The sequence below is a fragment of the Thamnophis sirtalis genome, unplaced genomic scaffold (genome assembly GCF_051295495.1).
Source record: "Thamnophis sirtalis isolate CommonGarterSnake01/CBP01778 unplaced genomic scaffold, rThaSir2_p1.2 scaffold_9, whole genome shotgun sequence".
Taxonomy (NCBI): domain Eukaryota; kingdom Metazoa; phylum Chordata; class Lepidosauria; order Squamata; family Natricidae; genus Thamnophis; species Thamnophis sirtalis.
In genome coordinates, this window is record NW_028261389.1 from 63,626,999 (window position 1) to 63,699,087 (window position 72,089).

Here is a 72,089-nt window from a genome sequence, read left to right on the forward strand (position 1 = left end):
ATTTAAAGGGGGGAGCTCTCTGAAGTCTTGTTGTTAATGCAGAGAATTGGAGGGACATGGACCGTAGGTGTGCAAAATGCATTTGACACACTTCCTTGCAAGCTCTCTGTGTAAGGAAAGCAGTGCAGGAGTGGAGGAGGGAGGGAGGATTGTAATATTAGTGAATGGTTTTATTATGGGTCTGGATTCACAGTGATTTGGAGAGAGATGCTGAAATAATATGTTTTAGGCATTCTGTTCTGGTTTTTAAAGCTCTCACTTGTGCTCTGCCTCAGGAAGGAGAAAAATAGTAGTTTTTTTTTCTTTTCCTTTTTACAAACTGAAACCTGAGAAGAAAAACTTCTGCTTTTGTTTGCAACAAGTCAGGTATTTAAATCTTTCCATTTCTGCCACTGCTTGTTCCATATCCATCATCCATTCCTGCCACTTGTGTTTTCAGAGGCTTGGTGTCAACTGATTAAGCTGGTTTTCATTCATCTTAATTTCCTGTCTGCTGCTTAGAGTGGAGAAGTGAATTGAACCCTGCTCTCCTTACAAACTATCACTTCTGTGAAACTCACTGTACATATCCTTCTGGAAATCTACAGGACAATTGTCTTGGACCACTTCATAATTTCATATAATTTATGTAACACTTTCTGGGTGTGCAGACACATGTCCAGGCATGCATTTTTCGATACCCTACCCAAACAGCTGCTTAATCTATTCAGTAAACATTGTAAACATTTTTTTAAATGTTAAATGTTTTTAAAGAGCCGAGGTGGCGCAGTGGGTAGAGTGCAGTACTGCAGGCCACTTCAGCTGACTGCTATCTGCAGTTCAGCGGTTCAAATCTCACCGGCTCAGGGTTGACTCAGCCTTCCATCCTTCCGAGGTGGGTAAAATGAGGACCCAGATTGTGGGGGCGATATGCTGACTCTGTAAACCGCTTAGAGAGGGTTGAAAGCCCTATGAAGCGGTATATAAGTCTAATTGCTATTGCTATTGCTATTAAATAATCCGACAAACATTTGTTGGAAAAAATGTCCATCTGGGTTTAGTTCCAAGTGGGGAGAAAGACACTGGAAACAGGGGATTTTGCAGTATCCTTCCCCTGCCACACCCACAAATCCATGCCCACCAAGCCATGCCCACAGAGCTGGTAGTAAAAAAAAATGAATCCCAACACACACACACACACACACACACACACACACACACACACACACACCAGAAGAAGGCAATGATGAGTCCTTTCTGACATATTTTTACACACACATATATGTATATACATATATACATATATATATGTTCGGGTGTGTGTGTGTGTGTTTTCAGATTCATGTGCTTATACATCTCTCAGAAGAAAGCAATGTTGAGTCCTTTTGGATTTCAGTTACAAGGAATTAATCTGACTCACTAGAAGGCCCACCATCCTTTACAGTAGGCCCATAAAAGTAAAGACTGATTGTTCCCATTATTTTCAATATGTCTTCTCTAATTATAACTAAGGTTGGATCAAATGGGATCCAACAATATATCATCTTTATCTTCTATCAGTAAACCCCTAGGTATTTTAAATGTTGAGTATAATTATTCCTTTTACACTGTCCTTGGATCCTCTTAATTTTAAGTACCAATATAAAGCTGTGTCTTTGGGAAACTTTACAACTTTGCTAGGCTACATTCACATGTTAGCTTCCTTTCTGCCTGCCTGCCTGGCTTCTTGCCTGAATCCATCTATAATTCTACTAGGAAAGTACTACAGATGCCCTGTGCCTTAGGCACAGCTCAGTAAAATGTACTAAGAGAAGGTCTGTAGCACAGATAGTTCTAATGGTTTGATAGTGATACCTGTTCCCCACGCAGTTCTTTAGTTCATACCAATAATTCTGATTTAATAACCTGAAACCTTCCTTGAGCTGTTCAGAGTACCTTCAAGGACATCCTGTACATTGCAAGTAAGCCTATGTGAGGCAGAAAAGGAAGGTTTTCTGATTGCCCTGACATGCAGGCTACACTTTTGGATTTTTTATATTTTTTATCCTTCCTTTATTATTTGTATGAATAACTCAATGTCGAGACTATACATAATTCTTCTTCCTCCTCTTATTTTCGTAGGGGTGCAGTGGCTCAGATGCTGAGCATGTCGATCAGAATGGTCAGCAGTTCAGTGGTTCAAATCCCTAGCGCCATGTAACGGAGTGAGCTCCAGTTACTTGGCTCAGCTTCTGCCAACCTAGCAGTTCGAAAGCATGTAAAAATACAAGTAGAAAAATAGGGACCACTTTGGTGGGAAGGTAACAGCGTTCCGTGTGTCTTCTGTGTTCAGTCATGCCAGCCACATGACCACGGAGAACGTCTTCGCACAGTGCTGGCTTTTCGCTTTGAAATGGAGATGAGCACTGCTCCCTAGAGTTGGAAACAACTAGCACATATATGTGAGGGAAACCTTTACCTTTTACCACCTATTTTCTCTAGAACAACAACCCTGTGAAGTGAGTTGGACTAAGAAAAAGTGACTGGCCCAAAGTCATCCAACCAGCTTTCATCAATGAGACTCACCGTTTCTTGGTTTCTCGTTGTCTTAATCACTGTACTAGACTGGCTCAAAATAGGAACAATGTTCATATATTTGCTCTGTCTGGGATCAGAATGGCTGCTGGAATTATATAAGGTCGCAAAAGAGAATACAAATTGTGAAGCAGCAGAGAATACAGCTGCCAATTTTACCAAAATTTGCAATCAATTAATCATGCTGCCCACAAGTATTAATTGCTAACAGCTCAGGCAGTTTGCCAGGTAGAAAGGGGAGGGCTTGATTAATTGACTACAATTTTTTTTTCTTCAATCCCACCTCATTCCTTCTTCACTTCTATTCCCCAAACATCCCATTCATCAGTTTCACTCACCCATGGCCTGATATTCTCATCTCATGTTTCATCACTCATCTTCTGAATGATTGACTGCTACCTGTGGGAGGAATAAAATAATATAATCTGACAAAATAACATCCTGGGCAGTGAAACTACATATTCCATATAAGCAACAGAGCTTGTGACATTTGAATACCTAGAATAACCCTGTATCTATTACAACACTATGGTTCATAATATGATTTAGTTGCTAAAATCTAATGTGATAGAAAAGAGTAGCAAAGACCTCCAGCAGGTATCCAAGAGGTCTCTGAATTGGCAGCAATAATTGTATAGTTCTAGAAATCATAGATAAGATGTCCCAAAGGTGCTTTTCAAAAGGCAACTGGACTTTCTTGGTGTTTTTTTCTTTGAAAATGTTTTAGTTCTCATCCAAGAAGCTTCTTCAGAATCGATGAAACATTTTTAAAGAAAAAAACCAGGAAAGTCCAGTTGCCTTTTGAAAAGCACCTTTGGGATAACCATGAGCTGGATGATTGAGAATCTACAGAGATACATAGACAAGATGTTTTGACCAATAAATGGTGGTAGAAAGCACTTTTGAAGACGGCAAGCAATCTATCTTCTTTGTTTGCTGCACCGTGAATGTTTTAAATTCGTCCATTACATTTATGTAACATGCGATAAATTAGAGAAAAGGAAGTGTTTTTGTTTCTTTTCAGGATCCTTGTGAGTCAGCCATGTCATTTCACAAGGTGTGTCATAGCATTCCCTTTCTGATTTCCAATCTCTCCTCCACCTCACCTCAGTCACCTCAGTATTGGACTGTTCAGGTTGTCATCCTTACCAGTGGTGGTATCCTTCCAGTTTTGCAACCGGTTCAGTGAGTGTGTGCTTTGGGCGCACATGGTGTTCTGACCCCCCTCCGTCCAGTGAGTCACGCTGACACAAGCCTACTGTTAGCCATGCTTTATTCACAGTAATTACTCACAGACAAGACATTGGCAGCAACCCAGACTCCCACAGATAAGAGATACACACAAGAGCTTCTCCAGCTTAGTATAATGGTTGTGTCCTGCAAAAGGTCTCCTCCCAAAGTCTCTTCTTATATACTCTCTTGGGAGGAACCAAATCACAACCACCTGGGCCTAATTATCTCCTATGAGTCTGTCTCCGTAATTGCTGCCTTCGCTTCTCTGCCCTTCTCTGCCGGGCGTCAGGGACCAACTCCCTTTGCTCTTCCCCACTGCTCCAGTGCCTGACGTCAGGGACAAACTCCCTTTGACTTTCACTGCTGCTCCATGCCTCAGGCGCCTCCTGGTGGCCAACCAGCCTCTCTGGTCCCTGCTTGGAGTCTGAACCCTGCCCAGGGTCCCCCACATCTTCCAGAGCTGACTCATAGGGTCCTCACTATCGGAGTCTGTGGGCAGCTCCAATGGCACCTGCTGGGCCACAACACATGGCGTGCCTAAAGCGCTTGCACACAGTGCTAAAATGGAACATTTAGAAGCTCAGTTGCTTACCTTCCAAGTCAGCAACAGTAAGTAGAACAGTGAGGGGGGAGGGGCGGGGGAAACCAGGTGTGTCATTTGATTGAGATGAGCTAGAAAGCAGGAAATAAAGGGCATAGGCAGGTGAGCAGGGCCAACTGATCATCAGAGTTACTGGTTCTTCTGAATGGGTCCAAACCAGCTGAACATCACCTCTGATCCTAGCCCTTTTTCAGACTTTTCTTCTGAAGTAAAGTTTTGAGAACTTTTCTTTTCTTTCTTTTTTTTGTTGTTGCATTCCCTGAGTTCAGTGACGTGCGGTGAGCTTCATGGCTGGTGAGGCAAGCGTGAAAGCCCCACCGAAGCCCCGGCACCGTGTCCGCCATAGAGTGGGACCGGGGCCCACTCTATGGCGGATGCAGCACTGTGATTTTAAAGTCCTGCCGCCGGGGCCCTACCGCAACTTTAAAGCCCTGCTGCCGCATCCCGGGCGGCAGGGCTTTAAAGTGGCAGCAGGCCCCGGCGGCAGACCTTTAAAGTCCTGCCACTGGGGCCCTGCCTCCACTTTAAAGCCCTGCTGTCGGGGCCTGAACGGCCATGTTTTCCCCCTCCCAAGCCATCCAGCACACCCAGCCCATTCCTCCCCCTGCCACCACTGTGTCCAACAGGCCAGGCGTCTCGCATTTATGGCAGACATAAACGTGAGATGCCTGGCCTATTGGACACAGCGGCGAGAACATCCCTGCCACTGCCGCGCTCCACCGCCTCGACCCCCCTGAAAGAAACACATGCACACACACACACACACACACACAGAGAGAGAGAGAGAGACACACACACAAATTCCTCACAAAAAATTACAAATTAAGTTATCATTTTGAATCCCGCCCTTCCTCCCTCCAATCCACATACCTTTTCCAGCTGTGGATTTCAACTCTCCTCTTATCTGCCCACCATGATGAAAATGTAAAAAATTAAATAAAAAAGCAACTTACTTAGGCAAGGCATGATTTGCTGCTCCCAGATCAGGAGGCGGGAGAATCACGTGCCTCCTTTGCATAAGGAATTTTTCGCTTTTTAACCCTTGCTTAACTCTGAGCAAGGATTAAAAGGCGAAAAATTCCTTATGCAAAGGAGGCCCATAGTTCTCTTGCCTCCCCCTACAGTTAGCACTAAGCAGACTCAGAGTCACTGTGACTCTGGAGTCCGGCAGCAACTACCTTAGCCTTTTTAATTATTTTAAAAATTCTTTCCTTTTCCTCATGACACTGGTGAGGCCCTGCCTCCCCTGACTGAACGTCCCTGCCTGAGTTGCATTATGAAAACCTTTAGTTCCGGTTTGTGGATGGATAGGATTATTTTGCTTACATCAATATTGGCATCCAGAGGATTTACTGTTTACTGTTGTTACAATGCAAGTAAGCATTGCAGCAGTCCTTGGAGCTTTAATGAGCCAGTCCTGATACATAATTCCTTCTTTCACTTTCAGCCAACATTCCATGCTCAGTGAGCATACTTTGTCCCCATAAAGGCATTTTGGAGCTTCTCCCTCATGAATCTCTCTCCAAAAATTCATCTACTTCTTCAAACATGGTAGTTCCTTCAATATCTTGGCAGCTCACAGTAGCTTCACAACCACCTTCTTTTAGCATTAGCTCAGCAGGTGAACTTGCTGTACATGAATGCATTTTTCTGTCATAATAGCTAATGATGCACAAATACATCATGTTCATTTTGAGTGCATTACTGCTGCCTTCTCCTCATCCTCTTCCTCTGGATGGAAAACAAAATGGCTCTTGTCTGATGTCCAGTAGAAAAGTAAACTATTAGGACCGCTTTATGAAGCCTTAATAAGGCCACACCTGGAATACTGCATTCAGTTTTGGTCACCACATTTCAAAAAAGATGTTGAGACTTTTGGAAAAGTGCAAAGAAGAGCAACTAAGATGATTAAAGGTCTGGAGGCTAAAACATATGAAGAACAGTTGCAGGATTTGTGTTTGGCTAGTCTAGGGAAAAGAAGAACTTGGGGGGGGGGAGACATGAAAGCAGTATTCCAGTATTTGAGAGGTTGCCACAAAGAGGAATGGGCATCTTATTTTCCAAAGTACTTATAGGCAGGACAAGAAACAAGAAAATGGATGGATACTAATCAAGAAGAGAAGCAACCTTGAATGAAGGAGAAAAATCCTAAGAATGAGCACAATTAACCAGTGGAACAGCTTGCCTTCAGAAGTTTTAAGTGCTTCATTACTGGAGGTTTTTAAGAAGAGACTAGACAGCCACTTGTCTGATGGTGAACTTATGGCACACATGCCAGAGGTGGCACACATTTCTCCATGATATTTTTTGCCATCATTTGCAGGGAAACAGAGGTTTCCCTGAAAAATGATGAAACAGAAGCTCACGGAAGAAAAAGGTTGCCCCTCTTGCAGAGCTGCCGGTGTTGGGAAACCCTGCCTCTCACTGACCAGCTGGTGCTCAGGTTTCTGGCATGCACATGTGGTGCATGTGCCAGCTGGTATTCCAGCACCCATACCTTCCGGTTTGGGCACTCAGTGCCTAAAAGGTTCACCATCACTGGTATAGTGTCTCCTGCTTGAGCAAAGGGTGGGACTAGAAGACCTCCAAGGTTCCTTCCAGCTCATTCCGATTTATAGTAGTCTAACTAGAAGTGGTTCCCAAACTTGGCAACTTTAAGACTTGTGGACTTCAACTCCCAGAATTCTTTAAGTCCACAAGAGGAAGAGGAATTCGAAGCAAAGGAAGCAATAGGAAGACAACTGAGGAAGGAAAACCTCATCACATGTTTCTTACATGCTGCAATGCTGGACCCAGATATTACAAAAATAAAGAATTTAGTTAGCTAACATGACAGTCAGCTAACATTCATCCATTTAGAAGGTAAATAAATGGTAAATTCATGTTATCTGTAATACTCACTTATTTACCACAATTAGAACTGACAAATTGGTTATTAAGCAAAGTAGTTGCTAAATGAAGGCATGGCTGTGCTTATGACCTTATTTCAACTTTTGTTTGCTTCAAAGGTTCTCAATTCATGGATTGGTCATAAATTTACTTTTTCATCACTGCTGTAACTGTGGTCACTAAATGTGGCTGTCACCAAATGAGGACTACCTGTACATTTTCATGGGGGATTGAGGATATAGTCACAGGTAACTGTTGACTGTAAACATCTTCCTTACATGATGATACATTAATATTTATTCATTTATTTATTTTGATTTATAAGGCTTGTTATATTGCATTACATCTGCAGGGCAGTATTTCAGCACCTTCCTCTGTCCAGCATCTGCAAGGGACAACCACATTATCCTGAGGAAAAGATATACCCCTTATAAGGCTCTGTGCTACTTTCTTCTGAAGAGAATATTATGAGGCACTTTATGTGTGGATGCTTTTTAAAGAAGCACCAAAACTTCAGTAGGTCCAAAATGAAGTAACCTAATGCTTCTTTGGAAGAATGTTATATTTGCCCTGGATTAGTTGAACTGGCTTTTCTCTGAACAAAACTCCAAACAGCTTGCTTAAACTGATGAACCTTTTTATAGCTTGGATTATTAGTATAATTATTATTAATTAAACTTGTAATCTGTCTGACTCTCAATGACTTTGTTTCTTGCCTGCCTAAATTATGGACCTATTTTTGTGTTTTTCTTCCATAAATCTATTGTGAAATTTGCCTAGAAGGGAAGTCTTGGGAGCAACTTGGCCCAATATTTTCTTGATCATGGGACCAATATTGTGCAATAATGCTTGGTTTGGAATTCATGTGTACATGTATTAATATTGTTTTGTTTAATTTAATGCTATTTTTACTTATGAAAACTTGTAATTAGTTTGTAATTAATGCTGTTGGTGTCATTTTGTAATCTCCCATGGGCTGACTTGATTGAAAGATGAGGATATAAATTAGACTGACATATTTGATAGTTTGAGAAACCTAAAAGGAACAGAAACTATTTCATCATGGATTCTTCATCTTTCGGACAATTGCAAATCTTTCTCATATTATTGTTGTTTGGTTCAGGTGACAGACTTTTTGGTATGAATGCTAGGATACGCAAGACTATAACACATACCTTCCATGGTGCCACAGTGAGCAAAGATATGCCTGGCCATGCAGCACAATGACCAATGACCTCATCATTTATAAACACTAACAAAAGTTGGAACCCAAAACATTTTTTTTGGAATTCATCATCCAAAGTTGGCAGATTTTGTGAGTTTCTGAAGAGACAAGAGAAATTATTCAACCCTAAAGGGGGACAGTGGCATCTTTCCTGCAAGAAGGCCATAGCAGGAATTCCTGCATGACATTTTCCTTGGGAATGTATTTGAAGTGTGCAGATTGTTGGAGACATAATAGCACAATGAATGACAAAACTTTTAGTACTTCATCTGTCGCCACTTTAGAACTTAAAAACACAGGAAGACTACCATACCCTATGAAGAATTCTGTGCCTAGCACTAAATGAATTGGCAAGTATTTCATTTTTGTTTTTATTGACAAGCCAATAACTGCAGTGATTGCTTCTCCTAATGTTTCTGGCTCCTTGTTGCTTTCCATCCCCAAAGGAGAGTGCCATAGGGCAGTGTTTCTCAACCACAGCAACTTTAAGATGTGTGGACTTCAAATCCCAGAATTCTCCAGCCAGCGTAGTTTGCTGAGGAATTCTGTGAATTGAAGTCCACACATTTTAAAATTGGAAACATTGAGAAACACTGGTCTGGGACAAAACCATGTCTATGTGCTCCAAACATCATTGTTGCAACATTTTATTCGGCTGCTGGGAATCAAATATGTTTTCTCAAAACTACTTAAGTGTAAAGAAATTAGTGACAAATAGGCTTTTTATAGGCATTGGATGAGATGGAAGCTGTAGGGCCAAATATTTTACCGAACATTGAGGACTATAACAAAGCAGGGATTAATTTACTAATTTATTTTGTGCCAGCTGAGAATATCAAAAATCTTGTTTCAGCTCCTTCAAATGACAGGGTTGATGACATCTGTAAACCTATTGCTTACACCTGTTAATAGGTCTAAGCACCTGTTTGAAAAAATGCACTATTTAGAGCGCCGTTGTTGAAACATGTTGAGTATTCAACCCTCTTTGGATAAGATTGTTATCTTTTCATGGTGTTGCTACATTTGTATTACAAAGGCAATTAAATAATGTTAACTTGACAAGCAGGGGGAGTAAAGAGGGGATGGAGCAATGTGTAGGAGGTTCTTTTTAGATGGGAACATACTTGGTTTCGCCCACTATGTTTAATTTTTTTATCATGCTCCATGTAAATGAAGATCATACAGATGTGAATGCAATGCTCTCAACTGGCAAATTGTGGATTATAGCCAAAGTTATTAAAGAATAAATAAACCTTTTATTTCAGAAATACAACTAATCCACGGTAAAATAATTTTGGAGCAGGTTCTTTTTTTTTAATTAGTTCCAGAGATCACTCTAACTTCTGTGATCAAGCTGTCAGCAAAGATCAATTTATGTATCCCATGTTATATGCATAGGACCTTGATATGAGATGATTGCAGCATCTGAATATATGTGTATATGTGTGTTGTACAATATAAAGCTTTCACATATAGATCTTGGTTATATTTCAATTTTTGTCTTTACCATACAGTATTCATGTTATCCCCCACAACAGTGTCCTTTGTTTGATGACCCTGGGTGTAGCACAAAGTCAACACAGCCAGAGAATCAGTATGAGTCCCTTTATTAACACCAAATGTGCCCCCAACATCCCTTTCAACTCTCCAGCCTGGAAAAAAAGCTCTTCCACAAACTGTAACAGCCATTGGCTGAAAATACTCCAGTCCAAACGTTTTAAGGAAAAAACTTCCAACTATAAATCCAACAAGGCAAGATAAAGTAATTAATCTGGCAGGACAAGCAAGATAGAGATTCCAGAAGTGAAGTAGCATGGAGTAAATCAAACCAGTTGGGAGGATGCCAGGAACTCAGACAAGCAGTTAACACCAGATGAACTCAGTGTTTGTTCCCAACAACCACCCCTCCCATTTGCCTCTCCTTTAAACTCCATCCCCAGGTGTGCCTTGTGAAGGGAATTGGGGCCCTTTCATCCACTGCAAGCCACACAACTCACATTGATCTCTTCTCCATTCTTCACTGTGTGCCCTAGGATGAGGAGGGGTGGGCCTTGGTCTTCATGTGAACCCCCTTTCCCTTGTTCAACCTCTCCCCTGCTCTGCCCAGCCTGGCTTTGCCTTTCCCCAGTTTCCTCCACAGCAAATGGAGCCACTCTCCCACTCTCTGTCAGCTGTTTGTCTTCTCCCTCGGAGTCAGACTCTGACAGGGGCATGATACTATGTGAAGAGATGAAGCAGAAATCTTCACATGGGTAGTTGGGAAGATTGGAGCCTGAGGGAATGAGAAGAGGAAACAATTAAATGGAGAACTTGAAAAGAGAAACATAATGCAACCTTTCTCATAGCATCAGTCTCTGGGAATATCTAGTAAAACTAATTGACAGAACAATCCTTGGAAATTCTCAGCCACAACATGAGATGACTCCCATTACTTTAAATGACTTTAAAAGAAGTAGGCAAATTATTCAGAATGGGCTATCAATGACTACTACTCATACTGCCTGTACCAGAATCAGGAAGTAGATAAAAACTATTGTCATTATATTTTCCTACCTCTGGGGTTTCCCTCCTGAAGAAATGGTTGATTCATTGTGTCCCTTCTTTAATTAATTGAAAGTGATGATGGCAAGGAGGATGTCCCATTAAAGCATTTGGCCAAGGACACAGTCTCTTGTCAAAAAAAAAAAATTAAAATATTTCACTGAAAGGGTCAGTTTTGTTTTCTCATTTTCTGTACAAACTTAGATGTTCCATTTCAACTCAATTGACCCCCATTATCTTCCCCCCAAAATCAGCACAAAAGCTGATACAAAGTTTTCCTAATACACATATTTTTGTGCGAGTGGTGGTTTCCTTACTTATTTTTGAAATTAGTCATTCTTTAATATCATGTTCTTTTATAAGATTTTCCTTTTACCAATCATAAAGAAAAAAAAAAAATTTTATTCAGCCCAAATGCCAGACAGTATAGTGTATACCAGAAAAGTAAATATTGAATGGTAACCTTGTGCCAGTGTAGAAATTGGACTGGGAAGCATACTTTCTGAAATATAAACTGAATTAAAGTTTTCATAGTCTGTAACTATCACTGATTTCTTCATACAACAAAGACATTTGAAGCAATGGACTTTTGCTACCAAAAGGCAATCATATGAAGGTATCTTCATGACTGCATGGTTAAAACTCACAATAAAAATGACTTTAGCCATTGTTATTATTATTCCATCTTTCTTATTATTACTCATCATGGAGACACATAGATAAACTGTATTTTTTCATCCATTATGATCCTTATAATAGCAGTGATCTGAGCTAGGTTTAACCAAGACATGATGATCAATAAAAACTTTGCTGGTTAATGGCTGTGAGCCAACTTTAGTTTGTATATGGACTACTTGCCCAATTAATAGCAGTTTATGTAAACACAGTTTCCCATTGTCATCCAGGCTTAAATATGTTACTGATTGCAATCAATCAATCAATCAATCAATCAATCAATCAATCAATCAATCAAGTTCTGTATTTAAATGCCTTCTTCAAATGACATCACCCACAGGTCAAGAAACCAGTGTAAGGTACCCTCAAATACTTCCTCTGTAGACTAAATACATTTATTGAAACTGACAAATTGAAAATGGCAAAAATGAAGAAGATTTAGTTATAATGATGGCACATACCTCTCTGTCTGAGATGAGAAAAATTAAACTGAATTTCATTTAGGATAGAAAGGAGGCAGTGTATAGAAAAAACATAAATTTTCAAAGCCTGAAAGGACTTGTTCCATCAGTTCATAAAGGATTTCTTAATATTATGTTGACTTTATTTTGCAAATGTTTATGCATCAATAAGAGTAGGCTACCTGTCATCTAATAGACTATCTTCTTAGTGATGCATTATAAACACAACAACTAGTTTACCTTTATCAACTAAACTCTATGTCTGGAACACAGCAATAAATAAGAATTATGTATCCTATATACCCACATTGAGTCCAGTGAGACTAACCTTTAAGAGAGTGAGACAATCAGTTGGGTTGTTTTTCACAACTGCTCCTTGTATTCCCAATGCTGGCACATAATCGGCTAGTCACATTGTCAATCCATATCCTGATTCTCTCTTCCCAAATACTGCAGTTGCCTGACTTCCCTGTAGCTCAGAGAGTAATAAAGACTAACAGATTTCATATGCCTTGAGGCTGTTATTGAACAATGCTGGAAAAAATGGTAAATACTACTTTAAGGACAATAGAGGATGACTAGACAAGTGTAAAGCAACTAGGTGCAAGGCAGAAAAAAGTGGCTGCCACTGCATAATTTATAGCATGGTGAGATATTTGTTGGGGTAAAGGGCCCATGTCTCCTGTATATATTTAATTATTAACCCATTAAATCCCATTTCGAATGATATTATAGTCTTGCTAGTTTCAATCTCCAGTATTTCCAACTAAATATCTCTCCTTACAAGTATCTCTTGTATGCATCTTATACATGCAAAATGTACAAAACAGGCATATGAGAAATCAGATTTTTCCTGGATCCTCAGCTTATGATGGTAATGGACCCAGCCCATTAGGACCATAAGTTATAAAGGCCATAAAGTGGATCGCCCATGTGACTAATCCAATCTGATGACTTTTTGTGGCAGTTATACAACACAATAGAAGAGTTGGAAGGGACCTTGGAGGTCTTCTAGTCCAACCCCCTGCTTTGGCAGGAAACCCTATAGCATTTCAGACAAATGACTATCCAACATCCTCTTAAAGGCTTCCAGTGTTGGGGCATTTACAACTTCTGGAGGCAAGCTGTTCCACAGATTAATTGTTCAGGAATTTTTTCCTCGGTTCTAAGTTGCTTCTCTCCTTGATTAGTTTCCACTCATTGCTTCTTATTCTGCCCTCAGTTGTTTTGGAGAATAGTTTGACTCCCTCTTCTTTGTGGCAACCCTTGAGATATTGGAACACTGCTATCATGTCTCCCCTAGTCCTTCTTTTCATTAAACTAGACATGCCCAGTTCCTGCAACCATTCTTCACATGTTTTAGTTTTCAGTCCCCTAATCATCTTTGTTGCTCTTCTTTGCACTCTTTCTAGAGGCTCCACATCTTTTCTACATCATGGCGACCAAAACGGAAAGCAGTATCCCAAGTGTGGCCTTTCCAAGGCATTATAAAGTGGCATTAACACTTCATGTGATCTTGATTCTATCCCTCTGTTTATGTAGCCTAGAAGCCCACTGTGTGGGCTTCTTTAGCAGTTGCTGCACACTGCTGGCTCATATTTAAATGGTTGTCCACTAGGAGTCCAAGATCCCTCTCATAGTTGCTACTATTGAGCAAGGTACCACCTATACTGTACCTGTGCATTTTGTTTTTTCTTGCCTAAATGTAGAACCTTACTTTTTTCACCGTTGAATTTTATTTTATTAAATAGTGCCCAGTTTAATAAGCAAATGCTATGATCATTAAGCAAACCAAAAATTCCCTATGGGCCAGTTTTGCCAAAACCCGAAGTAAATACTGGGTTTTGACAAAAACATTGTAAAGTGTGATTATATGACTACAAACATTTCAAGCAATTATAAATGTGGGCCACTTGGTGAGCACTCAAAATGTGGTCATGTGACTGTAGGGTGGTAGACAACATAGGAACTCATAAGTAGCCCTGGGGAGGTCCATTATAACTTTGAACAATTACTAAGCAACCAGTCGTAATTACCTTATAAGGAAAAATTTATGCAATGTATCTAATTATTTGGTTTTAAAAAAATACATGAGGCTTTTCCTGAATATAGGTATTTTTGCATAAGTTTCTCAAAAGTATACATTTTCCATCAATATACCTCACTATGATATTAAGTATAAGTATAATCTTTATTGTCATTGTACTTAAATACAACAAAATTGGTTTTAACCTCACTGGTGTATTTAAAAGTCTCACAGCCCAAGGATAGAAACTATCTTTAAACCTGTTTGTTCAGCTGGCTATATTTGATGTCTTCTGCCTGATGGTAGAAGTGCAAAGAGACACTGACCAGGGTGTGAATCATCTCTGAGTATCTTCCTTACTCTGCTAAAACAGAGAGATCTGGCGATGTCATCCAGTGGTGTCAGAGGGCAACCAATGGTTTATTGTGCCAAATTGATCACTCTCTGTAGTGCCTTCCTGTCCACAGCTGTTAAACCAGAATACCATGCTGTAATACAATATGTGAGGACACTTTCTATGGTAGACCAATAGAAAGAGGTCACCAGCCATTGTTCCACCTGATATTCCCTTGGTATAACCATTTTGGTTTTGGTATTTCATGTTTTGAGTTGGAAAATCTTTTCAAGAGTAGCAGTCGTAGGCTCCATAAATTGTGCACATCTGGGCATTTATGTATTTTGTTTTGCCAGATCATGCTACTTTAAAAAAATATATGTGATAGGTTTTGTCTAACATCCTTAGTTCTTAGGAGTCATAAATAAAAGTGTGTAACAAATACAGCTTTACTACACGTGCATCAATTCAACCATAAATCAATTGTATGGTTAGGGAGGAAGAAAAGACACACCAAGTTGGGGGGGGGGGGAATGCAGCACACGTCATTGTGCAAAATAGAAGATTGTAAAACTTTTTGTGTTTTGACACCTACAACTCCTCTCAGGTTTAAAATTTCCATCTTATAAATCTCCTTGTTTTGGTAAACAGCCAAATATGAAACTATTTCTCCTTGTTCTTAATGCAATTTCATCACAAGTGTTTGTGGTGAACAGAGTTCATGTTGCAGCACCAAAGTTAATTCCATCAGAGGGAAAAACAAAACAAAGCATTAAATAGTTGCTCAAGAACAAAGGATCAGGTGTAACTTGCATAATTCAATTTCAGTTTTTTAAAATGATTCATAGTTTCCTTGTAAATCATTATTTGCATAATCAAAAGGGGCAGACCAAAAATAAAGACGCAAATGGACAGTCTTTACGTATTACGATGGGATCTGCAGGCCTATTAACTAAGATACTATTTTCCATCTGTCCCATTTTACAACCAACCATGTTCCTTTCAGTTAATTCCACAATATCCTATTCCTGCTCTCAAGAGTCTCGCTGGCAGTTCAAGGCTACCGAACATATTGATTGAGCTATGTGGGGAATTATGTTCTCTGCCACGTTTCCTCAAATGCTGTTTTCATTTCTGTAAATTGCCATGCTTCTCCAGGTCTGCAGCTACATTCATGTTCTAATGGCTGTTGCTAATACAGCTGCAAAAGAAAAAGAAAAATCCACAGTGTGAGAAGGAATGTAGTGTAGGAAGGTTTACAAATAATTGTGTTTTGTGATTTTCTTTCATAAAACTTATATTCTCATGAAAGAGTTTGAGAGATAGTGACTGCGATTGTTAACTGATGATAGATATACAATATGTTCAGAATGTTAAAATAGCAGTGGGGAGATCCCAGTTTAAAACTCAATTCAGTTTTGAATCTCCTGTCTGTCTGTCTGTCTGTCTGTCTGTCTGTCTGTCTATCTATCTATCATCTATCTATATCTATCTATCAAGGGGTGGGTTGCTATCAGCATTACTGCTGGTTCGACATGCAAAAAATTTGCGTGTGTGTGCACTTTTGCAACTAAAAAGGTGTGCGCATGCACACAATGTTAGAAAAGGAAAAAATACATTTTTGCAATGAAGATGGTTCTGTGCCAAACGAAATGGTGCTGGCGCCGATAGAATTAGTTCAAGGGCATGGCAGGCCAAGTTACTACCCATGCAGGTAGAACCTCACCTCTGTATCTATCTATCTATCTATCTATCTATCTATCTATCTATCTATCTATCTATCTATCTATCTATCTATCTATCATCTATCTATCTATTAGGAGCCAAGGTGGCGCAGTGGTTAAATGCAGCACTGCAGGCTACTGCTAGATCAGCAGTTCAGCGGTTCAAATCTCACCGGCTCAGGGTTGACTCAGCCTTCCATCCTTCCGAGGTGGGTAAAATGAGGACCCAGATTGTTGGGGGCAATATGCTGACTCTCTGTAAACCGCTTAGAGAGGCCTGAAAGGCCTATGAAGCGGTATATAAGTCTACTGCTATTGCTATTGCTATTGCTATTGCTATCTATCTATCTATCTATCTATCTATCTATCTATCTATCTATCTATCTATCTATCTATCTATCATCTATCTATCTACCCACCTACCTACCTATCATTTATCTATCTATCATCTATCATTTATCTATCACCTATCTCTCTCTCTCTCTCTCTCTCTCTCTCTCTCTCTCTCTCTCTCTCTCTCTCTCTCTCTACCTACCTACCTACCTACCTATCTACCTACCTACCTACCTACCTACCTACCTATCATTTATCTATCTATCATCTATCATTTATCTATCTATCTATCTATCTACCTACCTACCTACCTACCTACCTGCCTGCCTGCCTGCCTACCTACCTACCTACCTACCTATCATTTATCCATCTATCTATCATCTATCTATCTATCTATCTATCTATCTATCTATCATCTATCTATCTATCTATCTATCTATCTATCTATCTATCTATCTATCTATCTATCTCTAAAACTCTTGTATCTATTTGTAACCTTCAATTAGGTGAAATTGGAGGTATAGACTACCTATTATTGAATCAAAATAACCCAAACAGACTAATTTACAGAATGCCAGGACCCATGACTCCCATGGGAATGAAACAAAGGAAGATGATGCCACTTTAGCAACACCATGCCTTCTGACTTATACTTCTCAGAACCCCATAGGCTGTGTGGCCCAAGAAAAGTTGAGAGAACCTCACATCCCCACCCTCTTTCCCACCTCCCTTTGCCCCCTGCATTCAATCATCTGGTGGCAAGGCCCAACAAGCAAGGGATGTTTTGCTGCTTTGGAACTGAAATTTGAAATATTGTAACAATGGTAGGCCATGAGGGAAAGGAAGAGAGCAACCCAGCAAGGTAATCTGCTGGCAAGGTACAGGTGGCTGCTGCTAGCATTTGACAAAAAAGTCCTCCTTCTCCTCCCTGAGGTTGAGGAGTAGGGTACTGAAGTTAAGGTGTCAGCTCTGGTCAGACCAGAGGCCTGGAGCTGCCATTCAGGGGATAAAACTGGGCCAGCTGCCAAGACTCACCAGGCGTCACTCCTCCACAAACAGCTGAGTAATCTACAAAGCTATTGATAACTGACTGACAACAATTCATGATTAATTGCCGGGTGGTTTTCGTTCTGGCTTACGAGAGTGGTTTTCGTTCTGGCTTACGAGGGGATGGGTGTGCACACATGTGGGGGTGCAGGTTATCCTAATTACTAAGTAACTATAAAATGTGGTGGGGAGCACCGGGTGGCAGCTCTGACAATTTATTCACTGCCTTAGTGCTCTGTTGATCAATTCGTGCCTGAGGAAGAATACAAACCGGTTCTGTATTTGGCTGTTTTCATTAACCCTTCAGAACCTGACATAAGGACTTCAAGAAGCTTGAAATGGCGAAATATATATTACTGATATATATTCGATACCATCGACCATGGTATTCTCCTGGGGTGGTTTTGTGGGATGGGAGTGGGAGGCCTTGTGCTATCCTGGCTACTTCCTTCCTCTGCAACCACTCTCAGTCACTGCTGATAGGAGAGGAGAGATCCAGTCCTCACCGACCGCTTTGAGGGGTTCTGCAGGGCTCAGGGCTCTCTCCACTCCTGTTCAGCATTTAAATGAAGCCCCTGGATGAAATCATCCACCATCATGGACTGAGGTATCACCAATATGCAGATTATACTCAGCTGTATGTCTCAGCCCGTGATGAGTTAAGTGATGCCTTGTCCTCTCTCTTGCAGTGCCTAGAGGCTGTTAGGGGCTGGATGGGGAAGAACTGGTTGAAACTAAACCCTTGCAAGACCAAGTGGCTCTAGGTTTGGGGTTCATTGGCTCGGGGAGAATTGCGAAATTTGATCTTGGATGGGATGGCACTACCCCAAACAGACCCAGTGCATAATCTGGAGAGTTCTCCTGGACTCACGACTCCTGCTCAAAGAGAGGTGGTGGTCATGGCCAGTAGGGCCTTTGTGCAACTGTGGGTTGTGCACCAGTTATGCCCTTTCCTGGACCAACAGTCCCTACTTACAGTCACTCATGCCCTAGTCACTTCCCTTCTTGATTATTGCAACCCATTCTACATGGGGCTGCCCTTGAAGAACATCCAGAAGCTCCAGTTGGTACAAAATGCAGTTGTTATATTGTTAACAAATTTATTTGTTATATATATTATATATTAATTTATTTGATTCTTTTTGTTAGTTTTTATTCTTTTAAATGTGGTGTTATGTTCTGTAAGCCACCTTGAGTCGCCATGGGCAAATAGGCAGCAATATAAATTCAATAAATAAATAAATGTTATATTTAGGAAGGCTTTATCCTGTTAGCAGATCTATATCACAAAGAGTTCAGAGAAAATAAAGCATCACAAAGAGTTTAGGAAAAATAAAAAGGAACAAGGAAACATCATATTTAGGAAAGTCCTAGTTTGCTTAAATTTCTCTAGCTATCAAATGTCCTTGATAGTGACAACGGTACATACTTAAGATATAGTCTAAATATTGATTTTAGAGAGAAATACCTCAATGTAAAATTGGACTGGAAGAAAAATAATAGTAAAGCTAACAATTAAATATGGATGCGTAGATAGTAAGGAATAAATCACCAGGGAAGTAAAAATTCTAACAGAAGACAAGGTGCTTGATGCCATCATAGTTGGCCTAAGAATAAAATCAAAGTAAGCACACACTTCTGCTGAAATCATGTCCATCAGTTCATGAAGCGTCAGACACGAACAATGTCAACAACAATATCCACATGCATTGCTAATAACCTTCTGCTCAAGGATTTATAAGTGCTGGCTAGAAAATAACCACATTTTGAAATTCTTCAAATGTCAAGAGCCGTGGGTTTCAGAGAAATTCAGATATGAAGAAGTGCAATTGCTACCTTTTTCAACATTAGGAAATTCCAATGTTGCGGCGATACATTATTTAATGGAATTTAAATTTAAATGTTTTGTAGGTTAGAAGATAATTCCAGCATCATCATTCTATGGAGTCAAAACTTTTAAATCATTTAGTTTTTGTGAGCAGACAACGGTTGACTGGTTAATCACACATGACATGTATTGGTTGAGTTTATGCTAATCAAAGGGCAACTCTTTTGTAACCCATAAGAGGAAAATCCTCTTTTTGTAGCTGCTGTAAACCTTAGAGAAATCCAGGACCATTTGTTGGGGAACTGTCTTTGTTTAATTGAATCAATCAATTGAACCACATAAAGTGAAAGATGCACAGCTTAGATCAGGAGTGGGCAACTATGGCCCCTTTATGGCCTGTGGACTTCAACTCCCAGAATTCCTGAGCTAGCCATGTTGACTCAGAAATTCTGGGAGTTGAAGTCCACAGCTAATAAACAGCCTGTAGTTGCTCACTCCTGGTTTAGATAATGCAGAAGTTGTTTTGCTCGGCTTGACTCATTGTCTAGGCTCATCCTTAAACATATAGTGAGAAGCCATGCATCATCATTTCACCGAATGTACTTTCCCAAGCCTGTTAGATTTTCTTACAACTGATCCATGTACATTGACTTTAGATTATTCAGCATCCACATCTCAATCTTTTCTTCCTTGTCAAGATATCCATATAGATTAAAAACAAACTTAATTTAGAATGTGCTATAAAATAATAAGAGCTCTGGAAAAAAAGGGTCATTTGAGAATGCCAAAAAGGGAGGGGAATATCTTTTTAAAATGGGATATTATTCTCCCTTTGTGAATTTGTCTAGGCTCTAGTTTTGATAGGTTCCCTATTTAAAAAACTTTTTTTTTCAGTTAAAACTGCCTTGTATTCTCTCTCTATTCTTAAATATCCACTCTTTTAAAATGGTACATTTTTCCTTTAAAAAGAGGCGGGGGGGGGGGGGGGTAGACTGTGGAAGGTGAAAAGAAGGAAGTTAAAGACTGCAATTGGTGAGCCTCTTTCATTCAGAACACAAGATAATAAGCCATTATTTGGCTCTTTAGTTAAGAATGCCAAAACAGTTCACTGCATGTATGCAAGAAGTAAATTTTACTCTATTTAATGAGGCTCATTCACATCTACTGTAAGGATACAAAAGATTGCAGTGTAACCAGTTCCCAAATGCACACATTTACACATGTTAGTGTGGAATACTTCACCTTCTGCTAGTCATATGAAGATCCATACACAATTAAATTACATGAATGTTCCAGTAGTCAGGCATTCAATATTTTAAGAAATGTTGTATTCTATTCTTGGCCTGATGGTTGCATATTACTCAGTTTATAATAGTGATGTTAAATATTACAAAAAACATAAAGGAAGGTTATATGATGGCTGGGTGGTGGGAGCAGGGAGATAATTGTCTCCTTTCCCCCATGAGCTTCTATTTCCTTCCTTCCTTCCTCACTCCCTTGCTCCCTCCCTCCCTCCTTTCCTGCCTGCCTGCCTTTCTGCCTTCCTCCCTCTCTTCCAAGAATTATTCATTCCTGATCTTTATAGAAGAAAAGATCTAAATATAAATGTATTGATCATTTTTATAAGAGGGGATCATTACACCCTCTATTTCACTTTTTAAAGCATTTTTTACCATCTGTTTGCCCGAACCAGTAATTAAAAAAATGCTTTAAAAAGTGGGGGGGAAATGGTTCAGACAATCACACAGATCAGCTGTGAGCTGCGTGATTGTTGGAACCATTTTTTTTCACTTTTTAAAGCATTATTTTTCCATTTTTTGGGTGAACAGGCAGGAAAAAAAATGCTTTAAAAAGTGATAAAAAGTTGACCACGCCCACCCAGCCACATGACTCACCCGCCAAGCCATGCCCACAGAACTGGTGGAATATATTTTCAGGGAAACAAGATACACACACACACACACACACACACACATACATACATACATACATACGTATGTATGTATGGGGAAAGGAAGGAGAGAAGGAGAAAAGAAAGGAGGGAAGGAAGGAAGGAGGGAAGGAGAGAAGGAGGGAAGGAGAGAAGGAGGGAAGGGGAAGGAGGGAGGGAAGGAAGGGGAGTAGGAGAGAAGAAACGAGGGAAGGAAAGAGGGAGGGAGGGAAGAAGAAGTAGGACCGTTGTAAGATAAGATGGATCTATGGGATGATAAAAAAGCAATCTTCAAGTATACTGTCAACAGTAGGGAAAAATTGTTATAAATACATATTATTAATAACAGTTATGAGATCATATAATTGTGAATGTATATATGAAATTGATAAAATAAAATAAAAAAAATACATACATACATACATACATATATCCTGTTTCCCTGAAAATAAGTCCTTCCCGGATAAGAAGCCCAATCCGGCTTTACACACACACACACACACACACACACACACACACACACACGTTTCCCTGAAAATAAGACAGGGCCATATTTTCTTTTGATTCCCCAAAATAAGGGCTTGGCCTTATTTTCGGGGAGGTCTTATTATTTTTGAGGTGCAGGAGGTGGCGAGCATGTCACCTCATGGCTGCTGCTGCATTGCAATATTTTTGAGAAGGGCTTATTTTTAGGGGATATATATATATATATATATATATATATATATATATATATATATATATATATATATATATATATATGTATATGTATATACACATACATACATACATACATACATACATACATACATACATACATACATACATACATACATATATATATATATATATATATATATATATATATATATATATATATATATATTCCTTTCATTATTTTAACTAAATGCATAGACAGTTCTAAAAATGATAAAAAAATACATTTTTGCCCTACTCCTTTAAAACATTTAGAAGGTGGTAGATGAGTAGAAGTAAAGATATTGTGGTAAAAATTCTTGCCTAAACACCATCATTGACCATGATTGTAGACCAAGCCCTCCAAGAAAAACATGTGTAAATGAAAGTTTCTAAAAGCAAATTTCTCCCTCAAAGAATTCAATGCCGACACTGATCAGCCAAGAATATAACTAAATTGACTGCATGGAACTCTCTTGATTCTGCATGGGCCATAGATAGGAGCACTGGTTTCATCTTCCAGCTTTGCTGATGTTCCTCCTAAAGTGATGGGAACTAACATCCACCAATGAAGACATTGCAGTAGAAATGGGATGAGGCTCTTTGCCCAGGTCCAGCTCTTTCCATTTCTAGGCTATTTCTTGTGCTTGCCTCCTTTACCCTGTTTGTTCATGGCTAGGTTTTGTTTTTGCTTTTATGTTAATAACAAGTGAGTCACAAAAAGAGAATAGTCACATGCAACTTTCCCTCATGTTCTTTTGTTCCCTTTATTTCTTGTTTCTTCCACATTGTCTTGCAGGAGAAGGTTTCGACTGGTAATTTCAATGCTATGCTATTTCAGCCAGTTTCACTGTTTCACTCTTAGGCCATTTCAGGTCCTGCCAAGTTGTTTAAAGTTTCAGGGGATGCTGCTTGCAGAAGAGCAGCAGCAGAACATCATCATGCAAAAATTGACTGGGGCCCCCTCCACAATTCAAGATAGGGTGGTTTTAAAAAATAGACCCTGCAAGTATGAATTAAATATGAGCCAGCAGTGTGCTGCAGCTGCCCAAAAAGCCAACACAGTTCTAGGCTGCATAAACAGAGGGATAGAATCAAGATCAGGTGAAGTGTTAATACCACTTTATAATGCCTTGGGAAGGCCACACTTGGAATCCTGCATTCAGTTTTGGTCACCACGATGTAGAAAAGATGTGGAGACTCTAGAAAGAGTGCAGAGAAGAGCAACAAAGATGATTAGGAGACTGGAGGCTAAAATGTATGAAGAACGGTTGCAGGAACTGGGTATGTCTAGTTTAATAGAAAGAAGGACTAAGGGAGACATGATAGCAGTGTTCCAATATCTCAGTGGCTGCCATAAAGAAGAAGGAGTCAAACTATTCTCCAAGGCACCAGAGTGTAGAACAAGAAGCAATGGGTGGAAACTAATCAAGGAAAGAAGCAACTTAGAACTGAGGAGAAATTTCCTGACAGTTAGAACAATTAATCAGTGGAACAGCTTGTCTCCAGAAGTTGTGAATGCCCCAACACTGGAAGTCTTTAAGAAGAAGAGATTGTAAAAGTGCTAAAGGAATTCAAGGATTGAATAGGGTACAATAACAATCTGGAAAGTCTGAAAACATTACCCTCTGCCCCTTCTTACACAATGCAGAATTAGTTGGGGTGGGTGTGTTATTTTGATTTTCTTTTTCAAGCTCCCAGGACAATGTTGTCTCCCAGGTGCAAGAAACTAAAATAGTGAATCCTCTAGCTCCCTCTTTGTAAAGTTACAGTAAATGAATTGTCTAGAGCCATGGTGGTGAACATATGGCATGTGTGCCCGAAATAGCATGCGGAGCTATGTCACTTGGCGCACACAATGCCACTCATTCCTCTTCCAAATTTCTGGTGCATATGTGCATGGGATGATCAGCTGGCCTTTGTGCGTATAACAGTGCCGGAAACTGGAAGAGCTGGTCTTTTTTCTGGTGTGAGCATGCACACCGGCCCACTGATTGGCCTGTGTGCATGCATGGCAGTGACCGGAAGTCTTGCTGGCTGGCACACAAATGCACATTGGAAACCGGAAGTACATTTTCTAGCACATGCATGCCCCCTGGGCAGCTTCTCTTCCTGGTCATGGCCCAGATAAGCATGTGTGCCCACACAAAGTGGGCATACCCGCATGAAGTGCTCCCTTTTGAAACTTGGTGCCCCACATGTGTGCACTCACCAGTGGTGGGTTTCAAAAATTTTTAGAACCTCTTCTGTATGTGTGGCCTGCTTTGTGGGAGTGGCTTGCTGGCCATGTGACCGGGTGGGAGTGGCTTGCCAGCCATGTGACTTGGTGGGCATCGCCAACTTGTAAAATGTGGTGAAACTCACTTAACAACGTTGTTGCTTAGCAACCAAAATGTTGGCTCAGAAACTCTGGCATTTGAAGCACGCAACTCTTGAAGCTGTCAAGTTACAAGACCCTTGCACCCCTAACTCTTTAGAAAAAAAAACCAGGGGTGTTCAAATTTGACAGCTTTAAGACTTGTGGACTTCAACTCCCAGAATTTCTCCTCTCGCTCTTCATCTTGATGATGTGCGGACGGGCGGGGGAAAGGAGCTGGAACCAGTTCTAAATGGCACTGTAGATTTGTGGAATCTCTTATATAGAACTGGCAGGAACCTACCCCTGGCACTTACTCCCTTTTCGGTACTCGGTGCCGAAAAGGTTCACTGTCATCATGAAAAAGAAAAACAAATTTAAAAGGAAAAAGGCTGAGGTAGTTTCTGCCAGAGTCACAGTGGATGACTCTGCTTAGTGCTTAACTGCAGGAGGAGGCGAGAGAACCACGTGCCTCCTTTAGTCTATCTTTATGATCACTTGAGCAGAGTTAAGCAAGGGTTAAAAGGCGAAAAATTCCTTATGCAAAGGAGGCACGTGGTTCTCTTGCCTCCTCCTGCAGAGGGCACTTTTTTAGAGGCTTTTTTTAAACAGTTAAGCAGAGTCATCCATTGGGGACTCTGGCAGCAGCTAACCCAGCCTGACCTTGCCTTTTTCTTTCTACATTCTTTTACATTTTCATCATGGCAAACAAGAGGAGAGTTTAAATCCTCTGTGACACAGCTGGAAAAGGTATGTGGGTCCTGGGTCGGGGAGGAATTCAGAATTATTGTAATTTGTAAATAATTGTAATTTGTATTATTATAAATAATTTGTGTGTGCGTGTGTGTGTGTGTTTTACCCACCTTTGCTGGTGCTCGGTCTGGCACTTTATTTTTTATTTTTTAAAGCCATGCCACCGCGCCTCGCCATAGTGTGGGACATGTCCCGCTCTATGGCTGGCGCGGCGGCATGCACTTTAAAGTGCCAGTGCGCCTTCCGGCCATAGAGCGGGACATGTCCCACTGTATGGCCGGCGCAGCAGCATGCACTTTAAAGTGCCGGCGCGCCTGTCCACCATAGAGCGGGACAAGTTTAAAGTGCATGCCGCCTTCTGGCCATACAGCAGGACATGTCCTGCAGCCACTCCATCCCGTTAAACTGCCTCACGGTTAAAAATAAAAGGAAACTCGGCCTGACTTGGGTTTAATGAAGGCAGCACTCTGCACACACCCAGAGGACCTCCCATTTTTGCAACCAAGAAGGCATGCTGGAGCAGGAGCGGCAAGCTGGCTCATCGTCACATGACAGCTTTCTCTTTTGCAGCCCCTGATCCATTTAAACCATCTTTTTGCCATGCGAGTTGGGAGGAGACGGACGGAGGGAGGTTGGAAGGCAGCGGGGCGCCCCTTGTGCCACTGCTTCTCGGAGCACTGTGTGCAGCTTGCTTGCCTGAGTGTCTCCGGCCGTCCTTCTGCCCTGACTCAGAGGCCGCTGAGGGAGAAGGACCGAGCCGGGAGCCCTCCACCCCACTGTCCATGCCTCTCCAAGCCAAGTAAGAAGCACTGTGCCCCGCTCCTCTCCAGCACCTCGCTTTCTCTTTAACCCCCTCAAACCACCTTTGGGTCTGGCTCTGCTTTCCCCACTTTTGCTTCAACTTCACCTTTTTTGCAAAGGGGGAAGTGTGTGGCTGGGGGTGCGCTTGTATGAGCGGACTGCCTAGCCGCAGGTTTCCCCTTTTTCTCCCCCCCCCAACCGAAGTTGCCCCCGAAGCCCCGATGATGTGTCGGGGCTTTGGGGGTGGCTGGCGCTGGCAGACATAGCACAGCTTTTGCCCGCTTGCCTCATCGCACGTCACTGTCTAGGGGGTAGTTCTTCCTTCTGTTTCCCAAGGTTATTCTCATGTCCACTCATGCTACTATTTACCTTCTCCTTCATTATCTTTTAATGATTTTGCAAACCATTTATGCATTCCTTTATCTCTGCATTATTCTACAGGCACAGAAAAAAATGGTCAATTAGCACCCACCGATAATCCCATGACTTGAACTAGCATAATAAATAATAAATCATAGCAGGTTTTACACCCCTTGCAATTATCATTAGGGAAACACTATTTCAACACCCCTAAAGATGGGTGGGGCTAGACGAATCAAAAGTTGGAATTAGGGTTGCTGGGAGAAATATCAACAACCTCAGATATGCAGCTGATACCACTCTAATGGCAGAAAGTGAAGAGGAATTAAAGTGCCTCTTGATGCGGGCGAAGGAAGAAAGTGCAAAAGGTGGCTTGAAATTTAACATTAAGAAAACTAAGATCATAGCATCTGGCAATCTCAATTCCTAGCAAATAGATGGGGAAGAAATGGAGATAGTAACAGATTTTATTTTCCTGGGCTCCAAGATTATTGCAGATAGGGACTGAAGCCAATAAATTAAATGACGCTTGCTCATGGGGAGGAAAGGTATCGTACAGTAAATATAGACAGCATACTAAAAAGCAGAGACATCACCCTGCCAACAAAAGTGCACATAGTCAAGGCTTTTTTTCCCCAGTTGCAATGTATGGCTGTGAAAGTTGGACCATAAGAAAGGCTGAACGTCAAAGAATTGAGGCCTTTGAATGATGGTCCTGGAGAAGACTCCTGCAAGTCCCTTGGAGTGCAAGGCGATCAAACCGATCAGTCCTAGAGGAGATCAGCCCTCTTTAGAAAGCCAGATCCTGAAGATGAAGCTCAAATACTTTGACCACCTAATGAGAAGGAAGGACTCACTGGAGAAGAGCCTAATGCTGAGAAAGATTGAGGGCAAAAGAAGAAGTGGACCACAGAGAATGAGGTGGCTGGATGGAGTCACTGAAGCAGTAGGCGTGAGCTTAAATGGACTCCAGTGGATGGTAGAGGACAGGAAGGCCTGGAGGAATGTTGTCCATGGGATTGCGATGGGTCGAACATGACTTCATAACTAACAACCCACAATATTTTAGCAGGCCTACAGATGACATGAGAGCCAGTTTGGTGTAGTGATTTAAGGCACTAGGTTAGACCTTATTCATGGGAATCCATGAATTTTAATCCAGCTATAGGCATGAAGCTACCTGGGTGATTTTGGGCCTTCCTCTCAGACCTAGGAAGGAAGCAAGGGCAGAGAATTTTTTGGGGAAAAAAGGCTGCCTATTCCTGCATCAGAGGTATCAACAGACTGTGACTGTTGGAATAAAACACTGCCTTTTTTAATGTGCAACATGCGTGTGAAGCATGTAGCCCTAGATTTACTGGAATAACTTTCCCGCCTTCCTACTTTATTGGCAAAAAATCAGGTCTCTGGGAGGTGATTCCAGTCAGCACCAATGCTAATAACATAATTATATAAACAGACTGGCTCCAGGTTTTGGCAGAGAGTAAGAAACTCACAGTATTTATATATGCTAATATAGATTTAATTGTCTTGTTTTCATCTTTTTGGTGTTTTCTAATGTTCTCAGTTGCCTGAAGCATTCTATAAATGAAAAATGTGGACTATATCTATAATTCAGAAAGAAAGAAAAATGCTAATAAAAAGGTTTGATGAGAGGTTGCAAGGAATACTCCTCCCTCCATTTTATCTACAATAACAACCAATAGTAGTTCTCATACAAATGAGATTCTCTGAATTCAATGCAACATACATAACTTCTCAACTCAGCGCAACAAGTAGGAACAAAGCACACACCATTTAGGTGTGCACCTCCCATAGATTTACCGTATTTTTATTTCAAAGAATACTATGACTCTCTTCTGGGAAATGCATCGTGCCATGTTGCTCACTTTGCAGAAAATATGTGAGCTGACATGTTTTCCATTTGACATCCTTGGAAGAATTTCTTCAATGATGCTTTCTAAGGAAATCCACGAGAGCTCTCTAAATAGTGTTTTCAAGTACCGTGCTATTGTGGAAATATCTGTAATCTCTTGATATTCTCAGTCAGTTCTTCCTTCACAGTGAAAGGAAAATTATGAGCAGAAATCAAAGGCGATTTTAGTATTCCTCGGGAAAGGCCTGACCTCTGCTTAACCCTGAAGATAATTGTGGTAAAACAATAGCAGTGAAACTTCCACTAACTAGAACTAGCAGGGAAGGCCACGTGCTACTGGCATCCATCACAAGGGCTATTTGGATAATGAGGAGAGATGGCTAGTGACATATTTCAGCAGAGGTAGCCTTCTTGCTGGGAGCATTTTTCAAAATGCCAAATGCTATCAGAGTTAAAAGGCAAACATCGTGCTCTCTATAGCTTTGTCCAGAGGTCTCAGGGAAAGTTTGACAACATGAAATACTGCCACATCAGTTGTTTTCATGCACTAGGGGGAAAAAAAGCTTCTGTCCTTTTTGTCATAAACTGTCCAAGACTGTCAGAAAGTTTAGTCCTACTAATGAACTACATTACTGTGGTCAGTCAGAAAGCCCCGTTCCTTTACAACCTTGAGGAAGTAGATAATCTGATCATTGATGCACATCTCTTATAGTTAGCTCAGGAATATGTACCCTTTGGAACATAACTATTTGGATGCTTTCCCAACTAGTAAATAAATGAGAAGTACTCAGTGTGGCATAGTCGATAAGGTCAAGAGTAACTTCAGTTCAAGTTTCCATTCAGCCACAAAGCTCGCCGAATGACATTGAATCAGTCCCTTTTCCATTGCACAGCCTACTCCACAAGGAATGGTTAAAGGCTGTTATAATCAGCTTTATATAAGTTAAAGAAACAGAGAGGAGAAGAGAGAGGAGTGAAGGGGAGAGGAGGAGGAGGGAGAGGAAGAGGAGGATGAAGAGGGAGAGGAAAGGAGACATCACCTTAGCCACTTCTTTTCTTCATTTAGAGTAATGTTTCCCAACCTTGGCAAGTGAAAGATGTGTGGGCTTCAACTCCCAGAATTTCCCAGCCAGACCCACATCTTTCAATTGTCAAAGTTAAAACACTCTGCTCTAGAGGAATGCAGATATAATTCTCAAGAGTGTATTTAGGAACAAGTAAGGGACAATTAAAATACAATTCACCTCCTGGGGAATGAGAAAGAGACTCAAAATATTATGTTTGGCATAAGGTGATGGTGGCGGTGGGAACCTTGGTAGTCTTTCAAGATTGTTGTGAGGTAGAGTAATAATAAAGTAGCATCCATGGAATCCTTATGGTGTCTGTTTCCTGAGTTGGTCTATAATAAAGGGCTGACACCCTCACCCTCACATTCAAGGAAATTATCTTACTCTTTGGAAACTAGGCAATAATAACATACACCCCCTACCCAAAACTGCCCCTAATTGAACTTGGAAAACATTATCCCACACATTTTAGGAAGATACTGTTATTCCATCAAGTTCTGAAGTCCTTAGAAACCTATCAGGTGCCCTTGTTTCTATTATGTTTGTATTGCTTTAAATGGAGTGTTATGATTTCTTAAAGTTATTCATTGATTTACTTTACTCTACCCTATCCAGGGTAGAGAAGGATGTAAATCGGAGGTGGTATTCAGCAGGTTCTGGCCAGTTCTGGAGAACCGGTAATGGAAATTTTGAGTATTTTGGAGAACCTGTAAATACCACCTTTGACTGGCCCTGCCTCCATCTATTCTCTGCCTCCTGAGTCCCAGCTGATTGGGAAGAAATGGGGATTTTGCAGTATCCTCCCCCTGAAGTGGGGAGGGAATGGAGATTTTACAGTATCTTCTCCTGCCACGCCCACCAAGCCATGCCACACCCACCGAGCCACACCCACAGAATTGGTAGCAAAAAATCTTTAATCCCACTGATGTAAATCAATCAGTAAAAAGAAGAATATTCATTTGAATCCTTATACATGGAACACATGGGTATTATCTATCTGCATTAGGCATACTTTACTGAGTGCCTTGAAGCATTCCAGTTTATTTTGCTTCCATTCCCCAGCCCGCACTGATGCTATGTGCTGCATTGGCATGACTGCCCTTTTAAAGCTGACCATTAAGGGTAACCGTGAGTCTGTCCAAATGAGATTCATCCTGCAGCTTGAACTGGAAAGCACAAGAGACCATAGGCACCAAGCTCCCAGCAATAAAAAAAATTGTATCATTAAAGAAAAGCAGTAGAGAAAAGGTTACCCTTTCGAAACAGATTGATGCTGCGGAAGATGGATGCAGTATTGCCTGGACTATAGAAAACCAAAACAGAACACAGAAAATAAACGAATGGGGCAGGAGCTAAACATACATAAAGAGGAAGGAGGCAGATGTGGGAGTCTTTATAATTCATTAAGACTTTTAGAAAGTAGCGATACACTATCAGCAGTTGTTATTACCACTGTTAACTAACCTTTTCCTAGCCTATCATTTTAATCATAGCAAGGTTTATTTGCTCATGGTTCATAACTTGGGAAAACTCCTTGAGCATACAAGGGAAAGCAATATTTGTAAGAAATCAAGCGTATATCCCTAAAGGTCATTAAAGAATAAACTAACGATAATACTTTGCATTGACACGCAATGAATTAAATATATTACACCCTCAGTAAAACACTGCACTTTCTGCTTTACAATAAAAACTAAGACCAAGGTGCACACATACATACACACCCAATCAAAATATACAAGTCCAGAATAAACCACAACAAATACACACACACACACCTATGTTGGAAAGAAATCAGAGTAGATTAATTCCAGCCCCCAAAGCCAAACCAAGAGCAAGTTCAGCACAATTACATATAAAGGAAAAAGAACATGTTTGTCATAAAGGCCAGACATGCAACATAGCAAAATCAACATACCTCTGCCCACAAACAGAATGTCAGTGGCTCCTGGTAGGGCAGAAATGAAAGAATGATGGTCAAGTTTGTGCTTTTGCTGAGATGATGCTCCATGAGATTGCTTTCAGTCTAACTAACCACTCAAGGGTCTTGTAAAGGGAATGGTGGATCTCTTAGAACTGTTATGGCAAACCTATAGGTGGCATGTGGAGCCATTTTTTAGGGCACGCAAGGCGTTGCCCAGTCAGCTCCAAGGAGCATGTGTACACTAGCCAGCTGACTTTGGCCTTCTTTTAAGGCCGTTTTTCGCCCTCCTGAAGCCTCCTGAGCATGAAAAACCAGCCCTACGTGCAAACCGGAAATTCAAGAACAGACTTCCAGTTTGCTTGTAGGGCCAGTTTTCGCCCTCTGGAGCCTTCAGGGAGCTTCCCTGAAGGCTCTGGATGGCAAAAAACAGCCATACGAGCAAACCAGAAGTCTGTTCCCGAACTTCCGGGTTGCCCATAGGACCGGTTTTTCACCCTGTGGAGAGCCCTGGGGGGGGGCAGGGGAGGCTGTTTTCGCCCTCCCCAGGCTCCTAGAAAGTCCCTGGAGCCTGGAGAGAGCAAAAAAAGTGCACCAAAAGTGGGTGGAGCGCTGATCATGCATACATGCAAATGTGGTGTGTGTGTGTGACACGCACATGCATGCTGGAGCCACGCACATAGCATTATGGGTGTGGGCACACCCAGGCACAACCCCCCTGCACTCCCCCCGCTTTTGGCATGCGATCCCTAAAAGGTTAGCCATCACTGTCTTAGACGAAAAGAGGAAATGGACATGCTATAAAAAAAACTAATAAAAGAAGTGTGAAGGGACCTTGGAGGTCTTCTAGTCCAACCCCCTGCTCAAGCAGGAGACTATAATATTTCAGACAAATGACTGTCTGATCTCTTCTTAAAAACCTCCAGTGTTGGAGCATTCCCAACTTCTGGAATCAAGTTGTTCCACTGATTAATTGTTCTGTTAAGAAAAGTTCTCTTTAGTTGTGGGTGTAATGATCTGTATGTTTTATGTTATATCTCAAGTTCAATTGTTATGCACAGTTCTTTATGCATGTTAGGAAACAGTTAACATTTCTAGTCATGTGATCTGGGGGCAGGAAGTTGTTGTAAGATGGCTGCTGCTGAGTAAAGACCAGCCTCTGGTTCAAGCTCCTTGCTGTCTGCCTTTATATTGTGTTAAATCATCACACTCGGTTGCTTCTCTCCTTGATTAGTTTCATCCATTGCTTCTTGTCCTGCCTTCAGGTGCTTTGGAGAATAGGCTGACCTCCTCATCTTTATGAAAGCCCCTTAGTATTGGAAGACTGCTATCGTGTCCTGCATGTCATTAAAGTAGACATACCCAATTCCTGCAACTTTTCTTCATATGTTTTAGCCTCCAGATGTAGTGGGGCCCAGTGTTGGCTGGGAATAAAAGATTGAGATATCTAGGGGGGAGAATCATTTTTGAAAATTATAGCCCATGTACTACAGCATGTAGATACTGCTTTGTGGTCTCCCAAAATGTTAAAGTCAAAATACTTCACACTGAAAAGCTGGCGTGCAGGAGCACCCACTATTTCTTTTAAAACCCTTTGTTGCAAAGACTGTAAAAAGTGTTTTTGTGTGTACTTTTAAGCATTTTGAAAACGTATTTCCAGATCAATGAGAGAAAATTCTAAGAGATATTTTTGAAAGCAGGCACAAAAGTCACAAAGAAGGATATGCTTGAAAGCAGTCACCAAAAGTGACTTTCTATTATGTTCCAGTCCTTCCAGGACTTGTTATTAAAGCATTTTAGAACTTTTCATGAGAGCACAAATGTTGCAGAATGAATTATTTATCAAAATATATTCCTTAGGATACGTATTCACATGTAACTACAGTATACAACTGAAAAGATTGGCATTTGCTTCTGTAGTACTTCTAAACAGATTGTATTTGATATTGGGAAATTGTTTTTCTTAATGAAGATACATGTATTTTAAATTAGTTTTTTTTAATATTGAAGGCAAATGAGAGATCAGAAAATATGGCAGGTGTGTGTGTGTGCACACACACAAATAAAAACACACACAGAGAACTGACAGACCAGAAATAAGAGAACAATTCTACATAAGTCTCATTCGTGCTTATCCCTAAAAATATGGGACCAAATCTGTACTTTCGGCCTTATTAATAATTGCAGCAGGAAAAGAATATCTATCAATCTCAGATATCATAATATGATTGCCTTCTAACCCTCAGTTAGAAAAACTGCAAAAGTTCTACATCTTTATCTTAAAGACTTAAACAAAACTCTTAACTAGTATAAATACAGCATTTGCTAAGCTTCTTCTCAATAACAAGATGTCAGAAGACTGTAGACTGGTTAACATAGTTGAAGTGACCAGGAAATATTCTGTAATAGAATACTAAATCTCAGATAGAACTCAACAACTGATTCAATGGTAGGCTAAGAAAGCAACTTTATCCTACCTATATGTATAAAAGCCAAATACCACTCACTCATCATGAAATCTCCAGAACTGCAAAGCCTACAAACTTGAAATTTGGCATGTATGTTCCTCTTGGCTTCTAGGTGCTTGCTAAGAAAGGATTTTTCAAAATGACCATCAGATCATTAGTATTTCTTATACAGTAATTAACACGCTCTGATGCTAAGGAGTTCTACTCCTCCTCCCCACCTGAAAAGAACTCTGTTCCAACTGCCAGTTGCCTCAAGCGAGGTCTGGGGCTCCTTGTAGTGCTAAACATTGGTAGCTCACCAAAATGTCTAAACCTTCCACCTATGGAACTGCTTCCAGACTCAAGGTGGCGGGAGCAATATTCCCTTATGTGTTTCAACCACTGACTACCACTGAGCCAATGGATTGGACCAGAGTGAACCAGATTTATCCTTCATTGCCTGATCACATAGTTTTGTTGCGAAGCACAAGTATCCAGCTAGTACTCTATAAGAGATCAGGGTCTAATTTTCGAAGAGTGGAGGAATAATGGTTTTGGAGTTTAGGCCTGCCCCACCATGAGCATTCTAAAGCAGGATCCAGCAACTCACGTGCTGACGTTCAAGTAGTATGGGTAAAGATCATGTGAAAAAGCTAGCTTGCCTGCCACATGCAGAATGCAGTATGTGGCTTTATACGCCTTATAATGCCTTAATATATTGATCTCTTGATTGGTTATTTTATCCTGAGCTGCACATACCTTTAATTTATGATGTTTGCTTATCAGTGGTAAAATCTGTGGTTTTTTTTTATTTAATAGGTGAAATTATGTTTTTAAAAATAGCACGAGGGATGTCATTCTCCCATAGGGCAACTGAAGCATCTTTGAAATGAAATAAATAGAATGAATGTATAAGAGCTTCTCGTTGAGCTAAAGGGGTATTGTTGACTACAAACAAGGATCTCCAGCTTCATTTGAAACTGAATAGTTGTCAGACTTCGTATAGTATCTCCTTGGATCTATCATCAGTTCCACTGAATTCTCGAGGTGTGTGAACATGCAACACAATGGCCTTTAGATACAAAGACGTGACTCTGAGAACTGGTGCCACAGATAGCTAAGGAAAGCAGATTGCACCAATCTCTTGTCATTTTTGGCAAATCCTAAATTGACCCCCTCCTTTGGAAAGCTTACGTGAGGCCAACAGTCAAGTGTTAGAGCAAGCTGCAATGGTGTTGGCAGAAAATACTCTGTTTATTCAATCTGTAGTCAATTAAGAAAATCCTTTGAAGTTCTTGGCATGTATTCATAGGGGTAAATAGTAAAAGGTTCTTATCACTCCCTTTAGAAGAATGCAGACTCCCAAGAGAACTCCGAGGCTGACTTCAACAGTTGCTCACTATCTGTTGGGGACTCATGGCTTATTTCGTGTCAGTTTTTCAAAGCAAGATCATATTTCTCTGGCTCCAGCCATTATTCAGAGAAATCAGACTTGGAGAGGACTGACCAGATTTCACATGGTGGAAAGTCTGCAAAATATATATATATCTTGCTTTGCTGTTATTTAATAGGAATGATGATGAGTATTGTTTATGGTCATGTTTACCTTTTTTGTAATCAGGTTGTAATCAGAGAAACATCAGTGGGAGAAGATATTTACTTAAATGGTGGTGGTTTCTATATTAATTATTAAGAAGGTAAAATATAATCTATTCATTCATGTGCAGTTCTACAGTTTGTCCCAATCTAGCATAGTGGTTAAATATATCCATTAACATTGTTGTTGCTGCTGGTTGCAAAATTGTGTCTGACCCACCACAACCCAATGGACAATGTTCCTCCAGGCCTTCCTGTCCTCCACCATCCCCCGGAGCCCATTTAAGCTCATGCCTACTGCTTGGTGACTCCATCCGGCCACCTCATTCTCTGTCGTCTCCTTCTTCTTTTGCCCTCTGTCTTTCCCAGCATTAGGCTCTTCTCCAGTGTGCCCTTCCTTCTCATTAGGTGGTCAAAGTATTTGAGTTTCATCTTCAGGATCTGGCCTTCTAAAGAGCAGTCAGTATTGATCTCCTCTAGGACCGACTGGTTTGATTGCCTGGCAGTCCAAGGAACTCGCAAGAGTCTTCTCCAGCACCATAGTTCAAAGGCTTCAATTTTTTGGCGCTCAGCCTTTCTTATGGTCCAACATTGAAACTGGGAAAACCATAGCCTTGACTATACTTGGCAGTATAGTTTGTTGGCAGGGAGATGTCTCTGCTTTTTAATATGCTGTCTAGATTTGCCATAGTTTTCCTCCCCAGGAGCAAGCGTCTTTTAATTTCTTGGCTGCAGTTCCCCATCTATGTTGATCATGGAGCCTAGGAAAATAAAATATGTCACTACCTCCATTTCTTCCCCATCTATTTGCCAGGAGTTGAGGAGGCTGGATGACATAATCTTAGTTTTCTTAATGTTGAGTTTCAAGCCAACTTTTGCACTCTCCTCCTTCACCCACATCAAGAGGCTCTTTAGTTCCTCTTCACTTTCTGCCATTAGAGTCATATCATCTGCATCATCCCCATTAACATTACTCCAACCTAATAAGGCCAAGGAACAGATACTAGATCACCATAATGCTAGTAATGGAATCTGATTTTTAAAAGGAAAATAAACTATTTGAGAAGAAGAATCAAATGGTGAGACAGTATTACAAAGAAGTATGCGGTCATTATTACTTCTGTGAAACCATCAAAATGCTGAAGTCTGTCTGACTTTTGCAAATCATATTTATTTATAAATAGGTTATAGAAGAGTGGTCTTCTTTCTTCTTATCCCACCTAGATTGTTGCTGTTTGCCTGCTTTCATCTTGAGCTTTGCTGGGAGAATTGAAAATCATCCCTGCTCCTTAGCTATCATTAAGCTCCTGTCATCCTGCCTTTGGTTAATTTGGATCACAGCAGTATGCTGACTTCCAAACAAGGTGGCCGGGAAGAGATCAGCATCTCAACACCACTTGAAATTAACACCTTAATGTTTCCTTGCAAAATGGCTTCATTTCCAGAATGTCACTTCCAATATGTCATGTCTCAGCATCTGATATTTGTCTCCTTTCTCGTCTTTGGAAATGTCCAAATGCTCTGAGCCTAGCAGAGGGTCAGCAACCTAAATACTTTCTAAATGGAGTTAACCCATGTTATTCCATATTATTGAAAATACAGAGCTAGAGGCAGCAAAACTCATTCTCTCCGATTTCTACTAGATCACTTAAAGAACTTGAATACTTTGTTTACTGCATGTCCTTCATCACAAATGTACCATATTTTTTAAGACGCACAAATATTTTGAAGAGGTAATTTTTTTAAGAAAGTTTTTGCACTCTGCAGGCCTCCCAAACCTCTGCAGGCCTCCCAAACCTCTGCACGCCTCATTTTTTGGGGAAAAACAGGGCATTCAGAGAGTTTGAGAAGCCTGCAAATTGCTCCTGGGAGCTGGAAAGGCAAAAATGAGCAAAACCGGCACATTTTTCACAAAAAAATGGGCCCATCTTTTGCAAAAAACAGGGCATGCATAGACTTTGGGAGGCTTGTTAAGTGCTCCTGGGGGCTGGGGAGGGGGACAAAACGAGCAAAACACAGCTCATTTTTCATTCATTTTTGCCCTCCCCCAGCCCCCAGGAGCACTTTGCAGGCCTCCCAAAGCCTCTGCATGTCCATTTTTTTGCTAAGGGTTTTGGGATTTGGGATTTGGTTTTGGGTTTTGGGAAGCCAAAAATACTGTATTCAGTGTATAAGTTGCACCCAGATTTTCACCCTCTTTTTTTGGGGGGGGGGGAAAGGTGTGTTTTATACTCCAAAAACTACGGTATCTCCTAAACGTAGACCTCTCACGTATTGTCCCCCCTTTTCATGTTCTATTGCTTCCTATTTAAGAAATAGGAAGAAGGCCCTTTGGGTACATTTGTAGACCATCTTCACCATCTTCTGAATTTTCAAGTGATACAAATTCTCTAAGACGCACATTTTCAAATGACATGTTCTACAGCAACTGGCAAACAAAAGAGCTATTCATTAGATTGATTAAAGATTATGTTTGCCGAGCAGGTCAATGCACTATAGTAGTATTTTCTTAAAGTTAATGTGGGTACATGAATGAAGAAAGTTCCTGTAAGAGATTAGTGCGTAGGAAAGTTATTGAGGTATGCAAATGTTTGTTATTGTCATATTATGCTTTTGTTTCATTTGGCTTGCCTCCATTTGGTCAGGATTTTCAACATAGGTTTAGATTCATTTATTTATTTGCTAACTTGCTATGTGTCCTTATTTTCTCCCTTTCTCTCTTTCCAAAAAATCAGTGGGAATAAGGATATTAGGACTATATGACGCTCTTCTCCCCAATCCAATATATTATTTGTTTGTTCAACACTCTTTTGGCCACCTCTATGATTTCAGAGGGGTCAGGGGCTAAGACGCTGAGCTTGTCGATCATAAAGGTCGGCAGCTCAATGGTTCAAATCCCTAGCATTGCATAATGGAGTGAGCTCCCATTACTTGTCCCAGCTTCTGCCAACCTAGCAGTTCAAAAGCATATAAAAATGCAAGTAGAAAAATAGGAACCACCCTTGGTGGGAACCACTTTTGGTGGAAAGATAACAGCGTTCTGTGTGCCTTCAGCATTTAATCATGCCGGCTACATGACCATGGAGATGTCTTTGGACAGCACTGGCTCTTTGGCTTTGAAACAGAGATGAGCACTGCTCCCTGGAGTCGGGAACGACTAGCACATATGTGTGAACCTTTACATCTTTACCTATGATTTCTTAAATGCTTTCTTTCAGAATGAGCTGCCAAATTCACATTTAAGTTTCAATTTATACAAAATCTATTTAAAATCTTGGTATGCCAATCCAAGAATCTTTGTACCCTTAGATGTATATAACCAAATGGGGGATGTCTGCTTCTGCTGTTGAATACTCCAAACTAATGATAGCCCAATGGATAGTCTGCCATGCTGACTGGGAGGAAATTGGACAGATCAGACAGCAAAGATAGCCCTGTCTTCCTGGCCTTCATAGTCATCTTCCACCATCTTCTCAATATGCTATCCTCCCAAATAATGGCAGGGTTGACTCTTAGCAGAATAACAAATGTTGGAAGGGAGTCTGCTAGTCCAACCCCCTGCTCAAGCTATACCATTTCAGACAAATGGTTGTCCAATCTCTTTTTAAAAACTATCAGCATTGGAGGACCAGCAACTTCTGAAGGCAAGTGATTCCACTGGTTAATTGTTCTCACCATTAGGAAAATTCTCCTTAGATTGCATCTCTCTTTGATTTGTTTTTATGCATTGCTTCTTGTTCTGCTTTCAAGTCCTTTGTAGAATAGGTTGACCCCCCCAATTCTTTGTGGGAACCCCTTAGAAATTGGAAAACTGCTATCAAGTCACCTCTAGACCTTCTTTTCATTAAACTAGATATAGCCAATTCCTGCAATGGCCCTTCATATGTTTTAGCCTCCAGGCTCCTAATCATCTTTGTTTTTCTTCTCTATCCTCTTTCTAGAGTCTCAATATCTTTTTTTATATCATGGCAACCAAAACCAGATGCAACATTCCAAGTGTGGACTTAGCACAGCATTATAAAGTGGTACTAATACTTCACATGATCTTGATTCTATCCTGGTGTTCCTGCAATCTAGGATTACAATGGCTTTTTTTTTGGGCAGCTGCATCACACTGCTGGATCCCTCTTGCAGTTTCTGGTATTGCTCCAGTTACCACCCATTCTATATCTGTGCTTTTGGGTTTTCTTGCCTAAATATAGAACCTTACTTTTCTCACCATTGAATTTTTTTTTTTTTAAGTTTGGGTATTGAGATGTTGTCAATCTTAATGAAAAAAATATGAACAATCTACTCCTTACTCCATGTTATAATGATCACCACCAAAACTTATTAATTTCTGCCTTACACATATCTGCAGACCAGATATGATGGTGGCCTCAAAAATGCATAAGAATGGTGTCTCGTCCTTTATATCATCAATAAAAGAGCAATCCCACTCATCTGCACTGCCACTTTGACATGACAAAGCTTAGAACTCAGGACATGATATTGGTACCCGTGCTTGAAATGTGGAGGATTGAAACGATGGTCTAGAATATATATTTGTAGATTTTCACGGGTGTAGGTATGCTGGTCTTGATGTATTTGGGTCTTTCCCCATATAAGATTTAGATTGTCTTGGCAACGTTTCGGCGAGGTCTCACTCGCCATCTTCAGGCTGGGTTTTGCGTTTAAAGCATGGTTGGAGCTGCCATCTTTCTATAAATCTTGGTGGGGGTATGTGGAGTGCTGGCTTTGTTTCAGTAAGTGGAATGATTGGTTGTGTGGTTGTATCATGATTGGTAGATTGGTGCTGGCTGTGTGTCCGTTGTTGTTTAGTGTTGTAACAGCCTGGGTGGTGGGTGGGGCTCGTTTGTTGACTAGGACTGGTTTCCAGATGTCTGGTAGGCAGGAGCTATCATCACGTTTATTCATGTTGTGGGGGTGTTTCTCTATTTCGATAGCTTCCATGATTATTCTCTTGTTGAAGTGTTCAGTTTTGGAGATTAACCTGGTTCCTTCAAAATCAATTTAATGTCCTGTAGCTTTAAGATGCTGGAAAAGGGAGGAAGTTTTTTTCTTTTTTTTCTTACTATATTCTTGTGTTCTGCAATGCGTGCATTTATTCTCCTGTTCGTTTGTCCTATGTATATTGCAGGGCAGATTTTGCATGGTATTTCGTAGACTCCTTGGCTTTCTAGCTGGATTTTGTCTTTGGGATTTCTTAAGATGTTGGCTATTTTTTGGTCAGTGTTGAAGGCTGTCTTGATATTGTGTTTGTGGAGAATTTTGCTGATTTTATCTGTGGTGCCTTTGATGTAAGGGAGGAGGGTGATGCCATTGTCCTGTTCTGTGTCTCGGTTTTTTGGGGGAGTCTCCCTTTGGATTAGGTTGGTAATTGTTTTTCTTTGGAATCCGTTGGAGATTAATACGTTTGTGAGAGTGTGTAATTCAGTTTTCAGGTGGTCTTTGTCGGATAGGTGTTTGGTTCTGGAGATGAGGGTCTTGGCTACAGAGTTGATCTGTGCAGGGTGGTGATGGGATTGTGCGTTTAAGTAGCGGCTGATGTGTGTTTTTTTCCAGTAGATGGTGTGTCCTAGGGAGCCATTGGGTTTTTGTAGATTAGGATGTCCAGAAAGGGAAGTTGTTTGTTTCTATTTCCATAGTGAATTGTATTTTGTTGACAAGAGAATAATTATGGAAGCTATCGAAATAGAGAAACACCCCCACAACATGAATAAATGTGATGATACCTCCCACCTACCAGATATCTGGAAACCAGCCCTAGTCAATCTTACATGGGAAAAGATCCAAATACAACAAGACCAACATACCTACACTCGTGAAAAACTACGAAAACAAATATATACATATGCATATACATACATACATACATACATACATACATGTGTGTGTGTGTACATACATACATACAATTATTTTCTCACTTGAATTATGCCCATCAATCATTGTAAAAATTCCAGAATAGAAAGTAAAGAAACATTCCTCATTTCTCCCTGCTACTTAAACACCATTATTCATTCTTACTGAAACCAAAAAAGCTTTTTAAGATTTCCTTTTTCTTTCTTAGAATTATGATTTTAGAAAGAAAATGTAAGCCTTAAATTTCTTTGTTAACTGCACAAAGATGGACGAGCAATGGAGGAGGAGGAGGAGGAGGAGGAGGAGGAGGAGGAGGAGGAGGAGGAGGAGGAGGAGGAGGAGGAGGAGGAGGAGGAGGAAATCTATCACTAAAGGAACAGTTTTCAAATGCAACAGATGCAGGGAGCAGTGTTTATAGTATATTTCTTATTGGCAGCTGAAAGTTTAAGCACAAAATAAAACAAAAATGGCCTGGTTCCAAAAAGTAAACAACAAAGACACAAAACTCACTTAAATTAGGTGTAGATTATTTGGATTATAGGATGTTGCCAGGCTATTTATATCATCCTTTTCTTGCGCTATTCATATAGTTGGGAACAAGTCCTAAACATACATAAACTTTTAAAGGTTTGTTAGATTACAGCCAAATCTAAACACTCTTGACATTTCCACATCTGAATACAGAAGCTATCAATTTTATGACATTCAGAGCTTTTACATGTCCATAAATAGAACAAAATAGAGCAAAATTGTAAACAAGACTCAGAGAACAAACTATGGAATTAAACAAGCAAAATATAGAAATGAAACATTACAAAGGAAGTGTGTGTAACTATACATATTCTGTGAGTAGAGAAAGTTGTAGGAAAAAAGAACACATTTGCCAATTTTACTTATCAATAAAGAAAAAAAAAACGCTCCAAAGCCTCCATAGCATGTCATGAGAATTTAGGTATGCAGTAAAGTGGAAAAAAAAATTTGTTTATGTGCTTTTCTTTTTTTGCAGTTGGAAATATGAATGATACAATCCTGGGTCAGTCTATTTTGAATGCTTTGTGGCTATCAAGCATACTCACAAGAAAATATATGCCTGGTTGCAGCAGCTTTGATATCTCACATATGTGAACAAAGTGCGGTGGGATTCCAAATCTTTTCCTACTGGTTCGATGAGAGCACACCTAACGCGTGATTTGCACAGCACTCAAAGGCCGCCGTCGATGTCAATGTTGGTGAGCTGAGCTGTTGTTTAGCTCAGCTGAGGTGGGACAATCTGCTCTGCTGCATGAATGAGCTGAGGTAAAAAAGCAAAGGACTATAGGACAGGGAATGGTGGGAGCAGGAGGGCAGGGCCAACTAGAGGTGGTATTTGCTGGTTCTCCGAACTACTCAAAATTTCCACTACTGGTTCACTAGAACCGGTTTGTACCAGCTGAATACCACCTCTGAAAGTGCCCCACATACAGTATGCTGCTTAAAATATGTGTGTAGTGGAAAGTGTTAACTTAGGGTAATGGTATATTTCAATGACTTTTGGGAGACAGAGAAAAAGCAGGTAAAAGCAGTGGTGGGTTTCAAAAATTTTTAGGACCTCTTCTGTAGGTGTGGCCTGCTTTGTGGGAGTGGCTTCCTGGCCATGTGACCGGGCGGGAGTGGCTTGCCGGCCATATGACTGGGTGGGAGTAATTTGCCAGCCATGTAACCAAGTGGGAGTGGCTTGCCAGTCATGTGACTGGGTGGGAGTGGCTTGCCAGCCATGTGACTGGGTGGGTGTGGCCAAGTTGTAAAATGTGGTGAAACTCACTTAACAACACTCTTGTTTAGCAACCAAAATGTTGGCTCAGAAACTCTGGCATTTGAAGCATGCAAGTCTCAAACCTGTCAAGTTAAAAGACCCTCACACCCTAACCCTTTAGAAAAAAAACCCAGGAGTGTTCAAACTTGACAGCTTTAAGACTTGTGGACTTCAACTCCCAGAATTCCTCCTCTCACTCTTCATCTTGATGATGTGCAGACAGACGGGGGGAGGGAGCTGGAACTGGTTCTAAATGGCACTGTAGATTTGTGGAACCTCTTCTATAGAAGAGGTTAGAACTGGCAGGAACCCACCCCTGGGTAAAAGGCAACTTAGCATAGCAGGAATGGGAGTGGAAGAAACAGCTCAGAAAGGACCCTCCCTAATTTCTCTAGTTGTAAAGGGAGACAAAGACTTGCAATACTCTGTTAATATAACCTTCAGTAGACAAAAATTAGCTTGCTCTAATGCTTCCTGTCTAGTCTACCTTACAAGGCTGATATTAGCAACTCACAAAGCTGATATTTAGCAACTGATAAATAATCCTAATACCATATTGGTGAAACATCTGTACAGGTAACCAACAGTGGGTCACTATTTTCAGAAAAGGACCCTCAATCCTAGTAGACATCAATGTCTACACTTGAACAGTATGCTTAGAGCTTCAATCCAAAACATGGAGAGGAATATGGGAATGGACTGGAATGAAGAGGGGAGGGGAAGGGAGGAGAGGAGAGGAGAGGAGAGGAGAGGAGAGAAGAGAAGAGAAGAGAAGAGAAGAGAAGAGAAGAGAAGAGAAGAGAAGAGAAGAGAAGAGAAGAGAAGAGAAGAGAAGAGAAGAGAAGAGCTGTGTTTGGCTAAATGTAGTTAGACATACAAGAAATTTGTCTCTGGTGCAGAAGGACTCAGTGTATTTGCAAATCAACAAAGAGTGGCTATGCTCAAAACAGTTTACATTCTGCAACAATTTATGTAACACCATCAAATATCCACATCTACCTATCCCAGGTTCTTGGAAAGGACTTAATAGATAGAAAAAAATCCAACTTCAGTCTGTACATCTGGCCGACTGTGCACTTTAATACTAAAGTGCAACCAGTAGAAGGGAGTAATAAGCGCTAATAAAAGAATAAATAATACTACAGCCACACGCTCTAGGTTAATAACACATTTGACAGAACTTAGTAGTCACTATGTTTTGTCAACTTCAAGAATTAGAGTTATGGCACAAGGGGAAAAAACTGTCTCTGTGTGTAGTTGTCTAGTTTTCTTGGCATACAATACCCTATAATGTCTTCCCAAGGGAAATAGTTGAAACTGTTAGTGTCCATCGTGTGAGGGGTCCGCAGATATCTTCTCATCCCTCCTTCTGACTTAAATGTCATTTAAAGATAAAGATAAAGGTTCCCCTCGCACATATGTGCTAGTCGTTCCTGACTCCAGGGGTGGTGATGCTCATCTCCGTTTCAAAGCCAAAGAGCCAGCACTATCCAAAGATGTCTCCATGGTCATGTGGACGGTATGACTAAATACCGAAGGGGCATGGAATGCTGTTACTTTCCCACCAAAGGTGGTTCCTATTTTTCTACTTGCATTTTTACATGCTTTCAAACTGCTAAGTTAGCAGAAGCTGGGACAAGTAATGGGAGCTCACTCAGTTACATGGCACTAGGAATTCAAATCACTGAACTGCTGTCCTTTCTGATTGACAAGCTCAGAGTCTTAGCCACTGAGCCACTGCATCCCAATAAATGTTACTTACATGTATTTATATTCAAATATATTAAACATTGTTAATATGATTACTCATTAAATTTCCCTTTCTGTCACAAATTGGTTGCAACTTTTAGAGAGAATCAGTAGAGCATTAGAGCAGTGGTTCCCAAACTTGGCAACTTGGCAAGTTTGGGAGCCACTGCGTTAGAGCAATGTGCCATTGAAGGGAACACATTCCAAATATGCTGAAAGGCAATTGCTTCTTTAATATTTGGTCCAAAACAAGTATTGGATAAATTAAGGACTACAGATTGCCAGGTACTGAGAAATACACACTTAGCCAATCCAGCAGGAAGTCTAAAGCACTGAACAATAATGCTCAATTTGCATCAGTAATTATGCCAACCAGAACCAAGGGGTGGCATTTCTTCTCAACTAATTAATTTAGAATTAAAGAGCAATTGCGAGGCCATCGTCTCTTCTCAGTTCTCAAGACAGGCGGTGGTGACCAGAAGCTTATGTTAAGTATTGGCCTTCCTTCCGAAAAATTATGAGCCAATATTCATTTTGCCTAAGCAATCCTTGGCACCAAAGTATATGAATCAGCAATTGTGATGGAACCATTTTGTGTTGGCACTTCAGGCCTAGAATGTTTATTTCACTTAGAATGCTGACACTGCTGTCTGCTAACAAGGTTCTGCAAAGAGACACAGCTGGAATGCCATTAAGGAGTATTGGCTGGATAGAGGGGGGGGGGAGAATCACAGGGGAGGCCCACACATTTTTCCTTCTCAAAAGAATTGGAAGGCATTGAAGTATTCCCGTCACCGGCTAAAACATGAAAGAAAAATTGGCAAGCCCCCTTTCTTTAAAAAAAAAAATGTTCCCTATATTTGCATTCTTGGCAACTGACGTAGAATCTGATATATATCTCCAGGCTGGGAAGGTAAGGCCTAAGGGCTGTCTGTCAAATTTGAATGGCGTCTGCATATACCTGCATGCCAGCATATTGAAACATGGATTACATATGGAAGGGCAATGAATAATTTAGAGCCTTGGGGTGGGATTGATCTGACTAATTTTCAGTTTGCCAAAATAGAGTGGATATAAAAAGTCTACACACCCCTCTTGAAATGCCAGGTTTTTGAGATGTAAAAAATATGAGGCCAAGATAAATCACTTCAGATTTTTTTTCTACCTTGTATGTAATATATGCAGTAAGTTCCCGCTCTTTTGGGGAACCGAAGTCTTGAAAAATGGAAGAAGTGCCCTGAAAAGGAATCGTATTTATAAACATTAAAGGGAATTGATTGATTTTGCCCTAGGGTTAAGGAGAAAGGATAATCTGTAAATGAGTTTAAAACAGGTTGATTCATTTGAATTTGTAGCCAGTGGAGTTTTTGCAGGATGTTCTAATGCTTGTTTGTTATTGATTTGCTTGTTTGTTTGATTGATTTATAGCCGAACCTTTTCTCCTGAAGGTAGATTACAGTGAGATTTGTCTTCATTTTATCCCCATAACCGCAACCCTGAAATGCAGATGGGGTTGAGGAAGAGACAGACTGGGTCAAAATCATCTAACAAAGTTCTATAACTGAGGGTGAGATTTGAACCTGACTGGGGCATGCTGGGAGTTGAAGTTCACACGTCTTAAAGTTGCCAAAGTTGATAAAGACTCAACCATTCCATCATAATAAAGTAAAAACTTTATTACGGTCAAAGACCAGCAATACACATTGGTTTTTACACTATATTAAAAAATACTAACATTAAGATATAATTAAAAAGTATTGACATTAAAAGTGGATAATAACACAATGGTCCAGAGATTGTAATATTTAATATTTAACAATGTAGTGATACACACATAAACCCACCATCCTGGGCCCAACATTTGGGAAGCCAGGCTCTGCCGGCCACAAGCCAGGACAAAGGGTGAGTGATGGAGGAGTAACACCTCCTTAAAAAACCTTGGTCCAGCTGGCCTGGCTGGTAGCACCTTGTAAGGGCTCCTTTCCAGGGTTACAGGAGAAGACAGTCAATGGTTTTGAAGGTGGAAGAGGGCTCTATGCCCCAACAGCAGATAAAGCAGCAGAACCATCTTCTAGGAGAAGGGAAACTCTAATTACAAACTTCCACTGTCTTGTGGCTATATCCACTACTGGAAAAGGCTTCAGGAGTCAACCTCGAGGCAAAATCTGGAGCTAGAGTCCCAGAAGCAGTTCATGACTGTGTACAACCATGTTCTAGTAACTCCTGCGATGCAGCTGGAACCAATCGTATCAGCTCTGCCATTCCATTGGACTATTTCAGTGACGTGGAGAGGAGAGATCTGCTGCTTGGGTAACAGTCTATCCTCCATATTAATCTACCCAAGCCTCATGCTCTGGAGAGGACACTCCAGCTTTACCTCTTTCCAGAGCATGATACCATAGTCTTTTGAGACTGATGGATGCCAATGTGTGTAGTGATACACAAAATACTTTTGTAACCGTGTTCATTTCTGGATTCCCCCACCTGGATGAGAAAGGAAGAAGAGTCCAGAACAGTTTCATGTCAATGATTAGCACTAAGCCTCAACTGAGTTTATTTCTAGAACCTGGGTAAAAGGAGACAATGTATTAACAAGACCTCCTCTGCATATATATGCATTGCAATACTCAAGATAGGATAGGTGGATAAGTGGAGAAAGCACCGAGCCTTACGGTACTTTCAAGAGTACCACAAGAGCAAGAGACCAAGGTCAGACCTCTCACTTCTTTTCAACACTGGGAGCGACCATAGAAGAAGGAATCAACTAGGACAACATAATGCCTCTCCCCACTCAAAATCCCCAAATCCACTCCAGGATACCTTGGTTAAAAGTATCAAAAGCCACCAAGAGGTGCGCCATCACTTCCCAACATGAAAGTCAGTTCGAATAGCAACCTTATACAACTATTAAGTTGATGAAATGATGTAACTTGGAGTCTTGTAACTGGAAGCAATTTCAGCAGCGCTGTTTCTATGGACAAAGACATTTCTTCGCATGGCAGGGAGCACTGCTTAAGAAAGATAGTCATATCACTGGTCCCACACATGAAGGGCCAAGAGATTTCTTCACCCTTTCCTCCTCTTAGCTCCTGGGATCCCATCACAGTCAACATAGTTAAGTAAATTCAACTATTCAACATCTACATGAAACCGCTGGGAGAGATCATCCGCAGGCACGGGATAAGATACCATCAATATGCGGACGATACCCAGTTGTATCTGTCCGCCCCGTGCCAACTCAATGAAGCGGCAGATGTGATGAACCGAGGCCTTGAGGCCGTTATGGACTGGATGAGGGCTAACAAGCTTGTACTCAACCCAGAAAAGACCGAGTGGCTGTTGTGCTTCCCTCCCAAAGATTTGATCAATATTCCATCACTCAGGCTGGGGGGTCAAATTTTACACCCCTCAGAGAGGGTTCGCAACTTGGGAGTCCTCCTGGATTCACAGCTATCTTTCGACCACCAACTGACGGCTGTGACCAGGGGGGCATTCGCCCAGGTTCGCCTGGTGCGCCAGTTGCGACCCTACCTGAATCGGGAGGCTCTCACAACAGTCACTCGGGCCCTTGTGACCTCTAGGCTGGAATACTGCAATGTGCTCTACATGGGGCTGCCCTTGAAGAGCATCCGGCGACTTCAGCTAGTCCAGAACGCGGCCGCGCGAGTGATTGTGGGTGCACCTCGGTTCACCCACATAACACCTATCCTCCGCGAGCTGCGCTGGCTACCTGTCGATCTCCGGATGCGCTTCAAGGTGCTACTAGTCACCCATAAAGCCCTGCATGGTAGTGGATCTGCGTACTTGAGAGACCGCCTTCTGCCAATTACCTCCCTGCGACCAATTAGATCTCATAGATTGGGCCTCCTCCGAATTCCATCGGCCAGCCAGTGTCGGCTGGCAACTACAAGGAGGAGGGCCTTCTCAGTAGTAGCCCCGACCCTTTGGAACGAGCTCCCCGTGGAGATTCGTACCCTCACCACCGTCCAGGCCTTCCGCACAGCCCTTAAGAACTGGCTAGCCCGTCAGGCCTGGGGACAAAGATAGCCGCCCCTCCCGAATGATGAATGAATGTTGCTTATTATTTTTACTATATGTGTCTACGTCATTGTCTGTATTCCCCTTCCTGATTTTATGTGAGCCGCCCTGAGTCCCCTCAGGGAAAAGGGCGGCCTACAAATGTTAATAAACATTCTCAAACATTCTCAAATCTAAATGCTGAAATTTCGCATATCAGCATTAAGGGTTGCAAAATGGCAAACGTGCCAAACACATAAAAATGGATCATGTTGCCAATATATTCTTTTTTATATGTCTGTGATATGCTGTTCCAGTCTTGAATTTTGCTTGTGGAAATATAGGGAAGCTCCTATGTGATCATTACTTCATTAAAAAAAACACCCTCTTACCATAGATGTATAGATAATACACATCTTTCCCAATCTATTCCCCACTCCCAGTATAGTACATTTCACATTTCACATTTTATTGAGATTTATAGGCCGCCCTTCTCCCTGAGGGGACTCAGGGCGGCTTACAATCACAAGGGGAGGGGGTGCAACCAAGAGACAAACAATAGTGAACAAAATAAAATGGTAAACCACAACATGCATTCAACAGTCAGCACTCGGGCGGGTAAATTGGAAACCTATCCCCAGGCCTGCTGGGAGAGCCAGGTCTTGAGGGCTGTGCGGAAGGTCTGGATGGTGGTGAGGGTACGAATCTCAACGGGGAGCTCGTTCCACAGGGTCGGAGCTGCAACAGAAAAGGCTCTCCTCCGCGTAGTCGCCAGTCGGCACTGACTGGCGGATGGAATTCGGAGGAGGCCCAGCCTGTGCGATCTAATCGGTCGGAGGGAGGTGATCGGCAGAAGGCGGTCTCTCAAATATCCAGATCCACTACCATGGAGTGCTTTAAAGGTGGTCATCAATACCCTGAAGCGCACCCGGAGACCGACAGGCAGCCAGTGCAGCTCGCGGAGGATGGGTGTAATGTGGGCGAATCGCGGTGCGCCCACTATCACTCGTGCGGCTGCATTCTGGACTAACTGCAGTCGCCGGATGCTCTTCAAGGGCAACCCCATGTAGAGCCCATTGCAGTATTCCAGCCTAGAGATCACAAAGGCTCGAGTGACTGTTGCGAGAGCCTCCCGGTTCAGGTAGGGCCGTAACTGGCGGACCAGGCGAACCTGGGCAAATGCCCCCCTGGTCACAGCCGACAGCTGATGGTCGAAAGTCAGCTGTGAATCCAGGAGGACTCCTAAGTTACGGACCCTGTCTGAGGGGTATAAAATTTGACCCCCCAGCCTGAGTGTTGGAATGTCAGCCAAATTATTGGGAGGGAAGCACAACAGCCACTCGGTCTTGTCCGGGTTGAGTACCAGTTTGTTAGCGCTCATCCAGTTCTTAACGGCCTCAAGACCCTGGCTCATCACGTCCACCGCTTCATTGAGTTGGCACGGGGCGGACAGATACAATTGTGTATCGTCCGCATATTGGTGGTATTTTATCCCGTGCCTCCGAATGATCTCGCCCAGCGGTTTCATGTATAGTAAATAAATGTTTTTTTCAGTGTGATTTTTGTTGCCCAATTATCAGAGTAGGGCATAAATTCTTAAGTATCTCAAACAGCTAGAAGCTGTACAACAGATAACAAACTACATTTGAGACCATCCAACTGCATGTGCTAACACAGGAATAAAGCAAATGAGAGAGAGGGGGGAGGGAGGGAGGGAGGGAGGGAGGGAGATTTAATTAGTTAGTTAATTTGTTTGTCATAAATGTATGAGATAACAGATACAAACATGGACATGAGCACAGGAAATGGGTATGAATAAATGGGGACAGTAGAACAGGGATAGTAGGTACGCTGGTGTGCTTATGCACGGCCCTTACAGACCTCTTAGGAAAGAGAGATCCATGCTAGACAGTTTAAAGTTAATGTTATGGGGGTTTGAGGATGTAACAGGTAGAGCATTCCAGGCATTGACCACTCTGTTGCTGAAGTCATATTTTCTGCAATTGAGTTTGCAGCAGTTTCCCTTGAGTTTGAATCTATTGTTTGCCCGTGTTTTATTGTGGTTGAAGTGAAAGTAGTCATTGACAGGTAGGACGTAGCAGACAATTTTGTCTACTACGCTTAGGTCAGACCTTAATCGATGTAGTTCTAGGTTGTGATAATGTGAACATTTCAGCCTGGAAGACTGTATGTCTCTGAATCAGTGCTGGATTACCTGCAAAATAGCAGTAGCAATGGCATGTCTTAAGTGGCAGAATATCAACATCAATACAAAGGCCTGCCTTAGTAAGAGGCATGGGTGAGCCAAAGCTTAGTGGACTTACAAGCTTCAGTTCAATGTCCTGGAGGACAATATATGCGTAAATAATTCAAAATATTATCATTAAAAACAACCAAGCTGAACCTGACTCTTAAATGTCAGAGCTTGGCAGGGTTGGATAATTGTAAGTTCCTTTGGAGCTGCTAAAGGTGTTCCAAGGTCATCAAAAGTTGGCAGGTCTTTTGATAAACTCTGCTTGTTTGAGATGTGCGGTTAACCTTTCCAGCGTGGGCTACAGCAAGGAAGCTTACCTTTGCCAAAGCAATGTTCAGGTGGAACACGGTACATGAAATAATTGAGGAAAGAGCAGCATCTGAAACGAACAGAAATGCCTTGAACAATGAAAACATAGGATTCCAGAACCAACAATGAGTTACATTTATCTCTGTGTTAAATAAAGGCCACAACTGTTTACATTGCTGCTATTAATGCACAGTGTTCCTTCATATCTGCCAAGGAAGCACAAAAGGGTTCTCTTCCTAAGGAAACGCTTCTGAATAGTACCAGCAGTCTTTTTTTTTCTTTTATGATGGGCTGTAAATATAGAAGCATATACTGTAATTGTAACTTATGGCGCTTTACTCTGAAGAAGAATCTTCGGAGAACAATGGCTAATGTCTGGTACTTTTTAGTTTAATTACTGCTATGCCAAGTTTTCCATTTACAAACTCTTTCATTGGACAGGAAAGAAATTGGTATTTTTTTTTCTTACCTAAACCCATCCCAGTGGTGGGATTCAAACATTTTTACTACCGGTTCTGTGAGCGTGGCTTTGTGGGTGTGGCTTTGCAGGTGTGGCAGGGAAAGGTTACTGCAAAATCCCCATTCCCTCCCCTCCTGCTTTCCAACTCAGTTCTCCTGTTCAGAGTAACCAAAGAAGATCAGCTGGGAGGCTGGGAGGCAGTGGGAGCAGGGCCAACCTATTTGCCGGTTCTCCAAACTACTCAAAATTTCCACTACCGGTTCTCCAGAGCTTGTCAGAACTGGCTGAATACCACCATCCCCACCTCTACCCAAAAAGAAGAAAATGTTAGTTATGAGAGGCGTGGTGACACAATGATGAAGATGCTCACCTCCCACCCAGAAGATTGAGCGTTCAATCCTAGATAGTGGTAGATGCCTCTCTTTCCTAAGGCACAAAGGAAAATTATCTGCTGCCAACTCCACATGGTATCAGGAAGGGCATCCAGCCAATAAATGCTCTACTCCATCTAGTCACCCCCTGCTTCTACCCTGAATTAAGGGATTAGTGGCGTAAAAAAAGGGGGGGGTTCTTTAAAAAAAAATCTGATGAATGGATGTAAGGTTATTTCAGTTATTTCAGAGTGCTGTGATATGGCCAACCCTCTCTCTAGCTTCCCAACCTTCAATGAAAGGGACAAGCACATGAGTGGATTCCTCTCAAGAGCAGGAAATTTGATGATGCCAGTCTGCTTTTTCATTTTGGCATAAGAGAGGTGCAGGGGAAAAAAGAGAATGGAATATAAAAAACAGAAGCCTCTCCTTCCCACACCTTTTTTTGGGGGGGAGGGAGAAAATTTCTGGGAATTTAAAAGAATATTTTGGTGCAATATAATGAACTATGGGATAGTCAAATAGGGCAGAGAAGAGAAGCTAATCCTTGCAGTTTCTCTAGACGATATTCAATTTAATTTCCCATGCACTCTGATTTCCCTCCCTTTTTGATATTGTCCAAGAAATAGGCAACAATAAGATATTTAATTTTGTTACTATATGTTAGGTAACCAGCAAAAAATAGATCATATAGTATATCATATGAAGGGTTGTCCTTCAAAATCCAACTGAGTTTTGGACTAAAAGCAGGAAAACCTTGGATAACTTTTGGCCAGTCATTCTCTTTTAGCCCAATTTTCCTCATAGGGCTGGTCTTGTGAGTTAAAAGCCCTATGTACATTGTCTTGGGCCACCTTACAAGAGGCAGAATACCAATAGTTTTGCAACTATTAGATTTCTTCTGTTGTATCTTATAAGTGCTGCAGAACAAAAGTAAGGACTAGGAAATAAATAGTTCCTATCAGTATTGATTCAGAACTCAGTGAATTTGGGGATGAAAAGCATCTACTATTATGATGAAAACCACAATTTGTCCATAGAAACACACTTTCAGGAAGAGCTGTTTCTAGGACAAGAATTCTTTAAGGATCCTTACTTGGAAAAAGCTACAGCAACAACAGTATTATGGATAAGGAAGCATTGTTATAACCATTGAAGCATCTTTGGTAGTTATAGCCTTACTAACGGGTGGCAAATGTACCGTACTCATCCTTTTTAACTGGCAGCCTCTTTCAACATCTGTAGCCTGTCAAATGGAGGTGAACCAAATTATTGGTTAATTCAAATACTGGTGATAGATACAGATCTATACTCCTTTTCTTGGATTTAAGCCCCACTGGATTCAATGGGACTGTCATCTTAGTAGACCTTAAAAGATTGCATTGTTAAATTAGCTTCATCATTTTCTCTTTCTGAAGAAATCCAAACATTGTGGCTCAACTAGTAGAGGGATGGGCAAAAGAAATTGAGGAGCGGGGGAAGAAAAAAAAATAAACCTGCAGTTTATCAAACATTTTGAATCTTCTTATTGCTGCACGTTGATATTTGTACGCTATTGATAGCTTAAAATGGGAGGTCAAGATTGCTACAGTAATTAATCATGTAACTGTTCGACCAGATAATATTAACTACGTAGTTCCTTGGTTGATATGAGGATCTAAAGAAGAAGGTCAAAATGTAGGCCAAGACATGTCTTGAAGCCTCATCTCTGATTTTGATCACAAGGCAGATTAAAAAGGGGTGAGCTTCAATCGTACAGATCTGCCACCTTAACTTTTTTTTTTGACATCTCTTGCAGATTTTACTTGAAGGGAAAAAATAATAATTTATGAAAATATTTGCATCTGAATTTACAATCTCTTGATTTTATTGAATTACTTTAATACCTTTTAGTTAAATGCTAATAGTTGATTTAATTAACTGATGCATCCAAAATCAATTTGGTCTATTGATCTTTATTTCCATTAACTATGTACCAAAACTAAGTATACATTCCAGTGCAGAATGGTAGTGCTGTAATATATGTAAACTATGTATCTGCATTCCAAATAAATTACCCATATTTAACATCAGAGTCAGTGGTCAGTTAACTGCTTTTCCAAAAAAATAGATGAGGGTGCTTTCACTCATATTTGTTTTTCTATAATTAGTCACTAAAAGAAGGAGGAGGCATGTGTTAAGTTACATGGCATCATAAATACAATATGGCAATCTGCATTCCATATGCTACAGACAAACCTCTGTTACTGCAGTTATTTTCATAAATCTAACGTTCTGGTATTTGTGTAAACACTCAATTACTTGTTGAGTCACAGAAAGCAAGTTGTTTTTCTAGCAGGACTTGTCATCATTTGGGAATGAGAAAAAAATAGTTTAATTCATCTTTTAATGGGAATTCATTTATTCTGCCTGGAATAATAAATCAACTAAAATATGGTATAGTCATACTTCAGATTCTGCAGATGATTTCTTTAGGTCTTCACAACCGAAAGTATGCAAAATGCATATATTAGGGGAAAAACACATAGAAAAAGATGTATATATTAAGGGAAATTTGGGGAACGTGGTGGCTCAGTAGCTACGACGCTAAGCATGTTGATTGAAAGGTTGGCAGTTCAGCGGTTCGAATCCCTAGCACCGCGTAATGGAGGAAGCTCCCGTTACTTGTCCCAGTTTCTCCCAACCTAGCAGTTCCAAAGCATGTAAAAAATGCACATAGAAAAATAAGAACCACCTTTTGTGGGAAGGTAGTAGTGTTCCACGCACCTTCAACTTTTAGTCATGCTGGCCACATGACCACATGACGCTGTCTTTGGACAGCGCTGGCTCTTCAGCTTTGAAATGGAGATGAGTCGGGAACAACTAGCACATATGTGAAAGGGGAACCTTTATCTTTACCTTATTTAGGGAAATTATAATACAAATGAAGTGGCCAGAAAAAAACATAAATGGAGCAAAATTATGTACATATAGATATACCTTTATATGCACCCAAGAGGCACATGCATTTTCATGCAGGCATTTTTATAAACCAACTAGTTTATAAGGAACTACCAACTAGGAAATGAGAGCTAGGTAACTTAAAGAGAAACAAGATCTTAGCAGGTTTTTTTAGGGAGAGAAAAAACCTGTACAGTTTGTATTTTGGGTTGTTTGTTATTGCACGGATTAAACAGTTGACGCACGGCAAGATTTCAAAGCTGCGTTTTCTTAGTTGACAAACAAGATCAGAGGCATTTTGTTTCCATTGTTAAACATTGTGTTCCTCAGGATGACAGGTTTCGGAGTCCTCAGGATTGTACCTTGTCCAGGACTAACAGCTGAACTTGAAGTGACTCTGATGAGAAGTGGAAAATCAAACAGTGAAGATCTAAGGAAAGCAGAAAGGCTGCAGCTGACAAGGGTCTCAGGCCAGCTTCTACCCAATGGAAAAACCTCGGTAGGATACACTGGAGAGAGATAAGTTGAAGGCTGCTCTTATCAGAGCCCGCTTTGAAAGGAAAGGTGAAGAACAAAGCAAATTGGAAGACTGAGCTCAGTGTGTGTTTGAAGCACTGAGTTGAAATTGTTGACTGTGCGGGGCTGCACAGTCCATATGCAGTGAAGTCATAAATTTGTATATAAATTATTGTAGGGCACAATCCCCACCATTTTACAGAAGGAGGAATGGAGTGGAGAGATAAGCCATGTGTATGCCAGTGCTCAGAGAAGAAAATGCAGAGATCAATGCTATGAAAACACCAGTGGAAATATCCCATCAAGCAGCTGTTTGTGGAAGCGCTTTCCTTTCTCTCCCACAAATATGATTTTTAAGATTCATAGAGAGTTAGCTGCGTTTTGGGAGCTGGATGGTAAGAGATGATGGAAGGAAAACTCGAGACATTCCTTTGGGATTCAGCAAGTTTCATATTAGTATCTGGAGGTGAAGGATATGGAGTTTTGTCCCTTATCACAACAAAACTTTTCCTCAATAGCTTCAGGTTCATAAGCCTTTTGGTCACTGGATGCAATGCTGGATTACAGCTGCAATTACATTGTAAAAAGCTCAGCATGTACACTTTTCAAATATTCAGCTAAATACACAGAACAGGATCCCTGCAAGATCCTTCTAGGACAGTGGTCCCCAACCCCCGGTCCGCGGACCGGTGCCGGGCCGTGCAGTACCTGGCACCGGGCCGCGCAGCGGCCGGGGGCCATGATCGCTGCAGCGGACGGGGGCCATGATCGCTGCAGCGGCCGGGGGCCATGCAACGGCCGACTCTTCACTCATGCAGCGCCGTCGCCGGAGGGGGGGAGCTGCACGGAAGCACAGGAGCAAGTGAGGCGAGGAGGAAGAATCCCCTGCTACTACACCACCTCCGCCCCCTCCCCGAGTCAGCCGTCCCCTCAGTGAACGCCTCCGCCTCTTTCTCCTTTCTCGCCTCAGTCGGCTCGCCTGGAAGCGAGGCGAGGAGGGGGCGGACCATGCGCTGGAAGCAGAGCCCTTGGAGGCCCTGGCGTCTTCCCCGCCTGGCCTTGGCTTGTGAGAAGGAACGGCGGGAGAGGTAGAGAGAGAGAGAGAGAGAGAGAGAGAGAACGTCGGGCAGCCGAGGGCGGGGGGGGTCTTTTGAGGGGAGATGGGGGGCAGCGCACGGTGGAAAAGCGGCGGTCTTGCCCACCCCTTCCCTGCCTCCCGCCCGCTCCAGTTGCCGCAGCCAGGGGTGGGGGCTCGGTGCCTGAAGTCTCTTGCCTCTCTTCCAAAATTTTGCCAACGGGCATCGGTGAAGCGCGCTCTTTCTCTTCCTCACAAAACACATTTCCTTTCCCCCCACGCGTAGTTATTGGCGATATGGACTCTTGGAGGCTGCGCTCCCGGGTCGCGTTTCCTTTTTGCAGCCCACGAGAATGCCTGGTTCTGAGCCTCAAAAAACGAGAGTTCTCTTAAGGCTGCAAAAAAGGAATATACTTTGGTCCTTGAAGCGCTTTTCCTGTTATTTGGACATTATATATATACGTACGTACATACGTACGGTATGTATATATGCATGTATGTATGTATGTATGTATGTATGTATGTGTGTGTATATAGTCCATAATATAGTGATGATTTAAAAAAAAATTAGTTGAGCACATGGAATCTTTTTTCTTTTAGTATATTTTGGAGGTGGGGGCCCACTTTGTTATTTAAGATAGTATCTCCTTTTATATATGGTAGTGAAGATACCTAATACTCCCACCCCCTATTTCCCCCACGACAATTAATGTGTCGTCGCGAACAACGCCCCCCCACCCCTGCGCGCGCTCAGCGGGCCACGGTAAAATTATCAAAGGCTGACTGGTCCGCGGCGATAAAAAGGTTGGGGACCACTGTTCTAGGATACCCACATGTTCAACTGGAGATCTGAAAAAGACTGAATTCACATTTGTTTAAGCTAGAATACTGAAGAATGGTTGCAGGAACTAGGTATGTCTAGTTTAATGAAAAGAAGGACCAGGGGAGACATGATAGCAGTGTTCCAATATCTCAGGGGTTGCCACAAAGAAGAGGGAGTCAAACGATTCTCCAAAGCACCTGAGGGTAGGACAAGAAAGCAATGGATGGAAACTAATGAAGGAGAGAAGCAACCTAGAACTGAGGAGAAATTTCCTGACAGTTAGAACAATTAATCAGTGGAACAACTTGCCTCCAGAAGTTGTGAAATCCCCAACACTGGAAGTTTTTAAGAAGATGTTGGATAACATTTGTCTGAAGTGGTGTAGGGTTTCTTGCCTAAGCAGGGATTGGACTAGAAGACCTCCAAGGCCCCTTCCAACTCTGTTATTCTATTCTACTGCTCTCCCACCTTTCAAAACCTAAGAAAAGCAAGAAAATAAAAGGGATGGACTTAACATGTAAACTTATGAGCCCTGGACTCTCTTAGCCTTGTGAATAACTCACTAGGGTTCCAGTGGACCAATTGAAAAATATTTCATTTCTGGCAGCCTTTTGAGTGTTTTGGTAAGTTTCAGTGAAGTATGTTGTTTTGTACTTTTTGATTATGTTTTACTTTTCTTTTTGTATGCTGCCTAAAAGCACAAGGGTGAGTTGGACAGCTATGTCACTGCATAAACAAACAAGTCCACATTTTACTTTATTTTGTATGTCTCAAGGCACCATATAGAATGCTCCCACTTCATATTTTCTCTACAATAGCAATCATAATGGATTAAGGGGAGGGCGGGGGAGAGAGACAGACTCAATTAAATAATTCATTTTTATTATGAGCATGTCTCATTAATTGCTTAGATAAATAGATAACTGACGGATAGTTATAGGAATGAAAAATGGGAAGGGTTACATTTAGAAGAGAATAAAATTGATATAATCATAAAAGAGCCAGTTTGGTCTAATGGTTTAGGAACCAGGCTACAATAGGGAGATTGTGAGTCTTAACAATGAAAGCTACCTGGGTTACTTTAAGCCAACTTCTCTTAGCCCAACCCACCTCCCAGAATTGTTGTTGTGTGAAAAAAGGAGAGTATCTTGAGTTATTCATAAAGTAATAAGGGTGGGATTTAAAACTAGAGAGATGATAGATAGATAGATAGATAGATAGATAGATAGATAGATAGATAGATAGATAGATAGATAGATAGATAGATAGATAGATTTCTGATCTAGGCTTCCTGATACAGTAAAAATCAGACACTTAGTCCCCAAAACCCTCTTTTTATTTCATTATGTTTAATTATGTTGATTCACAGCCCATAATGAATCCCAAATAGTTTCTACAGAGTCTGACAGTAGGCTGCCAAAGTCTTTCGGGTTAAGGCTGATAAGCACCCACCTTTATCTTCCTTGAAACATTGCCAAAGATCTAATTGGCAATTAGCTTGGCAAGGCCACATGGAGCAAAGAGTCAAAACGGAGCTTCAGAATGTAAACCAACCAGCATGAACAAATTTGCTTCCTGCAAAGGCTCACGTGACTTTGCTCCTCCTTTATGTCCTGTGGGAGGGGCCAATCACATCAAGGCCTTACTCTTGAGTCGTTCCTTTTGTCTTAACTGTTCTTGCCTCTGCATGCTCTATGCAGCTCTATGCATGCACGCACTGCCTCGCTGATGTCTGCCTCTGGAGGCAGCACATAACTCACAGATGGCCCTGACCCCCTCTCTGCCTCCGATACAGAGCCTTTGTCTTAGCCTTCCCCAGATTCCAGGACTGGCCCATGTTCCTCCCCAACCTCCTCACTGTCCAATTCTGCTGCCAGCTCCATAGGCTGCCAGTGGACCAGAACAGACAGATAGATAGATAGATAGATAGATAGATAGATAGATAGATAGATAGATAGATAGATAGATAGATAGATAGATAGATAGATAGATAGATAGATAGATAGATAGATAGATAGATGATAGATAGATAGATGATAGATGATAGATAGATAGATAGATAGATAGATAGATAGATAGATAGATATTGATATGTTAAATCATCAATTTAATTTTATTTAGCGTCAGAGACCAAATGATAGCAACAATATAGATTCCAAGACAACAAAGAAGAAAGTGCAGACAAGTAAAATCAATAAAAACATGTTGGTTCTTGAAACAGGACAAGCTTCTTAGATCAGAATTGAAATGTTTTCAAAGAAAAAAAACCAAGAAAGTCCAGTTGCCTTTTAGAAAAGCACCTTTGGAATAGAAATTGAAATACAAACAAACATTGATTGTTGGACATTTAACCATAAACCATGGCTGCATTTTATGTGTGTCAGAAGCACTGGATGCCCAGTTGGAGGCTCCTTTTATGCCTCTGTGAAGTTGCCCACCAAACTGGTAACCAGCAATCTATTTGTGGCCACCCACTTTCGAACTGCTCAGTTGGCAGGAGCTGGAGTGTATGACAGGAGCTCATCCCACCCTGTGGCAGCACTGGGTCTTGAACACGAGTCTGCCAATCAGCACCCCAATGTTCTAATCTCACTCCTCAAGAATGCATTATTTTTACTGAAATAATTGTTGATGGTAGATAAAATCTTAACAGCGATATCATGTCATTTTGACCACTAAATCAGACTTGGGGATTTCTCCAACTCCCAGATATTTTTTAAAAATGTTACTACTAAGCTGTATCACACTGCAAATTTAAATTGCCATGTACATTTCGGACTTCCATAAACTATCAGGAAGGAGCAATTGGAAACAAATAAAAAATTCTATCAAAGACATATGAAGTAGGTTATCATGAAACCTTTGAATGAAAACTACTATAGTAGAGCAGGAAAATAAGCTTTAAAAAGCAGAACTACAAGGCTATGACCAGTGGTGGGATTCAAATAATTTAACAACCGGTCCTCTGCCCTAATGACCAGCTGGTTAGGTAAGGCTCGGTGGTCATGTGACTGGGTGGGCATGACCAACTCAATTTGATGCATGTCGATGGGTGCTTTGCCTTAGCTGTTACAATGTGTAATAAGGATTAACCAGAAAAGCACTTTCTGTAAGCAGGGCAATAAAGATGAGGCTAGAAACAACACTAGAATGTTTCCTTCCTGCCTTCCTTACAGGATTAGCCCTGTAAAGTGGGAAAAAAACAAAACAAAATGAGATTTCTTCCAACAACTGCTTAGAAAGTTAACAACTGGTTCTCCCAAATAGGTGCGAACTGGCTGAATCCCATCACTGGCTATGGCAGAGTGGGCAAGTAGGTAAAATGATTTTAACATTTCTAGTGTTAAAGTGAGCAGATGGTGGGAAGCAGCTTTGCCCCAAAGCATGGAAAGCTATTGCCAGTTAGAGCAGTTGACTAATTTGATTACTTCAATCAAATCTGACTCTACATTCCAAGATTGGGTGTGACTGCAGCCCAGGTGACTGCGAATGGTTCCCAAACTGAGAGTGGGTAACAGAGAGAATGAGAGATTCAACTCTTACCTTCGGAAGAAAAATATGCTTTCTTTTCAAGCGTTTTGTTTCCTGCAAGTTTTCATGTGACTTTACTGCCACAATATTTCTATGAAATATCTACAACATAAATGCCAAGTACCATTTCAACTTTCCCAAGATTACAGCCTAATGCAAAACGTTGCAATCTCTTTTGGACAAGGGATAGATTTAGACTTGGAGTGGAAAGGCTATTCATGCCAAATACTTGGCAGGGCCTAGAGAAAAAAATAAAATTAGAACAGGATTAATAATTGTAATTAAAATTAAGCTCATGTATTTAATACCTTCCCTCTCTTTCCTATCTGAGATAACAATGTGATATCAACCTTTGGATAACTCTCAGATAAAGGGCTCTGTTTTATAGACACAGAGACACCATCACAAGGTGTTGAAACAGCCTTTTTCAATGTTTGTTGAGTTGTGGGATTCAGCCAGTTCACACCACTTAAGGAAAGCCAGTTGTTAACTTTCTGAGCAGTTTTGTGAACTGGTTGTTGGAAGAAATCATTAGGGCAGAGAACCGGTTGTTAAATTATTTGAATCCCACCACTGGTTGAGTACCTACTTATATGAAACTTCAGGATATTGCAAGTGACAGAAATACACACATAGACCTATTTAGTTATAGCTGCATTTCAGTTTAGTTTCTTCAATTTTTTTGGGATTCTGTAGCAAGTTTAGAAGTTTACTTTTAATTTTGTGAAAGCCACAAACACACATTTTTCAAGCAGGCACCTACATTAGTTAGAAAGTATTCTCCACTTTTCCTCCCATTTATAATGACTAACTAGGATGGAGCTTTAAATAGTATTATTGATCATTCCATTACATAGACTGGAAGAAGATGACCTAAAGATTAAATTGGTCAAAGAATCCCAAGGCTTTCCACTTTAAAGGGAAAAAAAATACGCACCCAAACATGTACCCCCAATTGAGATTTTGATCCGGGAAATGTGGAATTTTACTGTGTAGCCATAGCTGATATTTAGGGTAATGAAAATGATCTTTTTTCCCCTGATAGAAAGCTAGAACTAAGCCGGAATGAAATGGTCGCCTGTGTGTTACAAGAAGTTAACCTTGACAAATGGTAATTTGTATTCATTTGCAATGCTTGATGAGATTGACCTTTGAGAATTATGAAGCACAACAACCTGATCCATAACTCACCATTTAATGTGCAAATCAGAAATTAGTTATCTGTCAGCCTTCAGTCTAACCAAATATCCTTCCAAGACAGTTCATGGTTCAAAGGAATATTAACTTATGTCTATATTTTGAAAAGAAAGGAAAATATGACCATAACATTATCAGCTAGCTAAAGTTAGATTGTTTCAACTTTGGGAAGCTGTGTCAAAGCCAAATTTCACTATTGGAAGGGGGGGGGGGACAAGTGATTCTCTGCCTTCCCATTTTGTTCTTGGTGCTTAAGTTAAACCTAACAGAAAAAATTTTTAGAGGAGCCTAGCAGTTGGTCTAGATCAGGAGGGTCTAACCTTGGCCATTTTTAAACCCGTGGACTTCAATTCCCAGAATTCCGCAGTCATCCACACTGACTGGTTATTTCTGGGAGTTGAAATCCACAAGTCTTAACATTGCCAAGGTTGGACACCCCTGATCTAGTAATTTCCTGTTTTGGAAACAGAGTAGAGGGGTTCAGCCCATGAATTACTCCTGTTACAAGTCTTACTGGGCTGTCCAAAAGCTCCAGTCTCAGGAAGAGCTGCTGTTGCATGCAGATGATATCAGTGGTGGGATTCCAAATCTTTTCCTACTGGTCCTAAGAGAGCATGCTTCATGCGCACACACTGCACTCAAATACAGCCTCGGTGTCAGCGCTGGTGAGCTGAGCTGTTTTTTTAGCTCAGCTGAGTTGTGGCAATCCGCTCTGCCACGTGAATCAGCTGAGCTAAAAAAAAAAAAATAGAATATAGGACAGGGAATGACGGGGATGGGAGGGTGGGGCCAAATTGAGGTGGTATTTGCCGGTTCTCCCACCTACTCAAAATTTCTGCTACTGATTGACCCGAACTGGCTGAATGGATGATATTTTGAGGGCATTCTGCTCTCTAACCTCTTCTCCTACTCAGATAGTTGTTCATGAGACCAATCATGATACAGCCACACATCCAATCATCCACTTACTGCAACAAATCAATCACTCTCCCGCCCCCCACCCCCACCCCAAGATTTATAGAAAGAAAGGCAGCTAAAAATACCAGCCTGAAGATGGCAAGTGAGACCTTGCCGAAACGGTGCCAAGACAATCTCAATCCTACATGGGAAAAGACCCGAATACAACAAGACCAGCATACCTATATACTTAGCCATTTTCAACTCATTTTTCAAGATGTTCTGCAGGTTGAACTTTTAAGAAAGAGCATATATGTATAGACCAGTGGTGGGTTTCAAAAATTGTTGGAACCTACTCTGTGGGTGTGGCCTCCTTTGTGGGAGTGGCTTGCCGCCCATGTGACCGGATATGAAATTATGAATTAGTACTTAGGTTGGTCCAAGTAGCTATTCAGAAGTTAGTGGTTAGAAGCAATCATAAAGCAAGATATGGAATTAAAACCAGGACTATTTTGTTGGCTATTTGAAAGGGAGTATAATATATATTTAATTTTACACATGTTAGCAGCTGCTGGAATTGTGTTTGCACAACAGTGAAAAAACAGAGATATGTAAATGAATAAATATTACAAGGTGCAGGAATAAATAAATTGACAATTAAAATCAAGAAGGCTTTGAATACTTTTTCACGTGGGATTGGTTTTAGCAATTGCCAACTAACGGAAACAGAAATTAGAAATCCAAAAGTATGAAAGAAAACACAATTATGTAAGGAAAGGTCCATAAAATGTATAAGGAAATATTACTAGATCATTATTAATGCGTATATAAATGCGGGACATTACACACCCACCAGTGGTGGGTTTCAAAAAATTTAGGAACCTCTTCTGTAGGTGTGGCCTGCTTTCCGGGTCCACTGGTGGAACCTCTTCTAACCGGTTCGGTAGATTTGATGAACCGGTTCTACCGAATAGGTGCGAACTGGTAGGAACCCACCTCTGGTATAGACATATGGCTCACGTGAATTTTCAGACTCTCCCAATGAACCATCCAAAATGGTCAAAAGAAAGGACATACCCCTTCCCCACATATCTCCTGGCTACTATGTCTGGCCTGGATTTTATTTAAAAAGACATATCAATATGCTTTTTTTCCCCCTGCAGGATTTTAAATTAGTAGCTAACCTGAACCTGAACTGGATAGACATGAGCACTTATAGGCAAGAGGGGCAAAAAGAACAGACAGACAAATTTGTTCAATGACTGGCACAGATAAAAAATAGATTCCATTATGTCCAGAAGGATTATTTTTTTTAACACTGAGAATCAGAAAAGGTTTATCTGGTGATCTTTTTATACAGCTGCAGTTTCTCCACATAAAAAAGGAAACAGGATTCAAATGACACAGCTGCGTAGCACTTAATGGAATGGTGCAAGTTTTCCAAGGACCAGCATAACATATATCAGGTATAATGTATAAGAATATCAGGTGATTTCAGTACTTGAATCGAAGTGAGAGAGATGTTTAGGGTCTAGAAAGCCTTTAATGCTTATGCAGAATGCCAGTGTTATTGAGGAGTTAAGTGGGGGAAAAGAGAGGAAGTGGAAGAACAGGAAGCAAAGAGCCCACATTGCAAAAGGAAGCAAATTCTTCAGAAAGATCATGTTGTACATCAAGTTGACATTATGCTTTGGCTCAAAAGCTGCACAATATTAGTAGGCACTGTTCTAATTTTTGAAAATAAACACTCATCATTTTCCACCATCAAGTTACTTAGTTCTGAAGAAGTGCCAAAGTGCTCTGTAAACACAAACATCTATTTATGGAGGGAATTTCAGCATCTTGCATGCAGGAGTGGGATTCTACTGGTTTGAAGTGGTTTGGGTGAACCGGTAGCTTTGACTACCAGCTGAAAGCAAACCGGTTCGCTCAGACTTTGAAGTGGGGCCGCTCGCCCGCCCCTGCGCTATATTCACCTATATTCCCTTTTCTGAGACCAACTGATCGGTGCAGCAGAGTCGATTATTGGGCCTCAACTCCCCAGCAGTAATGCTGAAGAAGTTGTAAACTGTGCACATGCGTGCAGCACACATGTGCAGCACAGGCAAAGCACATACTCGGCAAACCGGTTGTTAAACCAGAAGGAACCCACCCCTGCTTGCATGTAAGCAGTTAACCATTGGTCTCTCAGTCAGAGGAAGGAGGGACCTGCAGCATGACAACCAGATATGACATTTACCCCTCTTGTAAATACTACCCACTTGGAGTCTGGCTCCACTTCCATTCTAGTCGAAGTCACCATTTGCACTGCGATCAAGACAATCTAAATTTGGATAGGAAGAATGATTTCTCTCTCTGATCAAGCAACTACAATGATTAGCAATTTTACTTCAGAATATTGGACAGGTTTTTGCAGGAGAAGCGGGGGACTGGGAAAAAAATTGCAAAACATATGTAGCAATGTTGAGCTCTGATATATCTTCTCAAGACACTACATGATATTTTTGTCTAATCCATGGGTATCCAACATTTGGCTTGCCTTGGCCATACTGAATGAAGAGGAATTGTCTTGCGTCACATATAAAATATATAATATAATATGATATAGAGCCGAGGTGGCGCAGTGGTCAGGGTGCAGTACTGCAGGCCACTTCAGCTGACTGCTATCTGCAGTTCAGCGGTTCAAATCTCACTGGCTCAAGGTTGACTCAGCCTTCCATCCTTCCGAGGTGGGTGAAATGAGGACCCAGACTGTGGGGGCAATATGCTGACTCTGTAAACCGCTTAGAGAGGGCTGAAAGCCCTATGAAGCGGTATATAAGTCTAACTGCTATTGCTATTGCTATATATGATATATGATATATGATATATGATATATGATATATGATATATGATATATGATATATGATATATGATATATGATATATGATATATGATATATGATATATGATATATGATATATGATTATATATATATATATATATATATATATATATATATATATATATATATATATATATATATATATATATATATATATATATATACATACATACATACATATACACACACACACATACATACATACATATACATTAAGTGTTACAACCCCTGGTATATCATATGTGATCTTTTTGGATTCATGAGATTACCTGTACCACAGGTGTCAAACTTGCTGCACCACGTTGCCATCACATGATGTTTTTGACATTTTTCCCTTTTGCAGAACTCGGGTGGCCATGGCCTGTGTGTGACACATCCGGCCTGCAGTTGACCTCTGACCTATAGTGATTCAGGTCCTTGTCATTTCATGGCTAGACTGCTACAATTCACTTGGACTACTTAGATTGGAAGCTGACTGGCCCTGCTCCCATCTATTCTCTGCCTCCCGAGTCCCAGCTGATTGGGAGGAAATGGAGATTTTGCAGTATCCTTCCCCTGCCATGCCCACCAAGCTACACCTACCAAACCATGCTGCACCCACCAAGTCACGCCCACAGAACTAGTAATACAAAAATTTGAATCCCACTACTGAACGTAACATGTATTTCCCAGTGTAAAATACAAAGTGACCTGTGGCATTTTCTGTATGTCTTGCTGCATCTCAAGAATGGCAACAGAACAGACCTTTCATATAATACCTTGAGAGGAAAAATATTGGTATCCATTTATTTAGAAGTACATTTCCATACCATTTTTTTTATTTTTTAGAAAAAAATAATTAATGTGGATGCAAAAGTGACAGAGTTAGCTGAGACCAAATGTATACATTAGCACTAGGCATGGCAAACATTCATAACCAATGATTTGAGATCTTCCAGTAGTAGCTTTGTTTGAGGTGCAACAGGAAAGATTGGACCTGTAGAGCCCAAATATCCCATGTTGTATCCAAATTTGTATACTATTGTTTGTTTAAGAATAAAGGAAGACACCTAGAACATTAATATAATGAACAAATAGTCTTCAAGATTGGGCATGATGGCTCAGGGGTTAAAAATGAAGAGCTTGTCAGCTGGAAAACTGGGTTTGAGACCTGAGCACTGTGCAACGGGGATATGTTCCCATTGTTGCCCCAGCTCCTACCGATCTAGCAGTTCAAATGCATGGAAAAACAAGTAGATATATAGGTACCACTTTGGTGGGAAGGTAATAGGGTTCTGTGCACCTTTGGCGAACAGACGTGCTGGTTACATGACCATGGAAAATGTCTTCAGACAACACTGGGGCCCTCATCCAAGAAACAGAGAAAGACACTACTGGGCAGGGAAACTAGAGGTGGTATTCAGCAGGTTCTGACCAGTTCTGGAGAACCGGTAGTGAAAATTTTGAGTAATTTGAAGAACTGGTAGATACCACCCAGTGGTGGGTTTCAAAAATTGTTCGAACCTACTCTGTAGGTGTGGCCTCCTTTGTGGGAGTAGCTTGCCACCCATGAGACCGGATGGGAGTGGCTTGTCGCCCATGTGACCGGATATGAAGATGCCAACGACACTTGTCAGAACCACCTTAAATTATCTCACACACAGCACTGGCATGCATAGGAATATGATGCAAACTTGTTTTTTAAATGGCATCTTTGGTTTGCGTTAAAACAACTTCAACACAGGCAATGTTCTGATTGCACCACAAATGCAGTAGTCATCCTTACCTTTCACAGAGGCACTGAGTTTTATAAATAGGAGCATGATAGTGTAGAATAATCATATCCAAGGACCAGTGGTGGGTTTCAAAAATTTTTGGAACCTCTTCTGTAGGTGTGGCCTGCTTTCCGGGTCCACTGGTGGGAACTCTTCTAACCGGTTCGGTAGATTTGACGAACCGATTAATAGGTGCGAACTGGTAGGAACCCACCTCTGATACCACCTCTGACTGACCCCACCTCTATCTATTCTCTTCCTCCCGAGTTCCAGATGATCAGGAGGAAATGGAGATTTTGCAGTAACCCTCCCCTGGAGTGGGGAGGGAATCAAGATTTTACAGTATCTTTCCTCTGCCATGCCCACCAAGCCATGCCCACAAAACTGGGTAAAAATTTTTGAATCCCACCACTGAGGGAAACCTATATCTAGCCTCCAAAGTTGCATGAAAACATTTCATGAATGCTTCCTGGGGATTGTCAATTTGGTGCTAAGACTCTGACCTTGTCCAAGGTGATATAAAAATAGTCATGATTTTAAACACTGATCACTGCTGATATGGCTTGTTGAAATATTTATCTGCCCTCCGGCTCAGCCAGTAGGGAAAACCCTCAAGAGGTTAGCAATCACTAATTACTTCCTGCTAATCTTCTCTTCTGAGCCCAGACACTGGTTCCACACTGCTTTGATCACTTCTAACAGCTGATGGGCTGAATGCTGATCCCTAGAATCAAATTTCTTCTGCTTTAAGGCTTTTCTGGTATGGGACATTAAAGGAGCGACAGCTAACATCCTTTGGATATATGGGCCTCATGTCTAATTCTTTCCCATACTGATAAAAAACCAGTACAGTCCTCTTAATTCAGCAGAGTCACCTGATTACGTCAATTCGGAATATGTATGCTGCCTGGAGTTACCTTTGTGGCCATGGAGGCATAAGGGTTAATTTATTATAATTAATAAATAATGGCATTCTGCAAAGAATTGTAAAAAGAATATTCATGCTTATTATTCATTTATACAAACATTTATAACCCGCCTGTTTCCAGGATAGTTTAACCCTAATCATCATGGAACTACTGAAGCACTATTAATAACTTTTAGGCTACCATTTAAAAATGGTTTACAACTGTTTTACTTCGGTAGTAATGTCCCCCTTTAGGCATTTATGTAGCTCAGAGTTCAGGGTAGATACCTTTAGATTTGTTATGCAAAGGGATATGTAGATTAAGAAAAGTTCTGCCCTTTTAATTAAATTAATAGAAAGGTATATGAGTCTGGAAAAAATTCTAAATGCCAATTCTTTAAAAAAAGAAAATAAAGGATTGAAAAGCTCACAATCCCAATTACAGTTTGGATTATCTCTACCCCTAAGCGCCTTCCACATGCTTCCAAAACATTTTGGAAGTTGAGTCAATTAATTCTGGGCTCAATCTCTGTTCCAGGGGAATTCTGTACCATAACTGCATTTCCTGTGGAGCTGCAGGGCAACAGCTTCTCCTTGGCAGAAGCTCTAAGCTTATCCTGCTTCCTGTCTCCTGGGATTTCCCACTTTATGCCTGGAATTCAAGGACCAAGGCACCTGGAGTTTTTCCCCCATCTTCAGTAGCAGCTTTGCTGCTCCCCTGCAGACCGAAAAAACACTCAGCACAAAGGAGAGAGGGAGAGGGAGTGGGAGAGAGCTAATTATACAAACTTCCCATCACATGCTCACCAGCAATTTTCCTATTTTTCTGTTGGCCAATAAAGGCTCTTCTTTCTTCCTATTGCTAAACTATGAGGACATTGTGTGAAAATTCTACAGAAGGTCAGGAGGTGAAACTAAGGATATGTGCAATTGACTCTAACAGCATTTCCACAGCACCTTTTTCTCCAACATCATCACTACTACCCACTGCAGGAAGGCTGAACCCATTAGATTGACTTGCCCCTGATGGACCTAAATGGATTTCAGAGAAAACTGGCAGTTCTTCCTGTTGGACGGCTTCATGGTCTGTCTGTGGCCCTGGTCACTGCTTGGAATAAGGCAGCAACTGAGGCTTTGGATCAGGTCACATCCATGTGATCTCTCCCCTCTTGGAGATCCTGGCACTCCTCATAGTTTACTGAGGATTTAAGGGAGATGAAGTTGGAGAAGAGTCAGCTAGAGCATTGCTTCTGCTCAATGAGAGAACAGATTAGAATTACCATTAAGTGGCCACGCAAATATGATAAATAAACACACAAACAAACAAGCAAATTTTCTCTAATACTCAGAACTCCAAAAAGAAATGCCCTTGATTCCTTTGGCAAGTGCACCTGATTGTGCTTTTATTCACTGACAGCATATATCCCTAGTGCAAATCCCCTTGATAAAAATTCTTCTTTTAATTTAATTCCTGCTATAATATTGATGTGCAACTTCTCAGTGTCATGCAACAAGTTTCTTATCTTTACTATGTTTGTTGTTGTTGTTGTTGTTAGTTGCAAAGTTGTGTCTGCCCATCATGACCCCATGGACAACGTTCCTCCAGGCCTTCCTGTCCTCTACCATCCTCTGGAGTCCATTTAAGCTCATGCCTACTGCTTCTACATCCAGCCACCTGATTCTCTGTTGTCCCCTTCTTCCTTTGCCCTCAATCTTTCCTAGCATTAGGCTCTTCTCCAGTGAGTCCTTCCTTCTCATTAGGTGTCCAAAGTATTTGAGTTTTATCTTCAGGATCTGGCCTTATAAAGAGCAGTCAGGGTTAATCTCCTCTAGGATTGACCAGTTTGGTCATCTTGCAATCCAAGGGACTCGCAGGAGTCTTCTCCAGCACCATAGTTCAAAGGCCTCAATTCTTTGGTGCTCAGCCTTTCTTATGGTCCAACTTTCACAGCCATACATTGCAACTGGGAAAACCATAGCCCTGACTATACGCACTTTTGTTGGCAGGGTGATGTCTCTACTCTTTAGTTTGCTGTCTAGATTTGCCATAGCTTTCCTCCCCAGGAGCAAGTGTCTTTTAATCTCTTGGCTGCAGTCCCCATCTTGGAGCCCAGGAAAATAAAACCTGTCACTATCACCATTTCTTCCCCATCTATTTGCCAGGAATTGAGAGGGCCAGATCCCATGATCTTAGTCTTCTTAATGTTGAGTTTCAAGCCAACTTTCACACTCTCCTTCACCTGCATCAAGAGACTCTTTAGTTCCTCTTCAATTTCTGCCATTAGAGTGGTATCATCGGCATATCTGAGGTTGTTGATAATTCTCCCGCAATCTTAATTCCAACTTTGTCTATATAACACTGCAACACTGTTATAAGATGTGAGTCTTGCATTGTGGTGGTGATGTTGTCAGTTGGGCTTTGCTTATCACCCCAAAGGACCCCATTGATTACATCTAAGTTCTTATCATTCTGCCGTTCAAGAATGAAACTTCCATTTTGCTTCATCCTCCTCCTCACCACCATCAATCTCAACTGTTGCCATTTCCTTTGATAGAGAACAGATTGCTCTAAAAAGAATGAAAGGAGAAATGAAATTGAGTGGAAAATGTTACACGGGAGGAATAAGGGTTTCTTTTAATGTTAGTTATGACCTGACTGAGAAGGCTGTGTAAGTAATCTTTCAATTCAAATTTAGGAAGATCATTGTGAAGTGTAACCCCTTCTCATTGTGTGTGTGTGTGTGTGTGTGTGTGTGTAAAAACAAAGAAGCAGTAGACAGTTAGAAAATAAGGGAGATGGAAACAATCCATTTGACTGACACAGAGTGATAATGTAAACTGCACGAAAGGAAATTCACAATAAATTCCATACTTAAGACTAAAGAGAAAGGTAGAAGCCTTTTTTGCAGGGCAATAAAAAAAAATGGTCGGTGTTATCCTTCAACTGAAGAAGAGAACAATAAACATGCCTGGATTTTTTTCTCTAAAGTTCTCAGTAACTGGCCTTCTGCGTTTCTGAGCCAATAGACTTCTAATGCTAACCTGGAATGGAAACTAACACCAAGATATGTCAGAGATTGCAATGTGCATGACAAACCATAGTTCCCATCTTAAGGTGCTAATCCCATGATGGCTGTGGGAGGAAGTTGATACGTGAGGATAAAAAGTGACTAGTGCCCCAGTAAATAATGGCAGTGAGAAATGCACCAATTGGACTGAATGGTTTTCTTTGGAGAAGAATATCACTCACTGGAGAAGAGTCTAACGCTGGGAAAGATTGAGGGCAAAAGAAGAAGGGGACAACAGAGAATGAGGTTGCTGGATGGAGTCACTGAAGCAGTAGGTGTGATCTTAAATGGGCTCCAGAGGATGGTGGAGGTCAGGGAGGCCTAGAGGAACGTTGTCCATGGGGCCAGGATGGGTTGGACATGATTTTGCAACTAACAACAACAATCACTTCTTGGCTGTGGCCCTTT